Source organism: Leptodactylus fuscus, chromosome 7, assembly GCF_031893055.1.
Source record: "Leptodactylus fuscus isolate aLepFus1 chromosome 7, aLepFus1.hap2, whole genome shotgun sequence".
Classification (NCBI taxonomy): Eukaryota; Metazoa; Chordata; class Amphibia; order Anura; family Leptodactylidae; genus Leptodactylus; species Leptodactylus fuscus.
Window position 1 is genome coordinate 78473326 of NC_134271.1, and position 70111 is coordinate 78543436.

Sequence of the window (70111 nt, forward strand, 5' to 3'; positions counted from 1 at the left end):
TCTTCACAGGTTCCTCATACACTTCAGTATATTGAGGGTTCTGTGAGCCCCTCATACGGCTACACTGCCTCCATCCCATAGCGAGTCATGCAGTTACAGTAAAGCATACTGTAATGGCTTCTACGTTTTGGGCATTTATTTATTTATTTTTTTACGTTTTGGGCATTTAGCACAGTCATGGGCGCCATAGGCTCTACTCATATGGACCATATCCAAGGATCCCTCAATAGGTTCAACTCATATGAAGGATCCGAGGGCGCCCCATGGATACCAAACGGCGTTGAGAAACGTGCATTTCAGGGCTGTTTTGTATCATGGCGTGTCATCTTCCGCAGCCCCGACCCGACCACAGACACAGACGAGTCCGTTCTCACAGTTTATCACACATTTCGTTCAAGCGAACAGCGCGCGCTCCGTCTCCCTCTCCTCCTCCTATATAACGTACAGGCACGTGACCACAGACACCACGTGACCATGACGTCAGACCTGCCTCTCGCATCTCTATTCTAGCATCTACCGCAGTGACAGGAGCGGAGCCGGGAGGAGGATGAGGAGAGCCGGGCCGGGGCAGCTGCGTCATGGCCTCCAATTCCACCGACATCGTCAGACAGGGCTACGTGCGGATGAAGAGCAGAAAACTCGGGGTGTGTATGGATATGATGGACCACACCTTTATAATCCTCACAGGAGCCCGCCCTGCATGAGCACCCTAATAAACACTGCCCCCCAAATAACAACGCCCTACGTGAACGCAGCACCCCAACAGTCACCCCTGCATGACCACTGTAACCCCAACAACGCCCAACGTGATGACTGCACCCCATCAATCCCGATCTTTTATTGCATGGTATACTGATCCCTATTACTACGTGTACAGTGTATCCTTACTAATCCCTATTGCTGCATGCACAATGATATAATTCATGGTATTACATTTACTATCCAGTGATATCATTGCTGTATTACATGCAATGCACAGTGATATAATCCTTACTAATCCCTAATACTGCATGTAGTGCACAGTGACATGATACTAATCCCTATTCATTTACTACACAGTATTACGATCCTTATAAATCCCTAGTACTTCATGTACTGTACAGTAATACAATTCTTACTAATTCCTATTAATACATTTACTGTCATCAAATCTTTACTAATCCCCATTACTAAATGCAGTGCACAGTGGCATAATCCTTACTGATCCCTATTAGTACATGTACTGTGCAGTGGCATAATCCTTACTGATCCCTATTAGTACATGTACTGTGCAGTGATATAATCCTTACTGATCCCTATTAATACATGTACTGTGCAGTGATATAATCCTTACTGATCCCTATTAATACATGTACTGTGCAGTGATATAATCCTTACTGATCCCTATTAATACATGTACTGTGCAGTGATATAATCCTTACTGATCCCTATTAATACATGTACTGTGCAGTGATATAATCCTTACTGATCCCTATTAATACATGTACTGTGCAGTGATATAATCCTTACTGATCCCTATTAATACATGTACTGTGCAGTGATATAATCCTTACTGATCCCTATTAGTACATGTACTGTGCAGTGATATAATCCTTACTAATCCCTGTTAGTACATGTACTGTGCAGTGATATAATCCTTACTGATCCCTATTAATACATGTACTGTGCAGTGATCTAGCTCTTACTGATCCCTATTAATATATGTACTGTGCAGTGGCATAATCCTAACTGATCCATATTAGTACATGTACTGTGCAGTGATATAATCCTTACTGATCCCTATTAATACATGTACTGTACAGTGATATAATCCTTACTGATCCCTATTAATACATGTACTGTACAGTGATATAATCTTTACTACTACTACTACTACTACTACTAATAATAATAAATTTTATTTAATCCCTATTAATACATATACTGTACAGTGATATAATCTTTACTGATCCCTATTAATACATGTAATGTGCAGTGATATAATCCTTAATGATCCCTATTAATACATGTAATGTGTAGTGATATAATCCTTACTGATCCCTATTAATGCATGTACTGTACAGTGATATAATCCTTATTGATCCCTATTAGTACATGTACTGTGCAGTGATATAATCCTTATTGATCCCTATTAATGTACTGTACAGTGATATAATCCTTATTGATCCCTATTAATACATGCACTGTGCAGTGATATAATCCTTACTAATCCCTGTTAGTACATGTACTGTGCAGTGATATAATTCTTACTAGTCCCTATTAATACATGTACTGTGCAGTAATAAAATCGTTACTGACCCCTACTAATGTACTGTACAGTGATATAATCCTTATTGATCCCTATTAATGTACTGTACAGTGGCATAATCCTTACTGATCCCTATTACTACATATACTGCATTGGATATTATTCTCACTGATCTCTATTACATGTCCTTTACAGTAATATACGTATTTAATATTATATACAGTGATATAATCCTTACAGTTGTTACTACATGTACTGTACAGTGCTATAATCCGTACTTATTTCTATTACCACATGTACTGCACATTGATATAATCCTTACTGATCTCTAATACTACATGTACTGTACAGTTGTATAATATTACTCCCTATTACTGCAGGTTGTGTACAGCGACAGGAAACTCAAGTCAATCCATTGCTTGATTAAAAAAAAGATATCCAAATTTTTTCCCAAATTGAATGAATACCCCTCTCTGGTCTTTTTAGAAATCGGTAGCCTTTAAGTTTTGAGCATACCAAAGGCTGAGATCTCTCACCCCGGCTGGTTATATGCTTGGCAAACTGACCTGCAGCTCTACACACCAGCTGGAAGTCACTTTTACTATATAAGGGAGCCTTCACATGGAGTGAACGCTCCGCTCATTCTGAACGTAAACTCGTTCAGAGTGAATGGCGTTAAAACAGATCCCATTGACTTGAATGGCTGCCGGCATACGTGCGCCACCCATTGAAATCAATGGGAGGCTTTTTTACCTATTGCTTTCAATGTGATACTTACACGCGTATGCCGGCACCCATTCAAGTCAATGGGATCTGTTTTTTACGCCGCTCACTCTGAATGAGTTTTACGTTCAGAATGAGCGAACGTAAACTCTGTGTGAAAGCTCCCTAAGGATGAGGGCCCACATTGCAGAAACGCAGCTTTTTTGTTGCAGATTTTGCTGTGTTTCTTTTTAGCCATAGTCAGGAATGGATTGATCTTATTGATTCCTATTTCAGCCATTATTGTCTTTGGCTCAAAAAAACTGAGCCAAAACCTGCAACAAAAAAAGTTATGTAACCAAATAAATAAAACAACAACTGTCTTTCCGAAACTTGGGGTCTAAGTCTATGAGACGTTGTATGTCATTCTAGCATAGACTTACCCTATATTCAGACAGTGAATATCAGCTTTGTGACTTTTTTTTTTTTTTAATGGTTGTCACACTGCGGTATGGAGTTTAGTCCGCGTGAATAAGGGCTATTTTATCAATATTTCCATGGAGTATCAAAAAAAATTAAACATGTATAAGTCATCCAAGGAAAGGGGTGCAAAACAGGCATTAAAAATTGACATTTTTTCACGGCTGATTTAATTTTCGGTCGTGTGAGTGTAGGCTAGCATAAAAACTATAAACTTGTGGCAGGACAGTCTGCCAATTATGTGACGGTCCAAGGGAACCCTTCAGATGCTGGATGACATGACAGGTAAGGGATAGCAGCCATCAATATGCTATAGTGTGCCATGTACAAAAGGGCCAAAGATTAAAACGATAATCGGAAAGGGTCTTTAGGTTAAGGCCCCACGTTGCAGAAATGCAGCCTTTTTGGCTGTTGCAAACACTCAGGAAAAAAAATGGTGCAGAAAAGCTCTGTTTTCATAAATGTAGCCTGTCAATTTTAGTGTTTTCCCCTGTAGATTTATTAAGGGAAATAACTACAAAGAAAACACAGCAAAATGCAGTCCGAAAAAATGCAATATGTTTTCTCAGCATTTTTTAGTCGTAGATTTTCTTAGGCCCGGTTCACATCTGAGTTCGGGCCATTCCGTTTCCCTCTCCGCATGAAAAATGTGGAGAGAAAAGTCCTGCAAGCAGAACTTTTCTCTTCATTTTTCGTGTGGAAATCACACAGACTCCATTCTCGTTGATGGGGTCCGTGGGTTTCTTAAAGTAACCACTTTTTTATACAAATTAGGTCCTTTATACAAATTAGGTTTCCATTTGGGGGGTCCCCAAGCAGTCCCCAAGATTTTTCTGCCTTCTGTTGAGCCAAAGCCAAGACTGGCTTTAAAAGGAATGCTAAATCCACTGCTTAATGTTAATAAAAAATAAAATTGGATCTGCAAAAAAAAAAAAATGCAGCTTTTTTGCAACATGTGGTCTCACTAGGCTCTATAAGTGTGTTGTCTGTGTTATTAATGGATCGCACACTGCCCCATTGTCTTTCTATGGCCCCTTAGACAGGTCCATGTAAGGGTGTTGTATGCCTGATCATTTTGCTGCCCATGAATAGGGACCCCTCGAATGGAATACTGAACGCATTGGCAAGCAGTGAGCTTATGAAAGCACACAGACCCCATAAACTATAATGGGTCCGAGTGTTTTCCATGCGCCATGCGGACAGAAAAGTACTTCATGAACTACTTTCCTGTTCACATGACTATTGTGGAGGCCGTGGGAATACAACGGGAGCACACAGACCCCATTAGGGTGCCTTCACACGGAGTTACGCTCCATGTTTTTGGTCCATTTTACACATGTAAAAATTGTATTTTTACATGTGCAAAATGTAGCAAAAGGCGCAGAGCGTTACTACGTGTGAAGGCACCTTTAGTCTATGGGGTCCATGTGCTTTCACTGCTCACCGCTTATTAATGCGTTCGGTATTCTGTTCAGGGGATCCCCATCCCGAACGCAGATGTGAATCAGGCCTTAAGGTGCCTCTGAGGGGTTGAGGCAGAAGGTGAGATTAAAAAGGGCAAAGCAGATTCTTACTACATTTCTGCCAGATATCAGTACTCATATTGAGTATGTACAGTTCATCCAGATTATTAATATACCGTATATTAGATATATTAAGTTTTATATATTGACCTGTACAATAGGAAGCTGGTTATAACTAGAGTTATGCTTTAAAAAGGACCTTTCGCCACCTCCACCAATTTAAGTTCTTAGAAGCTTTTAAAATGCACTACTCCACGGATTACAGCATAGTTGGAATTTTTTCGATGGCCTCTACCGTTCCAGAACAACAAGCGCAGGTAGTTTTGGTGCCTGATGTGTAAGCTATATAATGTTAGAAGGACAGTGTCAGGCAGGGGGTGTGCTTCAGAGCTACAATCTGAGGCAGCCAGTGTCAGAGCTCCAGTCTGACACCTCCTTCATGACAGTACATAGCCTATATAGCATATCAGGGACTAGACATAACAGCATTAATTGCTTGGAATGATGGGGGCTAGAGGGAAAATCCTACTGTGGTGGAATCAATGGAGCAGTGACTATTAAATGAAGTAAAGAACTGGACTTGCTGAAGGTGATGAGAGGTCATTAAGTTTGCCTTTTACTCTACCTTACTTACTCTTGTGGTTATGATGTTGGACCATTGTTGTCCTCTTGCTGGTAATGTAACACCCACTTATTAGGTATGATCATATGTATATTAAAATAATTTTAAAAGTTTGAAAATAAAAATGTTTATTAAACAAGAGTGCACAAAGCAAGGTCCATAAAGGCATGGTGGGTGAATTGTTATGGAAGAACTTGACTGGCCAACAAAGAGCCCTGACCTCAACCCCAATCTACACATTTGGGATGAACTAGAATGGAGATTGTGAGTCAGGCTCTCTCATCTAACATCAGTGTCTGACCTAACAAATGTTCTTCTAGATCAGTGATTCCCAAAGTGGCCCAGGTGGACCCCTAGTGGTCTCGGCTGCGACGCAAATTTCCATTGTTAGATCTAATTTTCACATTTTTTGACGAGTTTTGGGAATATGGTAGAAATGTAACAGCAGGGGATCCACCAAAACCAGTAAAATTTTGAAAGTGGTCTACGAGAAGAAAAGTTTGGGAACCTCTGTTCTAGATCAATGAGCATAAAATTCCCTCAAACATTAAAATCAAGAGTAGAAGCTATTTTGAATGCAAAGGGGGACCATCTACATATAGATTTAGAATGGGATGTCATACAAGTTTTTATAGGTATAATGTGTGGTGGTCCCAGTAGTTTTCTCCATATAGTGTATGTCCTACACAGTCTGTGTAATGATGTGTTAGAGATGAGAGATCACAACATAGTCCTATTAATATTATAAATGTGAAAGTTTGTGGGTTTGTGTGTTTGGATGTTTGCATGTTCGGATGTTTGTTCCTCAATCACGCAAAAACCGCTCCACCGATTTGGCTGAAATTTTCCACAAACATAGTTAATACACCCGATTAAACAATAGGCTACTTTTTGTCACAATAGCGCACATACGTTTTTCCCAGGACCCCCACAAAACTCAAACTCACACCACTATCTCTGCAATCTCACACACTTTGGACCCCGATTTGGCTGAAATTTTCCACAAACATAGTCCCTACACTCGATTGCGCAATAGGCTACTTTTCGTCACAATAGCTCACATACGTTTTTCCCAGGACCCTTTGGATGTTCGGATGTTTGGCGGTCAATCACGCAAAAACTGCTCCACCGATTTGGCTGAAATTTTCCACAAACATAGTCCCTACACTCGATTGCGCAATAGGCTACTTTTCGTCACAATAGCGCACATATGTTTTTTCCAGGACCCTTTGGATTTTCGGATGTTTGGCGGTCAATCACGCAAAAACCGCTTCACCGATTTGGCTGAAATTTTCCACAAACATAGTTATTACACTCGATTAAACAATAGGCTACTTTTCGTCACAATAGCGCACATACGTTTGTGCCAGGACCCCCACAAAACCCAAACTCACACCACCATCTGCAATCTCACACACTTTGGACCATAGCAAGCCACAAAATTCATATTGCCCTCTACAGCCTCGCCCCTAACCCCACACAATCTCATATACATATACTTTACCACTTTGCCCCTCACCTTAACGATTCTCTAGGAGGCGCTCTTTAACGCTCCGGAGCAGCCATGTTTGCCCCCACCACTCTGACAATCCACGACACCGCCCACCCATGTCAATACAACTAGGTGGTCTAATAAATGCAAAAAAAAAGTTTAAAAAAAGTAAAAAAAATATAAAAAAAAAAAAAAAAAGGATTAAAAATTCAAATCACCCCCCTTTCCCTAGAACACATATAAAAGTAGTTAAAAACTGTGAAATACATACATGTTAGGTATCCGCGCGTCCTAAATCGCCCGCTCTACAAAGTTATACAAATATTTTTCCTGTTCGGTAAACGCCGTAGCGGGAAAAATGGTCAAAAGTGCCAAACTGCCATTTTTTCACTGTTTTGATTCTGCTAAAAATTTGAATAAAAAGTGATCAAAGCAATAACATTTCCCAAAAATGGTAGAACTACAAAGTACACCCGTTCCCGCAAAAAAAGACGCCCTATACATCCCCGTGCACGCACGTATAAAAAAGTTACGGCTGTCGGAATATGGTGACTTTTCAAAAAATAATTTTTTAACACAGTTTTGGATTTTTTTTAAGGGGTCAAAATGTAAATAAAACCATATAAATTTGGTATCCCCGGAATCGTAACGAAACACAGAATACAGGGGACATGTCATTTTGGTTGCACAGTGAACGCTGTAAAACCAAAGCCCGTAAGAAAGTTGCAGAAATGCATTTTTTCTTCAAATCCACCCCATTCTGAATTTTTTCCCTGCTTCCCAGTACATTATATAGAATAAATAATGGTGGCATCAGGAAGAAAAAATTGTCCCAGGAAAAATTAAGACCTCATATGGCTCTGGGAGTGGAGAAATAAAAAGTTATGGGGTTTAGAAGGAAGGGAGTCAAAAACGAAAATCAAAAAATGCCATCGGCGGGAAAGGGTTAACTTCAAATACTTCTGTCCCAAAGTCACTATGTAAAGATTCTCACAACACCGTATATATAGCAGCTCAAATACAAATTACATCCAACACAAAAGTCTCACGTATTCTCTGAATTACAGCAAAAACAAGATACAAAGTTACATTTCATATCCCATACCTTATACACAGTACGAAAACCTTACCCGCACCTGTATATACCCACTGCTACAATCACCGCAGACCAAGTCGCGGGTACCAGCTAGTAATTAATAAAACATTATTGCTTTTCTCCAATTCAAACCCGAGGAAATCCTAGTGTTTAGATGAAATACCCATTATGCCTCTATATCTAGTAACATGAGCGTTAGAACATCCTCCTGTGGAAATCTTTACATTTATCCATCTCAAAGACTTAACGTTAACTAAGTGCTAATACACATGACAAGAATTAGTGGCCCATGCACTAGCCATTGTAGTAAAGGGGTTGTCTGGGGATTTAAAATTTGATCCAGTGAGTGATGGTGCCTTACATGAACAGACCCTGTTCTCCAACGCCGTGGTCTCTCCACACAAGTTTAGATATGATCCTTAAGAAGGGAATATCCCTTTAAAACTCTTTATGATGTAGCTAAGTATTCTTGAAATCAGTAATGATACATAAACTACTGGAGAGGAGGGGGCTTTCTGGTACTATAAATGTGCTGCAAATTACTGTATATCTTTGAACAGCATGGGTTAGCCCATGTTCATATCTGCATTTGGATTCCGTCCGGGGGAGTCCGCATAAGGACCCCCCCGAACAGAATACCAAACGCAATTGCAAGCACTGGTGCAGTAGAAGCACACGGACCCCATAGAGTATAATGGGGTCTGTGTGCTTGGCGAGCGCTGCCCGCACAAATCATGAGTACAGGAAAGTAATTCTGCTAGGAGTAATTGTACAATAGGAAAGAATTAGCTGAGAAAAGTGAACTGCAAATACATGCAGGCATAATGCAGCCTATAAAGGTAAATTCACACAGAGGTTTTTGAAGTGGATTTTGACGCGAAATCCGCCTCAAAATAAGCCTCCAAAAATGGTTCTCATTGACTTCAATCGGAGCTGCTCGCTTCTTTTTTCCTTTAGCTAATAGCGGAAAAAAAGAGTGAGCTGCCCTATCTTGTCGTGGATTCTGCGGCTGACTCAGCTGCGGCGTGAGGCTCCCTCCTGATTAGGCCCATTCTTTGGGTCTAATCCGGAGCAGAATGCCGCGACTGGATGCCATAAAGGAGCATAGAGAGGCCACCCCAAAATGGCCGTCGGCCAGCTCCTGTATTGAACTGCAAGAGCGGCTACCCAAAAATGGCCGCCGGCCGGCTCCTGTATTGAACTGCAAGAGCGGCTACCCAAAAAATAGCCGCCGGCCATTTTTGGGTAGCCGCTCTTGCAGTTCAATACAGGAGCCAGCGGCCATTTTGGGGTGGCCTCTCTATGCTCGTGTATAAAACTACGCGAGCATAGAGAAGAGGCGGAAGTTGCTGCAGAAGAAGGAGGCGGCGCAGGAAAGAGCTCTTGGGCAGCAATGGGGATGCGCTCATCGGCCTTTCAGCGCTGGGGCCCGCCCTCATTGCTGCGGAGAGCTCATTTGCATACCGGTTAAAACCGGTATTTCTACGGAACAGCGCGGCGGAGACCACGTCTAAAGGTAGGAGACGAATAGCCTTTCTTAAGGCTATTCCAACGTGTTCATTAGGAAAAAAAAGTAGTTTAATGGTAGAATCCTTTTAAGAAGCAGCTGCACACCATAGAAGAAATAGAATGACAATTTTCTCATTGTGTGAAGCTGCTGCTTTTTGTTTTTTTTCATAAAAAAAAATGCTTGCGCTTTTCAAAATTGCAAACAGACGTGTGAATAAGGCATCGCGTCCTGTCCGTTAATACAACGGCCACCACACCACTGTGGAATCCTGTTGTGTGAATGAGCACTTAGACAAAGTTCTCAGAGGTCATTTTTTTTACACTTTTATTACATTTTGTAAACAGATGATTATCACACTTACGTTTTTCTATTAAAAAATGCATAATAGAACAAAGCATCAACATAGCTATTAATGGAATCGCCAGAATTACCACCCAAAAAGGGCAGAAAATGCAGAGAGAAAAGCGCTGCTTGCATGGAAAGTGGAATGGGGAATGAAATTCCCAGGTGGAGACCGGTCGCAGGTGTGAACCTAGCTTTAGAGTCCCTTCACATAGGTAAAAAAGCCTCCCATTGATTTCAATGGGTAGTGTGCGTACCCATACCCATTCAAGTCAATGGCATCTGTTTTTTACGCCGCTCACTCTGAACGAGTTTTTACTTTCAGAATGAGCGAGCGTAAACTCTGTGTGAAGGCTCCCTACATTCGGGAAAACCTGATGCGGCCCAGCCTCACTCAGACTCTACCTCCAGCGGCCCTCAGGTAAATTGAGTTTGAGATCCCTGGTGTAGAGGAAAGTCATCTACAGCAATTCACAGCAGAGTCTGGGGGAAGATCTTGTACAGCAGTTCACAGCATCTTGCAGGAGTCTACATTATCTACAGAAGCTTATAGCCTAGTGTAAGAGGACGATCACCCACAGCATCTCACAGGGAGAGAAGGAAGGTGTAAGAACCATGACCGTAGCAGCGTGTGCCTGGTTGGGTATGAATTTCATGAAGGAAAACATATGCATATATTAAAAATATTCTGTTCTTGTATATATTTCCATGAGCCACAAGCTGTTTTAGTTCTTACAGTGCATAATCCATTACAGAAGCTTTCTGATGTCTGTGCATCTGATATCAATTCTGCACATGATCATTGCTCAGCCACTTCTCAGCACAGTGTAGGGGCCGATCTTAGTGAGAGAAGAAAGATGGCGGATGAGATACATAGGTGTGTAGCAGAATAAGTAGGAAATTTTATTCCATCAAAATGTATACATTTCTTTATTGATTGAAGTTTTTTATACACATAGGTCACCACAACCCTTACCTATATTTGGACAGTGTTACACAACCGTATTGGTTTTGTGGTCCGCAAGTTGCTGATCAGCAACACTACTATTTTAGAGTTCCATGGGCGAGTCCGTGCAGTGCCATGAATTTACAGCCTTTGCAAACCTGCTTTATTCAGTGCGGACCTCGGTCACGGCACACCACGAATAAAATATCCGGTGGTGTAAGAGGCGCACTGAATACAATGTGTCCGCAAATGGTCCACAATTGAAAACCCGCAATTGCTGACTTAAATTATGTTCATGTAAGTCCAGCCTAAGGCATGGGCTTTAAAGTGATGTAAACATTAGTCTATATTACTATGTATTCTGTACAACCCTTAATAATTACTCTATGTAGTGTACAGTGATACAATACTGTAATGAGTAATCTCTATCCTACATGTACTGTACAGTTATATTCCTCCTTTTCTACGTGTACGGAATAGTGATATAATTCTTCCTTACTGTTCCCTATTCCTACATGTACTGTACAGATATTGATACAATCCATACTAATTCCTATTGTATGTGCAATACAAAAAGAGTCCAAGAGTAAGTGGCACTATCGCTTATATTGTATTGCTGTATATGCACCCTGTAGTTCTAAAGGCATATGGGTACGGTCACTAAAACCAACTCCCGGGTGGTGCTCTACATCCCAATGTATAGTGGAATAGAATATATGGAAGGAAAGAAGGGGGCACTCACCCATTCAAAGAGTTTTTCTTTAAAAAGGTATTTCTTTATTTGAAAACGAAAAAGTAAAACAAACCAGGAGGGAGGATTGACATGCAAGGGGCGGCACAGGTGCTTTCTCAAGCCAGGTATGCGTCCTGGACCTTCTTTCCTTCCATATATCCTGTTGTATGCGCTGTGTAGTGACATATCTACAACTTCTTACTACTATTTGTTCTGTACATTAATGTAAGTATTTATCCCTATTACTACGTACCAAGAAAAAACTGGAAATAGGCACTCACAGTACAAATTTATACTGTATATAAAAAATATCAAAATTTATTAGGATCAAGTTAAAATTACATACATCACAAATGAGATGAAACAATATCAAGGAACAGGTAGGGCCCAAAAATACTTAATGCATAAAGTAGACACACAAAAGGTGCGACTTTCACTGTCCCACCAGGATCTCCGATCATTCAGGATGGCTCCTCACCAAATGCCAGTGGCGCTTTATAGCTCCTCTCCTTCAGCCTGTTCTCAGTTGTTTACACTAACTTAGAGAACGAACACAGAGAGGACAAACACAATGACATACGCAGAGCACTGTGATCACAGCCACAATGGGTCCAGGCATCAAGAGTGTAGAGCACTGTGATCCAAGCACCAGGGTTATAGAGCAGCGGGTGCAGAACACTGATCCGGGCAGAGGGGTGGATTAGACTAATGTTAGGGCTTGTGCCCATTGTTCTTGTATTAGGAGGGTGGTTGAAACATTATATGTATGTTATGGTGAACAGATCTATACAGACTCAGGCAGAAGATCTCTGCTCTATACAGACATGACAGAAGGCCTGGCTCTAAGTGTGTGGTGATGATCTACAATATTGCTCTACTAACCCTCTTTTTCAAACGCTGTGATCCAATTTTCTTTTTCCCATTTTTGATTCTCAGTGTGCAACTTTTTGGGAGAGTCTGCACTCTGTAGACAAAAGCCACCTTCACTGTTATCTTCACCCTCTTCTAACTTTAACATAGCCTTTTACTTTTCTGCTTTCCATAATTTTATCAAATAAAACTTGTTTGACCTTTGACTCTTTCATCTGCAGATTTACCGCCGTTGCTGGTTGGTGCTCAGAAAATCCTCTAGTAAGGGACCATGGAGATTAGAAAAGTATCCAGACGAGCGGTCAGTCCTCCTCCGCATGTCCCCTAAGGTGAGTGAGTGTTTTACTTTTTCAGTACTTTTTTTATTTTTCTTCTTTCAGCTAGTTTTCCCAAAGAATTTTCCCACTAACACCACTTATACCCTAGAACAGTGGTCCGCTACCTTTTTTGTACCAAGGACCACTTTCAGTATGGCCAATTTTCATGTGGCTTTGTAGGGGGTGGTGTTTTCAGTGGCATCTCCCAGGTCATTGAGGACCTCTATACTAGAATATGGAGCAAGTGTCTGATCACTGTGGGTACAACCCCCAGTGAGCGCAAGAGTGGAGGTCCCTGACCCCTTCCTGTGTGAATACAATGGCTAGTGCATATGCATGACCACTGCGTCACTCACTTGGCTGAAAGCAGTACCCTGTTATCTCCATCAGTCGCATAGAGTTGAGTGGTGCACCATTGCTCTATTCATATAGAAGACTTAGGAATTCACATTCTTTTGATGTGCTAGAAATGCTGCTAGTGTAAGAAAAGATTTTAATAAGATGCTCTAGTTAGAGCCTTGTAGGGTGTATCCAGCTGCATGTACCAGGTGTATGAAACCAATGGCCACACCCATCCATATTATAGCTCCTATGGAAAGCTATGTCTAAGTCCACAGTGTGGACTTGCCTCCCTACCTCCAGTTTTATATTCAGTACTGCTTCTGGAAAGGAGATGGTACAATGCCGCTCATTGTGTGCTTGAGGCCTTAGGCTAGTTGCACATGGGCGTTTACAGTCTGGAAAATACTACCTGCATATTAGCCAAATTTTCCTGACTGCACTGTCGGGCGTCCCAGCCTCCCAGTGTCATAGTAAGGTCTCATGTACACTCCCATGTACATGAGCCGGGTCCATGATTGAATGGCGTGAATGATATTTGTGACATCGGCACCTCCACGGCCCATTAACTAGCTTCAGTGAACTCGGGCCGTAAAATGGACAGGAATACCACTTGTGCTGAGTTGTGCCCCAGGCGCAATAATATATGTGTGTGTGCTTGGGGCCATATAATATAACAGGTCAGTATGCTAGCTGTGAAAAACACAGCTATCCTGTTTGCAGGGTTTTTGGAGTAGGCTTGAAATATAAGCCCTACTCCAAAAATATGCCCTAGTTACAGTCAGCGCCTCCAGTGCTAAGTTATGTCACATGACGTCACAGTGACAGAGAATAGGCATACTATAGCTCCCAACTGTCCAGGACAAGTGCCCCACTATCTCTAGCCATGGCAGGGCAAAACCCACTCACTGACTCCTAAGTTCCACTCCAGAGTCCCGCCTCACAAGTCCACCTTCCAAGTGCCACTTCCTGAATCCCATGTCCAGGCCACAACTATGCTATGGGTACGGCTACCTACATGTCCAGATGTAAGGTACCACTCCTGCTCACTCCTACAGATGCAGCCACTCCACTACAGCACCTCCCTCTAATGTAAAGGACAGGAGATAGAGAGGGCACGGGGCCACTGCTACACAAAGTGTTTAGAGAGAGAGAGGGTGGCAGTATGTTTGTTATAGACCCACTGACCCTGCACCAACAGCTGTGAATGTAAGTTAGGGTTTGGGTTACTAACCCTAGCCGTTTTACAAGATTTGTCCAGAGCAAGTCAGAAAAGATTATGATTCACTCTGGTGCCTGAAAAATAAGACTTAATACGAAAATAAGCTCTAAACTTTTTTTCAGAGAAAAAAATAATGTAAGACCCTGTCTTATTTTTTGAAAACCACTGTAGTGCTCAGATAATGGATACACAGTTGTGTGCATGAGGCCTTATCTGTGAGGCTGAGACTCCTATCCTGTACTGTAATCTTGGTAGTCCCATGGTGATGCATCATAGAAAATCATTAACATTAAAAAATTTCTACTCCTCTAACTGGGTCCAACTCTCTTGCTCTTATCTCAGGTGATGGAGATCAGCAATGTTAAATGCATTATGCGGCTGCCTAAGGAAACCAAGAGGCAAGCCGTGGCCATTATTTTCTGCGATGACTTAGCGCGCACGTTTACCTGTGACTCAGGTGAGTCGTGAACTCGGCAAAGCCCTAGAATCTGGATAGTTCATATTTCCCATGAAATAATCTTTCATCTATCTGTAGTGGTAGGGGGTCTGTGTAATGGTCTGTTTTACATTGTAGAGCTGGAAGCTGAAGAGTGGTTCAAGGTGCTATCCATGGACTGTCCCGGCACACAAGTTAATGACTGTAACCTTGGAGAACCAGATCTTCTGACTCCAGGAGTGCAAAGTGAACAGACAGGTGAGAGTATAAGCAGGAGGTCTTCTGTGTGCGTGAGAGTAATTTGTGTATCCCCATCATTCAAGCAGAAGGGGGCACGATAGACCCAGTCCAAGGATACACACTGCATCTCTTTGTATGTTACTTTTCAGAACGCTTTAGCGTCTTCTTGTTGCCGTCTTCTAATCTGGATGTGTATGGAGAGTGCAAAATGCAAATAACAGAAGAAAATCTCTACCTCTGGGATCCCCACAATCCTCGCACCAAGCTGCTGTCCTGGCCCCTCTGTGCTCTGAGACGATATGGTAGTGACTCTTCGCGGTTCACTTTTGAGGCAGAACGGTGAGGAGATGGTCTTAGAGCTCAGGGGAAGCTGTTATAGTTACAGTTGTAATGTATTAAGAATCTCCTTCTGCTTAGTGTACAGATCCTAGACAGCAATAGCTGCATCTGGTGATCTGTCAGTCTCTCAGGCTATTGGAAAGCTGAGCGCTGTTTGGTTTATGGCCATTGAGGTCACATTTTATTGCCAATTCGTATAATAATCCTTGTGCCACAAATCAAGCACAATATGGAGATGTTATGTAATAACATAAGTCCCATAAAAGACACCACAGAGAAAGTAGAAGCAAAGCAGTGGTTCGCTCACCTAATACAGTGCATGTGATCCAGCCTCTAATGCAGTCCAAAGGCAGCAGTGATCCAACACTTTGTGTACAGGCCATAAGACACTAAAATCCATGTATACAAGCAGCCTAGCACAAACACTGCTGCTGTTTGGAGTGCATTTTCAGGATTTCGTAGATGCTGTAGCTCCCCCTCTTGCTTTTCACAGGTGGATGGTAGTATGAACAATATTTTGTTTTTTAAAAAAAGGGGGGGGGGGGGAGCGATTATTTCATTACACTTTTTTGTCTATTGGGGGTTCAGTACAGCAAACTATGGTCTGGAAATCACCGGCTCAATAGATGGGATAATGATGATCAAATGATTAAAAAAAAAATTGAATCAAATTATTCAGTATTGGGTATGAACATCATGCACGTACACACCATGACAAGATATTAATTAGATTCATAATGGTTGAACTGGTGCCCTGTGAAGGCCCCTCCCTTTGTCTATCATTGTGTCCATATTAAAGAAAGACTCTTCACTGAAGAGGATAAACCTCCATTATTATCTTGTTGTGTACCATGATAGACTTTGAGAGCAGTGGAGCACAAGTAGCTGGACATCTTCAGTATAGCCCAATGTTCTACAAACGCCTTCTGATGGTTTGTGCTGACAATGATTACCGCCCTAAGCTTGGGATGTGATGCCCAATTTCACCTGCAGTACAAAATGGATCACTCTGCATCTTTCTTCCAATCAGATGATCTTTCTGTGCAGTGATTCTCCTAACCAACTTGACACACAACGCTCAACAGTAATGACATCTTAGCCTAGGTGTGTAGTGATCTGCCAGAGTGATTCTCCCCCTCTTTGCAACAAGTAGCAATAACTCTCACAACAAAAACTGGTGCATTGCATAATCTCCCAACACCACTTGATATAATTTTTGAGGTTTCATATGGCTTAAAGTATGGTATTTAATGTGGCTTTTTTACCCCTCCCGCATAACACAGATTGGAGGTAGATGCTTCAAAATTTGATTTGTAGATCCTGGTGACATCTGCAACTTCCTTATAGCGACCCCTTTATTCTGCAATTTCAATATGGAGTGTGAGAGCAGGCAGATACGTAATGGGAAATGTAGTTTGTCCACAGATTCACTACATGTAATAAACAGTGAAACAGAGTAGCAAGTAAAATAAAGCCAAGCAAAGGGCGCACAAGGGAACAGTGAGTATTTAGCACTACTGTAGATGTATGTGAAGATAATTTTTGGAATAAGCTAGCATTACATAGTTTGCCTGTATCTGTCCTGAAAATTTCTATGTGTTTTAGGGTGTGTGGGATCAGCGAGGGACTTTACACCTTCCAAACCCTTCAAGGACAGCAAATCTATGAGCGAGTGCACACAGCCGTCCTGGTTCTGGCTGAACAGCACAAGAGTCTCCTTCTTGATATGGAAAAAAATTCCCGAGTGAGTGATTTTTTTTTTTTTTAACTTCCTATAAGGTGGTGCTTCAAGTACCAGCCTTACTTAATCCTGTACTTGCTCATGCAGTCTTACTTTTTTTTTTTTAGCTGAACAAGGAAGCAGAGAATGTGCCTCATCCCGGTCCAAGCACCTCGATGCTGCCCCGTAGCGCATACTGGCATCATATCACCAGCGGCCAGAGCAGCGCAGAGTCTTCCAGCAGTAGTAAGTGAGCAGCAGATCCATGTGCTGCAATTCTCTCCATAATCTGTCCCCTGGGTGAGTATTGTCACTAGTCCATGTTAAGAGAGAACATCTACCCATACTCTCTACTGGATCCACATTACATCATCCATCTCTTCCCATAATGGAATATAATTGCTGGTTCACTTTGGTGTTCAAGTTCAATGACCATGTTCACAGTAATCCTAAATAGAGGTAAAGGTTTTAGTATTGAGTCCACCATTCTGTCTCACACCCACTCCCCCTTTTTTTTTTCTGCAGAACCTCACAGTGGAAGAGATTCAGATCCAATTACAAGGAGGACATTTGCTCGGAAACTGCCAACATCAGCCTCTCAGTGACCAAATCTGCCTCACTCTGGCCAGACATGGACTCCAAGATTACAGACATACACACTGGATGGCACCTTGTCCAGGAACTGCTCTGTGTTCATTTGAGGAGAGTGCAGGCACCTGGGGGGGGAGGGGGAATTCTGGAGGGAAAAAAACAAACCAATTTTGCACTATAAAAGAAAAGATTCAAGTTTTCCTGTTCTGTGGTATTTTCACTTGACACATACAGACAAAAATACAAGAAACATTTTATTATAAAATATAGAGGAGGGGGGGGGGGACTTTAGTTAATAGTGAGAACATCATTCTGAATTTCATGGCTCAGCTGTGTCTGTAGGTCACTGAGCTTCCGCTTCAACCCAGAGAGAGCCGACAGGACAATGGTCTCAGGCCGGAGGGACCCGCAGGACTCCACATTATAATAGAACCTGTGGGAAGGGAGCAGAGAACACATCATGGTCTAGATCACTACACAGAGGTACCTAATAATTCAATGTCTGAACGACCATCCCTCCAATAGTTGTCTACTCAGTGGGGCAGATTTACTAACAGTGTCTAAGTATTAGACAAAGCAAACTTAAAGTGAACAATCCCAAATAAAGATGGGCGAACCTCTGAAGATTTCTTTAGTCTCTGGTTCAGACTAAGCGATCCACTGGTTCATTTCAGTTTAAACTTGCTCAAATAGAAGTGACATACTCTAGAGTCTTCAGACCCCAGAATATAATAAGCGGAGATGAAAAATTAACCCCTCCCCCAATTGTACTCACTCCTTTTGGGCCTCCTCACAGCATATGGTGCAGTCTCCTTGGTGACATCATGCACCTGGCATATAATGTAAGGCATATGATGTCACCTGTACAGCATCAGCCACCACAAGGAAAGAAGAGTATAAACATATATTTTTCACCTCCCCTGGCCCCCCACCTATTATAATCTGGGGTATGAATAAACCCCCAGAGTATAACAATTTACAGCAAGGCATGTCATGTTGGTCTTTTTAATGTGTCTAAGAAAAATCCCAAATTGTTCGGTTTTGTTTAAAAAAAAAAAAAAAAAAAAAAAACAATTTCGGATATTCGGGTCGAACCCAGCTCATACCGAAGCAGCTCACCCATCTCTAGTCCTAAACTGCCCCAGATTTATCAAAGTGCTTCTTGCTGTTTGATAAATCTGGTCTTCACAATACACCACTTACTAGTTGGCTAATAAAGTTTTGCCACATCTTTTGTTGCATGGTGCTGCAACTTGTGCAACAAACAGGCATGGTCGCAATCTGTTATCTGCACTCTCTCTTCTGTAAAAATGTCTCCTTACATAATTTGCTTGAAATAGTCCCGTCCCCTCCCCCCCCCCCCCCCTTACACAGTAACGTCACCATGCCCCCATTACCTTCCCCAGTGTTAGCAGCATCAGCTGATGCAGCTTTACAAGGACTTTACTGGACCTTTGAGTTCACAATCTAAGGTCCTGGAAGGTATTCACTCTGTGGTATTTTGTATAAAAAGGAGCAAGTAATGGTTACAAGACATGGACATGAACAATAAGGCTAAGTTCACACATAGTTTTTTGGTCAGGATTTTGAGGCTGTATCTGCCTCAAAATCCTGACCAAAAAGACAGCTCCCATTGAAATCAATGGGAGTCGCTTAGGTCTTTTTTTCTGAGAGCCGTTTCTTCAGGGTTTCAGAACCCGGAAGAAAGAAGCAAGGTGCTCATTCTTCAGGCCATTTTGCCTCGCGATTCAGCCTGAAGACACACCCTTCTCTGGACTAGGCCCATTCATTAGGCCTAATCTGGAGCAGAGTTGGCGGTTGGATACTGGCTTTCATTCATGGCTACCCGCTTTTGGTCCGGAGCCTGAGGCGGCCTCCACCAAAAAAACTCTGTCTGAACTTACCCTTAGAAATCTGGAATCTACTTCAGTTTTTGTTTTTTTTTAAAGCTATTGCAGCATTACTTTAAAACAAATGTAATGAAGGGACAGTGAAGAACATAAATAAGCAAGCAAATGGGCAGAGGGGTGGGAAAGAAGAAGAAGAAAAAAAATATATATATATCACCTCTCTGGCTTTCCATTGGGATCGTATGGAGCTTGTGCCTCATCCTCATCAATTTCAGAATATTCACTTTTGGGCCTAGAGGAAAAACCAAGGAAATTATCCTAGAGAAATTGAATGTGTGGCAAAACAATACAATTAACCCTGTGCTTTCTTTAACAGATAACACATGAACCTATTAATTTCTTTTGGGCCCCATACACATGACTGTGTACAATCATTGGTCCATGAAAGGGGCAAAATTCAGGACAGATCCTAATCATGTCTGTTTTGCAGCCTGGGCTCATTAAAGAAATGTATGGGTCTGTTGAGATCACGGACAGCACACAGATACCATCCATGCGCCATTTGCTCACAGACTTGTATATGTTCATTTAAGCTGAGGCTGAAACCTAAGAACCTACAGCAGAACAGTGACAATTTGCTCAGTACACCCCCTTGCTGGTGGTCCTGTTCAGAATCCACACAATACAGCACATTAGGGCAATGTGCAGAATATTATGTGAAAATATAAGACGAAAAATTCACACAACTGTTTTCAACCCAAATGTCACACAATCCTACTGATTTATAATGTCCTATATAACTTCAGATGTTGTTTCTTCTCATGCAATGTGAGTTGGCAGAGGAACTAAAAAAACAAAATGTCCTATTTTAGTCCAGATCCTATAGCTCTGTGAGAAGCACAGACTACACATGGATGCTATGTAGTAGTCTCCATTTTTCACAGATAGCAAGTATTTTAACAAAAATATTACCAAAAAGTTGACCCTGTACAAAGCACATCCCATCAGTAGAATTTGTAATGCCTGTGAAAAACTGACGTGTTTGAGGCAGTGTGTGCATCTAGACCAAGGCTCTTCTGAGGAGGGGTCCAATGCTCCGTTCTAATGATTATATAGCAGGTCCTATCCTACTCCATAATAGAATGGAAACTCCAGATTGGATGATCCAGTTGTCTTCTGTGGTCATCCAAACGTATTCTGCTATAAAATGCCCCCCATGGCCTACACAACTGGTCATATGCATGTAGCCCAAGTCTAAAGATAGAAACACGTAACCATAATATTCATGCAGCTCTAGACCAAGCTGCAGAAGTCCCTTAGAAAATTCAGCGCTGACCTTACCATTCCTCCGGTTTCGGGTAGACTGTGTGCCTTAATGCATTGTCAGGGTCATATTCAAATGCTACTCCTGCAGTAGGGTTCCACTTGGCATGTTCCTTTCCAAACCCCTTCTTTGCATAAGCTCTGAGTCGCAGCTCTTGTCCCTTGCGCAGCTTCACTAGGAGAATATCTGAGGAGGAATAAATATCTTAGTCACATCTCAACCAGTAGTCAGGTTCCTCCATTATCCATCGCTATCCTGACACTCCACCACATGCTAACTTTATCTTCACACACTCCATACTTTGTACCAGTCTGACCATTATCCCGATTAAAGGGGATATCCAGCTTCCAAAAATTAATTTAGCATTGCTGTGGATGTATTTGCAAATACTCACTGTGCAGCCTTTGCTTGGCTATATTTTACTTGCTGCTCCTTGTATCACTGTTATTTACATGCAGTGAATCTGTAGACAAACTACAGTTCCCATGATGTATCTGCCTACTCTAATTTTCTGTGTACCCCTCCCTTCTCCACTCTCCCCTGCAATGAAATCACAGGTAATAAATCACTCCCATTTGAGGTCACATGCTGTTATATTTCTTTGCATACCCACTACTCCCCCCCTCCCCACAACCCCCTGAGCTGCAAACACAGAGTGAGAGCTGGTAGATATATTATGGGAAATGTAGTTTATCCACACCATGTAATTAACTGTGATACAAGAAGCAGCAAGTAAAATAAAGCCAAGCAAAACCTGCACAAGAGAACAGTGAGTATTTAGCACTGCTGTGGATGTACTTGCAGATATTTTTTTGGAAGCTGGAGAACCTCTTTAACTTCATATTTCATTATGGTAAGTAACTCACCATCCTGCTCCACATAGTCATTGGGATCGTTGTCTCTGCTCCGTGATGTCACCTTAAAAATAAATAAATATTAATGAAAGGCTGAGCACAAGGCTGCCAGGGTGGATGACAGAGTATATGGTTCTGCAGGAAAGATTCTTGACAGTCAAATATTGAGAAGATCACCAAAAGAGGAAGAAAGTGACGATAAACATGGTTCTATCTAGTGGTACGGAGAACTAAACTAAAAGGGTTGTCAATGTTTGCCAGTTTTTAGCTGTTGAAGTTAGCTAGTTTTAGATATGTTAAAGGGGTTGTCCAGGCAAAAATGGACAATCCATTTAATGTTTAAATCAGCCAGTGGCAAGTGACCGCTTCAGGTGGAACTCCAGAAGAGACCCAGGAGAAGCCGCTGGGGCAGGAGAACCACGACACGTGGGAGGACACTGTAGTAATGGGAACAGGCAAGTATGCATTTATATATTTTCCCACTGCCCCGGCTGACTTAAACGTTAAAAGGATTGTCCATTTTTGCCTGGACAATCCCTTTAAGACTTAGGCCATGTTCACATCCACTTCTAGTATACACCTGTTGTGAATCCGTGTAAGACACAAAAAAAAAAGTCAAATGTTTACATAGTGAATACCATAGTATGCCTTTTTTGAAAACGGGTGGCAGTCAAAAAAAAAAAAGTGATAGTTTGAGTCCGTTTACCCCTCCCCCCTTTATTCTAAACATGAAGAGAAAAATGAAGAGGGTAAAACGGATTGCAAAAAAGGCATAAACAAGTTACTATCCATTGGTAATCAGTTTGTGTCCACCTTACATAGACCTCAATCTTAAAAAAAACAACAACCCACAAACAATTTGTTGCTGTATCACTTTGTCTAGTTTATTTTTATTTACTGATTGTAGGTTATTATTTTTTTTAACTCTATTTTCTGTACATGGATATGGAGTGCAAGCAACATCAATGAGAAGCTCACACAACTGAGTTTCAGCAGTGAAACTTGGTCTTTGTGTTGACCACATTTACTGGCAGAACAGTATATTGTGGGAGACCAGGAGCCCCTCTTCCGGCATACTGTTGAGGTTGGTAAATCCGGGCAACACAAAGCATGAGTTTCACAGCTAAGACTCAGTTGTGTGAATTTTACGTGTCTGGTCTTCACTAGAAGGTAGTGATGGTGTGTGAAGATCTCTAACACCAGGAGACTTACCGGAATCACTCTGTGGTTGTTGGAGATGAGGTCACGAGAGGTCACATGACGCGTCTGGTCTTCATTGCACCGTACATCAAGTGTGAACTCCACAGAACATTCTGCACAAAACTCATCACATGTACAGTCCTGCCAGGACAATTATTGAGAATCAAGGACTAGAACTATCACTGAGACTTGTATTATATGCACACAAGAAAGTAATGCGTGTATGGTAGGGGCAGTCACTAGGACACTTACTCTGGAGTACTGCAGCTTGTCCACAATATCATCACTAGTCAGGGGAACGAGCCCTAAACACATGAATCAAACAGGTTAAAAAACATACACGACACAGGAAAAATAGTTTCTGAGCACACGTCATCTGTTCTGACTCACCTACTCTGTGCGCTATGAACTCATCATGGAGGACAGAGGAGTTGGCGTCTATCTGCACCCAGTCGATAGCTGCAAGAAATGCATCAGATTACCAGGTGGAAGACCCAGCAAACCACAGGACTCTGGATTCAGTACTCATGTATGAAGAATAAAAACCTGCATACACCATAGAGGCTAACACACATATGCATGTAGCCTAACAGTAAGTAACCCCTTAACCTTAACGATGTATAGTACATTGCATAATAGCATTTTTGTGTGGGTAGGCAAAGAATTGTTTTTATATCACAATATCAGTACAAGAGTCAGTATCAAATGTCCACATTCTGGTGTCATGACAATTCCTGTAAATGAGATAATAGCAGAAGTGGAAAGCGCTGTACTGCAGAGAAAATGGCCAACAGGAGTGAGGTGGTAATAATAATAATAAATTTTATAGTACATTGATCCTTGGACAGTAAATACTGACAGCAATGCACATAACTGGGGGCTATTTACTAAATCAGTAACAGATCATTGGCCAAAGATGCACCTCAGCCCCTCCATACGTGCACCCAGCTCAGCCCCCTCCATACGTGCACCCAGCTCAGCCCCCTCCATACGTGCACCCAGCTCAGCCCCCCTCCATACGTGCACCCAGCTCAGCCCCCCTCCATACGTGCACCCAGCTCAGCCCCCCTCCATACGTGCACCCAGCTCAGCCCCCTCCATACGTGCACCCAGCTCAGCCCCCTCCATACGTGCACCCAGCTCAGCCCCCTCCATACGTGCACCCAGCTCAGCCCCCTCCATACGTGCACCCAGCTCAGCCCCCTCCATACGTGCACCCAGCTCAGCCCCCTCCATACGTGCACCCAGCTCAGCCCCCTCCATACGTGCACCCAGCTCAGCCCCCTCCATACAGTGCACTCAGCTCAGCCCCCTCCATACAGTGCACTCAGCTCAGCCCCCTCCATACAGTGCACTCAGCTCAGCCCCCTCCATACAGTGCACCCAGCTCAGCCCCTCCATACAGTGCACCCAGCTCAGCCCCCTCCATACAGTGCACCCAGCTCAGCCCCTCCATACGTGCACCCAGCTCAGCCCCCTCCATACAGTGCACCCAGCTCAGCCCCCTCCATACAGTGCACCCAGCTCAGCCCCCTCCATACAGTGCACCCAGCTCAGCCCCCTCCATACAGTGCACCCAGCTCAGCCCCCTCCATACAGTGCACCCAGCTCAGCCCCCTCCATACAGTGCACCCAGCTCAGCCCCCTCCATACAGTGCACCCAGCTCAGCCCCCTCCATACAGTGCACCCAGCTCAGCCCCCTCCATACAGTGCACCCAGCTCAGCCCCCTCCATACAGTGCACCCAGCTCAGCCCCTCCATACGTGCACCCAGCTCAGCCCCTCCATACGTGCACCCAGCTCAGCCCCCTCCATACAGTGCACCCAGCTCAGACCCTCCATACAGTGCACTCAGCTCAGACCCTCCATACAGTGCACCCAGCTCAGACCCTCCAATACAGTGCACCCAGCTCAGACCCTCCAATACAGTGCACCCAGCTCAGACCCTCCAATACAGTGCACCCAGCTCAGACCCTCCATACATCCAGGTGACAGGACACATCACTCACCAATAGTAGGCACCTCTGCAATAAACACACGCCGGATGGAGTTGGCTATCCTGCAGAACAGAGAGAAAATTTGGGGAAGGGGTAGAAGTCGGTCAGAAAATAGAAATGGGGACGCACTGGGTCAGGGACTATAGAAGAGGAAGAATCTCAAGGATTGCAGGTCCCGGTTACTTACGCCAGGTCCGTGTTCTCCACAACAAACTTAACGTTTTCGTCCGTAAGCTCCGTGATCCGGACGGTCGGCTGGTTGGCGTACGGCATTTTACCAGCAGCTGAAGCTGGAACCAGAATAGGAAGTGTGAACTAGAGAGAGGAGGCGGGGGGCAGAGCAGAGGGTAGAGCGCCACCGGAAGCACGTGATGCTGAGCGGAAGTGGCGGCCAGTGGTGCTTCACAGCAGCAGCATGGCGGAATTTGTACAGAGGCGTGTGGAGGATCATATCCCAGAGCTCCAGCAGTTAGAGAGGGTCGGTTTGCTGACCGAGAAAGAAGTCAGGTGAGACACCACTGCCCCCGACACTCCAGCTTTATTGCCTCCTGCCGCCAACCCGCAGAACATGGCCAATCCCATCAGCCTGGTAGTGGAGCCCCTGTGTGGCAGTATGAGGGTGCAGTAGGCGCTCATGTACTTTATTGTTGTTGTGCAGGTCAGTCATCAAGAAGGTGACAGCACTAGAATATAAGCTAAAGAGAAGGAGTGTGGACAAGGAGGACTTCATCAGCTACATCCAGGTGAGCATGCTGGCTACACACATACATAACCATATACAGTATATACATACACACACACCTTCATACATCCACCCACCCACCCACATACACACAGCTTACACTCACTCTGCTCACTTTCTTCCTTGCAGTATGAGATTAACTTCTTGGAGCTGCTGAGGAAGAGGCGACAGGTAATTGGTCATTGTATTTTTGGGGGTTGGGGATCAGCAGTGTTGTGGTTGTAGGTGACTGGTCGGTGGCACCCGGGCGTCATTGTCCTCTCTTTTCTCTTCAGCGTATTGGATACTCATTTAAAAAGGAAGAGATTGAATATGTTGTTTTACAGCGAATTCACGACCTCTTCAATCGTGCCATCAACAAATGGAAGGTAAGTGGTGAGCAGAGCATGCTGGGAGTTGTATCTGAGCTATGTGTGCGATTCTAACCCACTGTCTTGTAGGAGGATCTCCAGCTGTGGATGTCCCACGTGGCGTTCGCTAAGAAGTGGGTGAGTGTCTCCTCTATTTTGGATGCTGGTTTGTTGTCATCTGTGTTATACACACTCAAACATGATTCTTCTCCCTTTCAGAACCGTAAGGAGCAACTCAGCCGTATCTTCTCCTCACTCTTGGCTGTGCACCCAGATAAACCAGGTACTACATGCGGCTTCTGATACCCAGCATCTAATCCTGCCTCCAAGTCTCTCACTGTCTCTAAACTCTTCTGTCATTTTAGCCTTGTGGATAATGGCAGCCAAGTGGGAATTTGAGGATAAGCTGTCAACTGAAAGTTCAAGACATGTCTTTCTGCGTGCCCTACGCTTCCATCCTGACTCTGCCAAATTGTATCAGGAGGTGAGTTAGCTCCTATGGGTTTATGAAGCCTGTTTCATATTGTATGTAAGAGGGGGGTATTGCTGATGGCTGTTGTGTGCAGTTGACCGGTGGGTGATGCTGGGTTTCAGACCCCTACTGATCTGATATTGATGAATGAGGTTAGGTCATTATCATTAAAACGATGGACAACTCCATGAGGCAATATAAGAGCAAGTTCACACACAGTTTTTCATGTTTAGGGTTTGTTTTTGTTTTTTTGTTTTGTTTACAGGCAGATACACTCCAAACTCTACCATTCATTTAAATGGGAGTCATGCAGTTTTCTGATTTTTCTGCTAGAGGAAAAATAAAGTAGCAAATTAATGGAAGGCAGGAAAAAAAACAACTTGTTTTTCTTCTGCCTCCCATTAATTTTAATGGGGTCTCTTAAGCAGAATCTGCCTGAAGATATGTCATGATATCTCTCTTCCTCTAGCAGAGAAATCAGCTACAGGAAAGAACCTGCTTCTGAATAGTATTGAAATGAATGAGACTTGTGTTTTGTTTTGTTTTTTCTTAAGGTGAATTCCACCTTAGGGAGCGTTCACACTACCGTCAGTGTCCGACAGGTAGTGTCCGCTCAAAATCTTGCACGGACATTAGCAACGGACACTAGCTGTGTCCGTGACATTCTGCATTCATTTAAATGGAGATCGGGTGCGTTGTTTTACTGTCCTTAACTGTCCATTCCTAAAGATGTCCGACTTTTCAAACGGACAGAAAAAACCTACATGTCGGGTTTTACTGTCCACTTGAAAAGTCGGACATCTTTAGGAACAGACACTTAAGGACAGGCACGGAGTGTAAAACAACGCACCCGCACTCCATTTAAATTAATGCAGAATGTCACGGACACAGCTAGTGTCCGCTGCTAATGTCCGTGCAAGATTTTGAACGGACATTAGCAGCGGAAACTACCTGTCAGACACTGACGGTAGTGTGAACGCTCCCTTAAAAAATCTGCCTTGTTAAAAAAAAAACAAAAAAAACCTTGTTTGAAGTTACCCTATTAGTTATATTTTTGTACATAAGAGACAGTTCTATAGTAGTTTTTTTGAACATAGGCAGCATTAGAGTAGATCTTTTCCTGCCCACCATTATAGTGCACCATGTATGACCTATTCACATCTTTTCTTTTCAGTATTTCCGGATGGAGTTGATGAATGTTGAAAAGCAGAGAACAGAGAAAGAAGACTTTAAAAAAGCCCAGATGGACTTGGTAAGCTTCTCTTCATTCCTCACACAATTGTTTGCTGTATATCATGTCCAGGCAGTCAATCTCCACAGTGACATGTACAGTATTCACTGTCTACCCCAGGGGTCCTCAAACTGCGGCCCGCCAAGCACTTCTGTCTGGCCCCGCCGACAACGCCGGCAGGTGTGCATTTATAATGAAGCTCCTGGGGAGCTCGGGCCAGGCCATGGAGCGCACTTCACTTTACCTATTGGAGGGCACCGCTCCCGATGTCTGTGCGACCTGCTCTGCCTCCGGCCCACTGTTTAAAAAGTTTGAGGACCCCTGGAACTCTACCCTATTTTGTTGCAGATTATCACAGATAGTGCTAGTGACAGATTTCTGATTTTATATACATAGCCTAGTAATCGTGGCATAGATTTAATTGCAGACCCATATAACACGCTGTGTTTCTTTTCTATTAGGAGGAAGCCACATATTCAGATGAAATTCTTAATGGAGCTTTGGCCCGAGTGGTCTATAAAAGCGCTGTGCAGAAGATTAAAGGTGAGTTCCGGGCTATGTTTTCATGGTGGCTGAGCATGCAGGCTGGATCATGTGAACAGTGTCTCCTTCTATTACAGGGGCTGAGTTCCATCTCTCACTTCTCTCTATTGCTAAGAAGTTTAACTTCACTGAAGATTTGCAGAAAGAGATTTTGGCTGAGTAAGTTTATCCCAATCCAGTGAATGAGCATTAAGTGCAGAGAAATAAGAAGGAAGGAATCTTGTCTCTGGGGTTGTATGGTCGCATGATTTTTTTTTTTTTTTTTAATTTTAAACTATGAATACAAGCCCTGTCTGTTGCAGGGAGCTGAAACTCCATTTATTTCCCTGGTGTTTAGTGGTTATACACTTTTAAAGGTAATAAATCATAAATGATTTTGGCTGGCAGGTGTCAGCAGGGCTTTGACATTGGGGTAGGATTAGAATTCCAGGTCTTTTATAGATAACAGTGTTTGGAGCTACAGTCAGTTTCCATTGTCTGTGGATGGCACATTTCTAGGACACACATCACTTCAATATGAGATAGAAAAGTAGATGTAGAACATATGTAACAAATCTCTCTCCATTGTGTGTTGGCTTCCCTGCTATAGTGAACATTGCCATCATTTAGCGCAACAATCTTCTTGGATAATATCAGTATGTGACATGGGAATGGTTATGTATCTTTCCATTGTGTGCTGTGATGTTGCAGAATTGGTAGGCAGGGGTTTGATTATGTTCCTGTTTCAGCTTGCAGAGTCTCTACACTGAGGATCCCCTCACATGGGACTTTTTGGCCCGTCAAGAACTGTCTGCCAAACCATTACAATCTGCAGAGCACACATCAAAACAGGCAAAGGCGCAAGTCCTGTCACAACAGGAGGAGCAGTGCAGCCGTGTGTATGAAACAGCGCTGAGCACTCTGAAAACAGGTGATGTATTGATCATGTAAACTGTCCTGTCCATCGCAATCTGTAATATACTTACCCTTACACATTTATATATTTCCAGAATCCATGTGGGAGCTATATGTGGCTTTCTGTATGGAGAGGTATAAACGGCAAACTAACAGCAAAGAGATAAAGCAGCAGGTATGCCATGAGGAAACCATATAATCAGAAATAGATGCTGTATGTCAGTCCTTTACACTGCACTAGCATTATATTCCCAGGATTGTGGGTGGGAACAATGACTACAATTAGTGGACCTTGCTAAAGCTATGATATGTATGTATGTATGAGGGGTAGTAGTCACAGCCTCTTTCCATGTTACAGTAGAAATGTTCATTGTTTCACACAACCAAGCATGGGTTTCAGAGGTGCATGTCCGTGCAGTTCCTGGGTCTGGACAACAGTTGGATAGAGATTGGAAAATTCTTTGCATGGACTGGATTGTGTTGATGCCTTGTATCTATCTTATTTTCAGAGGCAGGACAGACTGCTGTCTGCATTACGGAAAGCTCATGATGCAGGCCTGTTACCACAAGCAAGATACCATGACTGGGTGAGCAAATGGGTGAGATATGGGGGAACGGCAGAATCTGAGGTGGTACCTTGGAGTTGATGGTGATGTCTTGTGGTCTTCCAGATCTCTCTTCTCATGGAGCTTGAGCAGTGGGATGTGGCAGTGGAGGTATTGGCAGCAGCTACTGACAGGTTCACTGGATCTGTGGATATATGGAAGAAGAGACTGGAGATCCTGATGACCTTGAAAACTGAGAACTTGGAGCAGGTGTTTGAGAAGTCGCTGGGCCTAGTGAAGATGCAGGTACAAAGCCTGCGCAGGATGATAAAGAATAATATGTCTACTGTGTGTATCTTGCTGTCATAACTCGTGATGCCTCTGTCCCTGTTTTACAGGACAGTTTACCATTATGGGAATTGATGGTGAATTGGAGTGAAAAGGAAAGAAGTGAAGAAGCCACAGAGTCTCTGTACCAGGTAAGTGTACCCTGTCCACCAGCACCAATCTGGCACCAATCAAAGCCACCAGTCACTCATCCATGATCTGTCACTCCTATGCAGAAACTTGTCCTGAACCCAGTTGCTACAAAGATCATGAAGGTTAAGTATTTGGATTGGGCCTACAGGAAAGGGGGCTACAAGAAAGCAAGGAAGGTGTTTATTAGGTGAGTAGTGTTCACTGATTCATAGTTGCTGCCCTATTTTTTGTGTCTTCTCTAAGTTGTGTCCCTTGCCCTCTTCTAGTTTACAAGAAAATCGTCCCTTCTCTGAGGAATTCTTTGAGAAAATGATTGACATAGAGAAGGATCAGGTGAGTGTGTACTGTCACACCAGCATGGATGATGGGAGCCATTTCTGCCCTGGAGCACTCAACTCATATTTTGTTGTTATACACAGGAGAAGAGCAAAATGGTGAATTTAAGAGAGTACTATGAGCGGGCACTGCGGGAGTTTGGAGCCACAAAGCCAGGTGAGTGTTTCTTAATCCTCTAGTACAGGAATACTCAACTACTTATAACTAAGGTCCATTAACCAGGATCTACCATTAGGTGAAGATTTGAGCTGAACATACACAGTATTTAACACATTTTTTGGACAATAAGGCACATCTGACTATAAGACACACCAGAAAAATTATTTTGTATTAATTTAACTTTCTCTGATGGTCAAATGGAGTAGAGGGGTCATGAGCACTAGTGAGGGGGACACTAAGGAGCTTTATACTGTGTGTGGTTGTACTAGCCATTATAGTGCGTGGGGCACTAATGTGGGGTCATAATTTGCAGGAGGCACTAAGGAGCGTTATTCTGTATTTCATGTCTTCCCCAGTATCAAAGTATTGGTATGGAAACATTAAATGGTCCCAGCTGTAAGCCAAGAACCTGTCCTGTGGGATCATAATTGTGGGATCATACTTTGCAGGAGGCACTAAGGAGCGTTATACTGTGTTGGGGGTGGCGCTAAGGTTCTTTATATTGTATGAGCGGCAGGCATTAGGGGGCACTGGGAGCACCAAGGAGCATTAGTGTGTATGTGTGACATTAGTGGCCTCCTCATGTTATAATGTACCACTGGTCCACAGCCCCTGTGCAGTATAATTCCCTATTAGTGCCCCTCACACAATATAATGGTTCCTAAGACCCCCACAAACAATTGACACCAACACTGCAGAAGAATTATTCATCTCCTGACTACTCTCCCCTATGCCCTGGTGGCTTACAACAGTGGAAGGAGGGATTGACTGTGATTGCTGACCCCTGCTGCCACTTTTAGAAGGCTGCGGAGTAGTCAGGACCTGAATGGTTTTCTCCTAATCACTGCCAGAAGGCAGAGATCCAGGCCATAGTATGGTGAATGTACCATGCCCTGACCCCATAAGCCATTTACCCTCAGCTGAAATTCCTATTCTACAGTACGCTCTGCTGAACTGTGGTATGGGGCAGTTATTTTTATTTTATATTTCCCCCTCAGATCTTTGGCTGTCTTACATAAAAGAAGAGTGCAACCATGTGGAAGGGAAACCAGAGAACTGCGGTGCCATCCACTGGAGAGCCATGAAAGTATTGCAGGGATCAGATGTGGAGGATTTCGTAACCAAATACACGCTGCTGCAGAGTGGACACTTATGATGACTGGCTGTCACTGGTTCTCTACAGCCTTCAAACTGTATTTCATGTCATCCCCAGTATTGGTATGGAAACATTGAATGGTCTCAGCTGTAAGCCAAGAACCTGTCCTGTTTGCACAGCTGCACCATACACTTGTAAACTTTGTGTACTCCACCATGGCCAATGTTTGGTATTACCTGCAAAAACAAAAAACGTACCATCATTCCTGGTCAGAAAGGCTCCGGCTACTTGTGTGGTCTCCTCTTGCCTTGTAAACAGCAAGTCCAGCTATGGAAGCAAGATCGCTCCTTCCTTTATGTGAATGGAAGTTTTCCTAATGTACATGTTGAAATGTTTCACTAAAGAACTTGAAAACCACCTATTGGAAAGTGCCAGAGCAACAAAGTTGTTTTATGTCCAAGGTTAAGGTTTTTTGTTTTGTTTTTGGTACTGGATTTGGAAAGAAAAGTATGATGCTGTCAGTTGTACTTCATGGTGGACTCCGGGGGGAAAAAAAATAAACTAAAGCATACACCAAAAATCAGTTAAAACCCCCCACTGTGGACTCATTGTGACTATGTAACTGTAGAGGCTACAGGGGTCATAATAACAATCACCCATCTTTCTCATTTATGATTCACCAGGTGCCTGCTGTTGCCTCTGTGGACAGCTGCTCTCCAGTACAGTACAGTTCTATTTAATAAACTTTGCACTCATTGAAGAAGAAAAAAAGTTGCTTTCTATAAATTAGTCTATGAAGGGGGAGGGGGATAGAAAAGACACTCAAATAATTGCTGCTGAACCTTGCTACTCTGTGCTCATTTAATATTGCTAGGTTATAGATGAGAGGCTATCAGTGCACAGAACAAGGGGCAATAAATCTATTAACTAGCTGGCAGCATCCTCCTCCCATCTCCATATAGCTCTATGAGTGAGGCTGAATTTGGAGACAAATATAATGTAAACAAGCAGTCTTACTGAATATGAGGAGGCAGTGGCGAACAGCTTAAAAATGATAAAGGAAACGACTTCTTAAAACCTATGCCAAAGTTTCTTATATTCAAATGAACTGTTCATTTATATAAAGTTGTTTATAAGTGGAGGTATGCTCTAAGCACTCTTGACTGAAAGGAATTTGTTTTTAATTCATTGTTTTTCATCTCTCAGGCATAGAAATCCACATGTAACATGATCAATGGATTCTAATATGTTCACACCGAGCATGTGTACCATGTGATTACTTGTGGAAAATCTGCAGCGTGTTACATTATCAGAGAGTAGATGAGATTACAAAACCTCAACCACATGCTGCAATATTTTCTTTGTTTTTATAATGCAAGGCATGTCAGTTTACGTTGTGGGTTTTCACCCTTCACAAGGTGTAGCAATGGAATTTTTTTTTTTTTTTAACTACAGTAGTATGTTGACATTTCCTAAAGAACAGAGATGTGCAGCAATTTCATACTACAATGAGTATGCTGGTGCTTGGAAGATCTGTGATTTCTGCTGCATGCATTGTTCTGTAATCTAAACATGTTTTGTTGGCTCTCTACATCTTCCAATTTTTTTTGTATGTGGAATATTCACCGGGACAGGATGATATTACTGCACTGTCAGAGGGGCTAGCCGTACAGCTCTGCATCATCGCTGGGTGGACAATATAAGGCTAAAGACATGTACCATCAGGGGGCTTTCTTCTAGTGACGATGTGCTGTGAGGCTGGTCTCTCTCATAGTGCAAAAAAGCTAACAGCATCAATGTGTCTGTAATGGGGACACATTCTGGCAAAGTTGACACTGCACTGCCAGCTTTCCTGCAGCATCAAAAACTGCCAATGTTAGAAGGTCCTCTTTAAAGGGGTTGGCCACTTTCAGACCAATCTTGACAAACAAATGTACAATAAAAAGATATATAATTCTCCAATATACTTTCTGTATCAATCTCTCACAGTTTTCAGACCAATATTGACAATCAAATCAAATGTACAATAAAGATATACAATTTTCCAATACACTTTCTGTATCAATTCCTCACAGTTTTCTAGATCTCTGCTTGCTGTCATTCATTCTGTTACTTCTAGAGGATAAAAGTCTTACCATGGTCATGTGATTTACGGTCCATGGTCATGTGATGAGCACACAGGTGCTGCTCGTTATAATCGCAGTACAAGAATCAGACATCTGCCTGGTAATCATCTGTATACCTGTGTCCTCATCACATGACCATGGACCGTAAATCACATGACCATGGTCAGACTTTTATCCTCTAGAAGTAACAGAATGAATGACAGCAAGCAGAGATCTAGAAAACTGTGAGGAATTGATACAGAAAGTGTATTGGAAAATTGTATATCTTTTTATTGTACATTTGATTTGATTGTCAATATTGGTCTGAAAGTGGCCAAACCCTTTAAGGCTAAGGCCCCATGTTGCAGAAAAACAGCTTTTTTTGTAGCAGATTTTGCTGCGATTTTTTTTTCTTTCACCCAAAGCCAAAAATGGCTACAAAAGGAATGGGTAAACATATAGGAAGCTGCTTATACTTCTCCCTTCTGCTCAATCCACTCCTGGCTGTGGCTAAAAAGAAAAAAAATGCAGCAAAATCTGCAGCAAAAAAAGCTACATTTCCCCAATGTGGGGCCTAATGTTGCTTTCACACCATGCTGAGTAGTATCCTGCTGTAAGCTCCTGTTGTAGGGCTGCAGATGTTATTATTCCATACTGAGACATGAAGGGCAAAACCTATTTTATGTAAAGCAGACCACACACACTACCAGATAACATTACTGTGTCAGCTCTGTGTGCTATAGATTCCTAAATCGTTATGAACATACGTATCTGAAAGAGTGGGTGGAGCGGTCACTACTGCCCTTTTTTTATTATTATTATGCTTTTGCAAGTCTAAGGGTGCTTTCACACTGAGTATACACTTAACTCATTCTGAACGTAAAACACATTCAGAATCAGCGTGTACAAAGCAGATCCCATTGCTTTCTATGGGAGCCAGCATACATGCGCTCCCCATTTTTCCCTATTGCTTTCCATGTGATACGTGCGTAATACATTGAAAGCAATAGGTGAAAAAAGCAGCCCATTCATTTCAATGGGGAGCGCATGTATGCCGACTCCCATAGAAAGCAATGGGATCTGCTTTGTACGCGCTGATTCTGAACGTGTTTTACGTTCAGAATCAGCTGAGCATATACTCAGTGTGAGAGCACACTTACATAGCAGGTTCTGGGGGGGGGGGGTTGTGTAGCGAAATGTGAACTAAGAATATGTTACTACCATAGCTTAAAATATCTTATGGAGGAATATGAAGTGGAAACACTTTTGCCATCACTGCACGCTTTTTTTTTTTTTTTTTTGTACTTTGCACTCACATACTGTTTTTGATATCAGACACCATCTTGCATTTTACATTTCTCTTTCTCTGTGCTTTGATGTGAAACTCCCCAGTCATATGTAAATGCAGCATTACATAGGTAATAGATTCCATATTATTTCTGCCTGCTAGGGATAATGTAACTATTCTCATTTCTATAGTCTCCAAAATATTCATATGTATATAGTCATAGAGGCTGAGCTGGGCTCTTTTGTTATACATGTTGCATGTTATTTTCATGAGTTCTGAATAAGGTCACATGAATTTTCATATAAAAATGAATAACGTAATACAACTATATATTGTGAGAATAAGTATATAATGAAAGACAAATTACCGGAGTGTTGCTTTAAAATTGATGGCCTATCTACTGGCAGTCATTCTGTTTAAAGGGGCTGCACCACTTGCCCTTCTCTACTTTACTGAACATGGTTCCATACTTTTAATAGTAACTTGCCTCACATTCTGTAGTTTTTACCACATTGTTATATCATTAGTCCAAATGGGACCAAATTGTAATTCTCGGAGCAGCCACTACCAAATGTACAGCCCTGTGTGGTAAATAATAAAGGAGAACTGGTGCTTATGGGGACTGAGCACTGTGTTCTCTTCAGCAGGGGTGATGAAAGTCTGATCTCCACTGACCTAACACTGATCAGTTTTAAAGTCCCTTTTGAGATCTGGGATGTTTTATTTTAGCAATGATATTAACGTTGGAGCTACAAAGGTGAAGATATCTGCAATTATGTCAATCGCAGCTGTCATTTCTGTATGTCACAAGTCCACGATCTCCTATTCTTGTCAAGTAGAGAAATGAACATGTATCTCAGCCTCCAAATCTGCTGCTGCTGCTCCATACGGCATACAATTACTGGACGAGCTGCTGTGCACATATGTTTAATACATGATTTAAGGGAGAGACCGCTTCACCGACGCTGGTTCAGGCCTGTCAAGTTCTTTAACTGGAAAAAAGAAAAATAATGTCACTTCATGAACGGTTCTCCCCTGCATCGCATCATTTATGCTTTGCCGAGCTTGCTTCCACCTCCTATTCTTAGTATCCTGGGCAAGTTACCACTTCCAGTCTTCCAATAACTCCTCACTCTTTTCCCTACTATACATATGATGTAATTGGTTGCAATGCATACATTCTGCCCACTGCTGGATACTCACAGTGACTGCAGCACCCATCAGCCCCTGGATAAGAGCTTCTCCTGTTGCTGACACCTATAGCAAAAAGAGAGACAATACATAAGAGCTGAATATTGCTAACAGGTCACTGGCTGCTCTGGGTGTGCCTGTACCTGTTTCACCGACTCTCCCATAGTCATAGCCTCAGAGATCCGATTGTTCAGGAAAGTCCAGGTGTCCACATAATCGGGTGACTGGTCCTGCATCATGACCATCTCTGTGGTGTTATAAATCCCAGCCAGCACCGCCCTGCGTGTGTACCAACTGAGCTGCAAACATAACATCACCAAGAACCAATCAGCAATGGGGCAGAGGGTGATGTATACGAGACAGGACCTGTCCAGACCCTCACTAATCACCATCAGATATGCAATAGGATCATTTGATCACTTAAGGGACTCACATCTGTAGATTGGTCACTGGCATAATGCCAGATGTCATCCACCATGTCCGTCAGAAGCTTCAAGCTGGAGGGAATATTGTATGGCAAGACAAGAATCCCCATGGCCTAGACAAGGATTGAAAAATATTAGAACTGAATACCACTAAACCAGGCAGGATGGACTTTCATATTTCATGGGGGAGCCTTTAACTTGTTACACTCTCCACAATACCCATGAGTAGTTGCTGTACATGATCATATGTTGTGCCGTGCTCCCCTTCTCCATAATTACAATTTCTACACAATTACACTTTCTACACAAAATAATAAAGCGACCCTCCATCCACAAACTATAATTTAACCATCCAGTACCAGAGGATGGCGACTCCAGTACTCTAATACAAAAAGTCAGCTGGCATATTTAGGGATGCCCAAAGGGTTTCACCTGCTCTCTTGCTTCCTTTGTCCTCGACTTTCAGTTTAATGGTAAGGCCAACAACGTGTTCCCAGACTAAACTACATACTCGTATTTCTGGATTTTACATACAGAAATGACAGAGGCACTGAACTGTTATAGCCCTTATTGTGTCTCAGCAGTTAAGTGCACTTTGCAGAGCCATCAGGTTTGGTCCTGCAGAGATCGTGTTTTCTTCCGGCGGAAGTCCCCGCCACAGACCAATCAGTGGCCTAAGGAAAGAAACACAGGACTTCACAGCTGGCAAAAACTTCTGGTAAAAGAGAACAGCGAAGCAGCAGGACCAATCCATACTGGGAGACACCGGAGACCGGTGAATATGTTATTTTTCACCTTCTGCAGCCTAGTATAAAGAACCTCATTAAGTATAAATATGACCCTGGTGTGCACAAATGTGGCTTTGCTCTATCTGGAACCAAATGGTCCAGTGTAATGAACAACATAGAATACTACAGCTACCACCTACTTCAAAGTTAGCATAAAACATTTTCTCCCAAGTAGATCAGGAGTTGTGATTTTGAGTAATATGTACCTTATTTGCTTTGTTGAATAGAAGTTTTTTGTTTTTTAAACTACTACCTGGTCAGACAGTTTAGTTGTTAATGCTGATGGTTGGATTGGCCAAACAAACAATCCCATCATAAACTGGATAGTCACATGTCAGCCATCCTAAATCTAAAGTGTATTGACAAACTGAGTGGCAGCAGCCTACACCTTTCTGTGTCTACATGAAAAATAGTGTGACTATGAGGGTGCTTCTACCTGTGGCCACTGTCCAATGTATGGGATGAGCATCCTTAGCCGAGCCTCCACTGCATCTCTAAGGAACTGTGCCGTTGGTTTCTTCCTGTCACAAAAAAAATAAGTAAAGTAGAATAATTTTCTGGACATTATGCATGACATGGACCTTACATCCTGGCCTTGTACATTGTATCTTATGCCCTGTACAATATATGTGTATGAACACTGTATTATGTGCCCTGCATATTATATTTAATGGGTATATTATATGTACATTATATCTTGTTCCACGAACTTTATATTTTGCATGTATCCTGGACCCGGAATGTTATTTTAGAAACACACACTCATTGGCAATAAAAATAACACACCAAGATTGAGTTGTTGGCTCAAAACAGATCCAATTCACTTCAATGTGTGCCTACTTACGCACGCTACACATTGAAATCAATGGGAGGCTTTTTAACCTATTGATTTCAATGTGTAGTGCACGTAAGCTGACACACATTGAAGTGAATGGGATCTGTTTTGAGCGCTCACACTCTGAACGTGTATACGTGTCTGAATGAGTGGAGCATAAACTCCGTGTGAAGGCAGCCTTAAAGGTAGTAGTTAGGGTAGGTTCACACCTGCACCTGTCCACTAAAACAGTGGTAACCCACAGACAATAATGGGTTCTGCCGAGTTTCCAACGTTTTTATACTGAAACCAGTGGAGAGAAAAGTCCTCCATGCACAACTTTTCTCTCCGACACAGATGTAAACCTAAGCCTAAACAGATACAGACTGAGATCCTCCACCTGTGTCCATTTCCACTAAAGAAAGCATCCATGAATACAGAAGGTAAATATGGTAAATATATAGTGAATGCAGAGGGTGCTCCATCTGAATCAGTCAGTAAATAAATTATCTGGCCTTTTTATTTGGTTGGGTTTTTTTTTATCATTAATGTACATTATATCATGTACAGTATATATGTGCCCTGTACTCACTTAGTACTGTCCAGTTGCACCAGTTTGTGTTCTTGCTCTAGCAGGTCTCTCAGGTTCTTATTACACATTGACACAAAGTGCAAGACGAGCTCGCTGCCGCCATTCTCAAACATTCCTGCAGCAGCTGCGGACATATCCAGGGACTGTAAAGATATGAAAGAAGTCACATGATGCCTGCTTCAGTCTAAGGACTCACCTCAAAGAGCAAAGACTTACTTTTGCCCCCTCTGCAATGGCATCTGAGCTCCAGCCATACTCAGGCACAAATGTCAGGGCAGCCGAGAGGATTCGCTGCTGGAGCTGCTCCTCACTCTCATAACCCTCCGACTCCTCTCCTCCCTGGTCTGTGTACCTGAAGTCACAGTTGTCATTAGGCCAGGACCACTAGAGCCCACCACTTATGCAATGACAAATCTCATTCTACCTGGGGGTTGAAGTGCTTTGCTCCTCTGCTGTTTCTGATGTGGAGACATCTGGAAAAGGTGGGGGAGATTTCTGATCTCCAGATCTCACAGCTGAGGTCATACGCAGGGTCCGGGTACAGCACCAGGCTGGCCGTGCCAAGGCTGGAAAGTAGGAAAAGTGCAGATTGTGGGAGAGTAACAAGATTCAGGGGTACTATGGACAATCTCTGCCATTATACTCTATTCTACAAGGACTGTAAATCCTCACATTCCCTGATAACTGAAGACTGAACAGGGGCTTTGGTACTAATGTTCTGACGTGACTGGAGAGTTAAGGGGCCATGTTCACAGAGAGTGACTAGAGAGTTAAGGAGCCAGAAGTGACTGAATAGTTTTGGAGGTCCTGTTCCTGAAGTGACTGAAGGGTTGAGTTGGGGGATCTTGGTCATATTCCTGGGGACGACTGGAGATTTGAAAGATTGTGTTCTGAGGGGGTACAGACAACTGATGGAGATCTGTAAATATCCTAACTGTATTGTAAAGGGTTAATATCGCTTCTTGATGATTCTTCCACTTCAATTCTAGCACTAGATTAGCTTTATAGAAGGTCTTAGTACTGTCTGATACAAAAGGTGTAAGGTCAATTCCAAACCAGAGATCATCAAACATACGTACATGCAGCTTCTGGAAAGTTCTATACATCAAGAATTGTATAAGTGTTCAGTCTACGCTATACAAGGTAATCTATTTGACTCCAGACATCTGCTTGGTCTCCGATCATCTTTGAATTGCCTGTATATCTTGGGGCGTCAGCTAGCATGACATTGGGATCCCCCAGGATTGAGTATGTTATTGCTTAGATTCTTGTTTATCTTTTATTAAAATCACATAACTCAGTGGTTTGTGGCATTCTTGTTCTAACTATCCTTAGTATCAACTATTGTATAACACAATAACATACCGATTAGAGGAGCTCAAGGTATCTGAAAATATAGGGAGCACATTTACCAAGCCCCTAATGCCAGCTTTCTGGTGGGAAAAATCACAAACCCCTCTTTGAACACAGGTTACGCCACCCTCACCTTCTTCTTAAAAATAGGTATTGCAAAGGTATGACGTTAGCAGGGCCATCAGTCCTGCCAGATTTAGCATTGTTTATACCAGTTTTCTGACATAAACTATGACTAAAGTCTATAAACTGCCATAATGTCAGCATTGGCATATGGGCTGCCAGAGGGCGCACCTAATATAAAATGAGGATTGTAAGGCACAGGGGTTATCAAAATTGCTCATCAACTGAATGAGATCTGCCTGAGGGGGTAACACCAGGGGCACAGGTAGAAGAACAGCTGTGTTATAGGCTCCCTTACAGAGATATAAATGGGGAAACATGCTCCTGGGGGTGGCTGAAGAGTTTAGAGGGCCACGTTCTCAGGGGTAAATGGGGTGTTAGGGGCAGGTTTCTATGGATGACAAGATTGCTGGAGGAAGTGCATGTTTGGAGCGAATAGAGACTTGGTGGGTCTCGGGAGGGGTGTATGCCTCACAGACTGTACTGTACAGTTTGGGCCATGTTCCAGTTGCAGATTTAGGGGCCATGTTTGTGGGAGTGGAGAGCAGGGTGTCCATGTATGGGAGGCATGACTGTAAGAGGTGGTGGACTATATTGCCATGTGTGACTTGGGGCTGACAAGTTGGGTGCCCGTTTTGGGGTAGAGCTAAGGGACATGTTCTAGTCGTTAAGGTAATGTCATCAGGTGTCTGTATTTTCAGGCCTTGTCCTTCACTTCACCTTGCCCGTTGCCGCCTTCTACCCCCCCTTACAAAGGGGCCCCGCACTACACCCCCTCCTCACCAGCCTGCCGCGGCCCGCACAGCAGGAGAAGCCTTCGCCCGCCCGCAGCTGACAACGACCTCAACGCAAGTGCCGCCATCTCAGAAGCTGGCAGCGGGGACCGGCGGAGAGTCCTCTGCCATGCAGTGGGCGGGCCCTGCCACGGAAACGTCACATCTTTTCCGGGGACGCTTCACTTGGGGCAGGAAGTAGGAGAGAAATAGAAGCAACACCGGCAGAGGAGAGAGAAAGCGGGTAACGAGAATAACGGGCTGTCATTGTAGGCTCGTGTATTATGTGGCTATGTCATATCATAGAGTGTAGCGTCATATATTAGACTGTGATATGATATGATAGTCGTGTGATGTCATATCATGGAACATAGCGTCATATAATAAACTGCAACAGACTATGACATTATATGTAATAGGCTTTACAGTTATATAATGAAGCGTGGTGTGACATCATATAACGGCTGAATGGATTTGAATGACATTTGGCACATAGAGTGTAACCTCGATTAACACACAGGCTACTTTTTATTACAGTAAATGACATGGCTTCACAACTGCTATGAATTTATGTTCACATACTATATAAGGGAGCGTTCACACTACCGTCGGTGTCCGACATGTAGTGTCCGCTCCTAGTGTCCGCTCAAAATCTGTCACGGACACTAGGAGCGGACACTAGATGTGTCCGTGACACCTGTCATTCACTTTAATGGGCATCGGGTGCGTTCTTTTGCACTCCGTGCCCGTCCTTCCCTGTCCGCAAGAGAAGATGTCCGACTTCTCAAGCGGACAGAGGAACCCTGCATGCAGCTTTTTTCTGTCCGCTTGAGAAGTCGGACATCTTCTCTTGCGGACAGGAAAGGACGGGCACAGAGTGCAAAAGAACGCACCCGATGCCCATTCAAGTGAATGACAGGTGTCACGGACACATCTAGTGTCCGTTCCTAGTGTCCGTGACAGATTTTGAGCGGACACTAGGAGTGGACACTACATGTCGGACACCGACGGTAGTGTGAATGCCCCCTTACACTGCTCTTATGTCAGCTTCTGATAAAGCCAGGTCTGTTTTATCTCTGTGTAAACACACACTAATCCTCAGTGGTTTGTGTGCATGCATTTGCATATTATCTGATCTGCTCCAGGCTGTGCAGACAAACTTGAATCCAAATTGGCAGTTTGCCAATTTTCAACATGACTGGAAAAAAAAAATCCAATCTGATGCAAACAACAAGAGCTATGGAGGAAGTCAGAAGTCACAGAGTTCTTCTCAAGCTGAGCTGAGGGGGATCATCGACGCCAACAACACACTCATTATATGGTGTCCCAGCGAGCTGATGAGATACCGGAACAATCACGGGCACCGCTCAAGGAATGAGTTCATCGGCAGGCCAGCTTGACAGCTGCCGGACCAGGCAGATCATCAATGCCAACAATATGCTCAATATATGGTGTCCCAGCGAGGTGCTGAGATGCCAGAGCAATCACAGGCACAGTGCAAGAAAAGTTCAGCGGCAGGCCATCTTGAGAGCTGCCAAAACGCCAGAGCATGCAGCTCATCAACACCAACAACATGCTCATTATATGGCATCCCAGTGAGATGCTGGGACAATCACAGGCACGGTGTCAGGAACAAGGTCAGCAGCAGAACAGCTTGAGAGTTGCCGAAATGCCGGAGCAGGCAAACCATCGACGGCAACAATTTGTTGAATATAGGCTGATCATTGACGCCAACAAGACGCAGTTGCGGGCAGAGGCTAGTCTAATATAAATGCTGATGGAATAATATGCACATGCTTCTAGAGAAGGACCCAGTTATATCTGTGTGTTTACATAGAGAGATAACAGACTGGGTTTTATCAGCAAACTTCAATAAGCTGAAAGGCAGAACTGTAGATATCAGTGAGTGATCATCCTGTCTTATCACATAGGTTCAGCACTATGGGAGGAATAATTTGACATAGCAGGAAAACAAAGCAGCATTGCCAAAGCAATATACTTAGGAAAAGTATATATTATACTGTACTATTTTGTGACAATCCTAATTTACAACAATACAACATATAGTATTAAAAAAGAAGTACAATATACAGAGATAAATCAGAAGAAACATACCGTTGTCAGGCGATTGTTCCCCTTTTTTCTGACATAAGGTTTTCCTGTGCAGGATGGCCGCTTTGAAGGATCGCTTGTCACACGCCCGTCATGTTCTCATCACCTGGGATGGCAGCTGTGCTCAGGGTGCTCTACAAGAATTTGTGTCTGAAGTCCAGGCATTGGTAGCTCCGGGGGGGAAGGTCAGTGTGGAGAATGTGGAGCGGTTGATGTTCTGTAAGTATTTCAACTAGCCACGTTTTGGGGGTGGGATCACATGGTTGTTGCTCTTTGTGTCCTGACACTTTTTTTTCTCATCCAGCCGCTCACACTGAGTCCGGTTTTGACGCCGTCCTCCTTGGTCTGGTCCCAGGAAGCACTGCTGTTCATAGCTCGGATGTTTTGACAGAAGTTGCTCGAATCCTAAAGCCTGGTGGAAGCGTAATGCTCCAGGAGCTTGTGGACCCTCAAGCCGGTGAGGAGGTGGTTTTGTGGAGGAGGGATTATTTCCACTAACACAGAAAATGGGAGTTGTGTCCAGGACACAGCAAGTGTATCAGGGTGATCCAAGGGCCCCCACTTCATCCACATTAAGATGACAATGTCCCTCTTCTGCTGCAGAAAGTTATATTTTTCTTCTAAGAGAAATACATGTGTTATATCACTCTCATTATGTCTAACCCACACCCACTAACCCTTTCCATACATACCCAATCAACTAAGTACTATCTCTCACTCTTACTGCCCATGGTAAGTATATTTAGTTAATGCTACTGGCAATATCTTGCTTTTCTCCTTCAGGTAGTGTCGCTCGGCTCCGTTCCCCAGCACAGCTGTCCTCCAACCTCACATTGTCTGGATTAACAGAAGTGATACAGGTTAGTGCAGTATGTGTGCTATCTACATGGGATGATGAAGCCAGAACAGAGTATACTGACCTTGTGTACTCTGGACGAGTACTCCTATATGGTAACCCCACTGCCCTGTGATGAGACAACTTAATGTAATGACCCTCATAAGGCTTCTTGTTTTTAATTTCAGATTAGTGAAGAGCCAGTGTCTTTGCAGCAGATACAAGGGATCAAGGAACGTCTGGGATCTTCCAGCAATGACATAATGTCTGTTACAATAGCAGCTAAAAAACCAAACTATGAAGTGGGGTCTTCACGGCAGCTGTCACTCTCCAGACGCCCAGTGGCAGGTACTAACTGAGGGGATGTGAGATGACAGCTAAGTGTATTGGGGGAGTCTGAATTGTGTGTGTGGTTATATCATTGGGTAACACCACATCCTTTAATAACATGGTGATTTTGTGTCTCAGGGAAGCCCTCTGCAGATCCGACTGCCGTGAAGCTTTGGACGTTGTCGGCCAATGACATGAATGACGAGGATGTGGTCAGTTGCTTCTCTTCACACTTTTAAGAGGGTAGCAAAGGGCATGATATGTTTGTGGGATTAAAAAAAAACATTGCCCTATAATTATAAGGTGTTGGAAAATGATGTGTGGGGTTATCATGCCAGTGGCTGATGGAATAAGAGGATTATGTGCTGTGAAGTCCTTGTGCTGGGGTTTGGATATCTATTCAAGGAATGAGTGTGAATATTAATGTTAGTGCTACTCCCACAGAAAGCGGATTCAAGCAGCTCCATTAACGTTTTCCAGGTGCCTGCTGTCACTACAGTAAAGGAAATCTTTATTTTTTGTCTCTTCAGGATCTGTTAGACTCGGATGAGCTCTTGGATCAGGACGATCTAAAAAAGCCTCTGCCTTCTTCTCTGCGGGCAAGTGGCTGTGGAGAAGGGAGTGAAAAGAAACGCAAAGCCTGCAAGAACTGGTGAGAACAGTGCGTTAGAGAACTATAGATACTTCATTGTCATTCTACAGCTGAGATCTCATTCATCCTGTTATCTCCTACAGTACGTGTGGGCTAGCAGAAGAACTGGAGGAAGAGAAGAGCAAAAGCACTGCTGCTAAACCTGCCAATTCAGCTTGTGGTAATGTGAGTATCTGGTCTTGATAGAGCCCTATTCTGCAGGTAATATAGAGGATTTTAGTGGAGTTCTAGATGAAAGAAGCTCTACTCCCCACTGGATTCTCTCCTGTAACTGGTTGTATATACAGATGGATCATGTAAGCAATAGGGGAAAAATGCAATCAAGGAGGGACAGGATGAGTAAGGTTGTCTCCTTTTAACATGATATCACTGCTCTATTTTTCAGTGCTACCTGGGAGATGCATTTCGCTGTGCCAGCTGCCCGTATCTTGGGATGCCAGCATTTAAACCAGGAGAGAAGATTCTGCTTAATTCAGGCCAACTGCAGGACTCCTAGTGGGGGCCTGGGGCTCTCTAATGTGTGTACAATTTATAATAAAACTTTATGTGCTGCTGTCAATGTGTGTGATAATTGGCTATTTTTGGCGCATCTTGTCCGGCTCTAGTAAGAGCATAATGGCTGCTCTCTGGATCCGTTTTCTGCTCTGGAGCACCAGATGTATTATCAGTAAATTCAGTATCATCCTTGTCTCAGTGTTATTTTAGCTTACTTTGATCATACTCCTCAAAACTAAGGATCCCTCTGTAAAGAAAGCTTAAAGGAGTCCATCATTAAACCCCTGTATATCAACACCGCCCCACAGATACAGATAGGTAGGATAGGGTTACTTAGGGTTTCTGGAGACAGACGTCCCAAAAATCTAATTCACATGAACTGAGCTGATATTCAGTTACAATATTGGCTTTAATAACACTGCCACATGTGAATTCACTGTAAGGCTAGAACCGCACAATTTTTTTTCATGCAGTTTTGTAGAATCAAAGCCTGATGTGGAAATACAAGAGATTAGAAGTTTGTCTTTCCTTTATGCTTTTGCTTCTTTTTGGATCTACTGCTGGCTTTAACTACTAAACTGCAACAAAAACTAAGGGCCCCTTCACACGGCGTAAGCGCGCCGCTCATTTAGGCACACATACACGTGTCCGAGCGCGGCGCTTCAAAACAGAGCCCATTGATTTCAATGGGAAGCACGCGTATATCGGCATATACGCACGATTCCCATTGAAATGAATGGGCTCTGTTTTGAAGCGCCGCACTCGGACACGTGTATGTGTGTCTAAATGAGCGTCGCGCTTACGCTGTGTGAAGGGGCCCTAATACTGAAAGACACTGATTCCAGGCTTAGTGGGTTAGAGCACACAGACCTGAAATACTTCAGATTTTCTGCAGCATTTCTGCTGGAAATCTGCAGTACAGTATTTTGTACAGCATTTCATTCAGAAAATGCTGCAGATTTTTTGTTTGTGTGGTAAAGGGTGAAATCCTCAGCATAAAATATAATTTGCGGTTTAAGTCCCACATTTTGAAAAAGCTGCAGATTTAGCTAAGAGTGGATTTAACAGAAAGGAGAAGTATAAGCGCTTCCTATATATTTACATTCCTTTTTAAGGCAAAATCTGCAACTAAAAAGCTGCATTTCCACAATGTGAGGCCTCATCTTAAAGGGCCTCTATCATTGGGAAAAGTCATTTTTAGCTAAGCACACACTTTTGCATAGCCTTTAGAAAGGCCAGTCCACACCTACCTTTTGTATGTAAATTGCCTCAGTAGTTTTTGAAGCAGCCCGTTTTTATTCATATGCTAATTGGCCTCCCGCAAGCACAGGAAGTTCTCAGTGAGCGCTGTCTGCTGTGTGTACATACATGCTGATAACTCATCTCCCTGCTCACACACATAGCAGACAGTGCTCCCTGAGACTTCTGGAGTGCACGCTGGAGGCTGATTAGCATATGAATAAAAATGGGCTCATTCAAGAACTACTGAGGTGATTTACATACAAAATACATGTGTGGAATAGCCTTTCTAAAGGCTAAGCAAGTATGTGCTTAGTTAAAAATGACTTTTCCCAATGATAGAGCCCCTTTAAAGTACACCACATGTTAGTTTTTACTGGATGAGAGGATCTATAAAACAATGTGTTTTCCAGCAAGCATTTTTGCAGCGCCAAAAACTTATTATCTCTGTTTTCTGTAGCTCTAAGCTGATATTCCAGATCTTGAAAAAAAAAAAAAACTTGAAGGATTTTTGCATAAGAGTTTGAGGGAATTCTGGACTTCTACCCAGATGAGAAGTCAGGTGTAATCATAGTGCTGTACTCACGCTTTACTTCCCCTAGTGCTCAAGGGGCTGGGGTAACTTTCTTTGTGGGCAGCGCACTGGAAGCTGCACTGTGTGATTGGAGTGAAATCTGTCTCTTCTGTCCATTCATTTTGCTTGTGACACTTGGAATCTGTCAGAAATCAAGGTAATGGGGAGCTCATGCTGCACTGAAGTCATTTGTTATCTAGCAGTGGAAAGGTCATATAGTTAGTCATTAGGTTGTGGCACACCTTCCTTCCGTGCCAGAGTCCGCACTGCCTTGTACACATCTCTGTGGAAGGCCTAGTGTGCTGGTGTGTCTAAACGGCTGAGCTGAGCTGGGAAGTGATCACTTTACTCATTGCTGTATGGCTCTTACAGGATAGGCCGGCTGATCTCATAGAACTGCATCCTTCCTCAGTAACTTCATGCTGTCCTTGGCCATGGGTTCTACTGTAAGTTGTAGAACAGGAAGACGAAGGCGCACAACATCCTCCCTAAGATCTGTACCCCCAGAAAGCTGCTTGGACCTTAATGCAGCCACAGAAGAGGAGCTGATGACGCTACCAGGTGTGACCCGGGCCTTAGCTCAAAATATTATAGCACATCGCCGCAAGATTCATGGCTTCCGTCGAGTAGAAGATTTGGCCCTTGTAACAGGGGTGGGAGCAGAGCATATGCTGGAGCTGCGACCAGAGATTCAAGTGAGAAACAGTCCCCCTAGTGGTGCGGAAAGTAATGAACAATAGCTAGGCGTGGAGATTGTTGGAGTGAATAAGGAGCTGCTGTGAAGCATCTGGGATGTGCACATGTGGATGAACTTCCAGAGAGGACTGTAATTGACAGGAGCAAATGCACCTAAGATCCATGTTTCCTCCTTCACTTGTGATTTGTAGTAGAGCGGTCATAGAACACAGGAGGGGGGTCCTTCGCCACAGCAGCTCTCAGGACCTCTGATTGGGAATGAACCCTATTCCTTCACTATTTCTGATCATGAACACACTATAGGGGCCATAAACTTAGTCATTGTCATACATAATAAAGCCGTGTTAACAAAGCAGTTCTGTTAATATGTAATTTATTGGTGATGAAGAATGTAGTGAACGAATCAATCTGCAATTCCGAGATTCATTTTTAACAAATTCAGAGTGGAGGTGGCCATAGCTGCATCTACTCCCTGACTGCTGGTGGCTGTACTTTTTCGTGAGGTTGAGTTTACACAGGGCTTATTTACTTTTTAGCATGCTTTTATTTATTTATTTTTTTGCATTAAATTGCTCATTTTTTAGGTCTTTTTCTGCACGACGCTTCATTTATGAAGCATTTGCGCCTTTTTTTCACACTGTTATACTGCTCTCGCCACTTTTGCTTTTTGGTGAGAAAAGGGGGCGTGGCCTAAACAGAGAACATTTATATACTGTACTTATTACTTTCTCCTTTTTCAAAAAGTTGCAAATGCACTCCAGACCATAGGCAGCGGAAAAGAGCCCGTCAGGTTAGAATGCATTACAAAGAGGCAACGGTACCTTTTTTGTGTTTTTTTTTTTTTTTTTTTAACAAAAAGGGGCAAAGTGCACATGGCCTAAAAGGCAGACATCATAAATACCACAGTAAAACTAATCTTTAAAAAAAAAAAAAAGTGCAGCTGTGAATAGTATGGCCAAAAAAAAGACAGATGATAAATAACCGCCCACTGAATCAGGCAGCACAATGGGAATTTATTAAGCCAGTAGCGCCTGTTCTGCCCCTATTTTTTTAAAATAGATTTTATGTTGTGTGCGCATGTTTTGAAAGTTTTTATACCAGACTTATCACATTGCTTTTTTTGTTAGGAAAATGAGTGTTTTATCTGGAGTAACACTGTACATTCATGAAATGGGGCAACTGTGTAGTGAATTAACGCAAAATGTATGATGTAATTGTACCGTTCCTATTCACATTACATGTAGGCTAAGGCCCCACGTAGTGAGCCAGAGGGAAAAAAAAAAAAAAAAAAAAAGTGCAGCAACAATGCATCACAGTTTTTCTCAGCGCTTTTCACAGAAAGTCTGCAGAGGTTTACACTTAAAAATTTAACTCAGTTTTACTAGTAGTTATGAGTATCAAATTTAGTTAATTTTAGTTATAAAGGTGAAATGTGGATGTCTAATGTCCATGTTAATTGAGGACAGCACTCTACTCGCTTATATGTGGATGATGTGCTGCCCATGGTTAATCTGTCTTTCATTTTTCTCTTTTACAGTTCCTAGGCCTCTGCTCAAGAAAACCGGATGACACACAGATGTCATCTGCTTTTTCCATTGATCCATAATTTTATTGCCATCTTGCATCAGTGGATAAGGACATATCTCTGTTTTTTTTTTTTTTTTTAACAGACCCACTGTTAGTGTCTACTTGGTGATAGGTCCTCTTTAAGGCTAAGTTCACATCTGCACCAGAAACCAGTCAAGTTTCTCCCCACCAGTCTCATTGTTAAGACAGCAGCCAAACGGAATTCATTATCATCTAATGATAACAAGGGATTATGTAGATAATCTTGTTTCCCTTAGTCCTAACAGCGGCACAATGTGGGGTATTTCGTGCCCCTGTGTGCTGGTAGGACAGGCGGAATTTTAATTAGCCATGTATTAATTTCACATGGCTTGTTCCCTTTAAGAGGGCACAGATACCTCCCCCCTGTGCGTAAATAACAAGTAATAATACATACATTCCAAAATAAACAACAATAGGGGGGGAATCCTTGTGCCGCTGTTAGGACTAAGGGAAACAAGATTATCTACATAATCCCTTGTTCCCTGTCGTCCCTACCAGCGGCACAATGTGGGGAAATAGCAAGTAATCCCCATAAGGGTGGGAGATTAAACACAAGCAGAATGTAATACAGTACGCCCGAAGGCAGTAGCTTCTGAGCCATACCGATCAAGTCGGTAGTGCTTCACAAAGGTCAATTCTGAAGACCAGGATGCTGCTGCACAAATCTGGTCCAAGGTGAGAGCCTTGACCTCTGCCCAAGAGGTCGATACTGCCCGCGTCGAATGGGCCCTTAGGACGGTCGGCGGAGGTAAGTTCTGACTCACAAACGCCAACTTGATTGCTTCCTTCACCCAGCGAGAGATGGTGGTCTTAGAAGCCTTGCGGCCTTTATGGCCCCCTACATAATTTATTAACAAGTTCTCAGATCTCCTGAAAGCGCGTGTGCGCTGAAGGTAAATCTGCAGGTTCCGGACTAAATCTAGGGTATGCCACTTCTCCTCCTCAGGGGAAGTGGGCACGGGAAAAAAGGTTGGCAAGCAAATGAGCTGACTCACATTCGCCCTAGAAGAAACTTTCGGCCTGAATCCTGGCAGAAATCTCAACTGAACACGGTCTTCAAAGAAGGCAATGTAAGGAGCTTCCGATGAGAGTGCTTGAAGCTCCCCTACTCTTTTTGCCGAGGTGATAGCGAGGAGAAAAGATACCTTATAGGTCAGCCACTTTAGATCCACCTCCTCCAGAGGTTCGAATGGAGCAACACAAAGTGCCGTTAGGACCTTGCTGAGGTCCCATTGGTGGACAGGAGCAGAAACTGCTGGTCTCAGCCTAGTTGCCCCTTTGATAAAGGTGCTCACTAAAGGATCCTGAGACAACCGCCTCCCCAGATAGGCGGACAAAGCGGCTACATGTACCTTCAGGGTAGAAGCTGCAAGCCCTCTGTCTAGGCCGTCCTGAAGGAAATCCAGGATCGCCCTCACAGGGGGATCGGAGGAGTCCACTTCGTGTTCCGTGCACCAGGCCTGGAAAATATTACCGATCCTACGGTAATTCTTATTGGTCGAGGTGGCTCTGGCGCTGGCTAAAGTCCTTAGGACGCCTTGAGACAGTCCTCTATTCCTTAATAGGGACTGGTCAACCTCCAGGCTGTCAGATTGAATCTCCTCAGATCGTGGTGTCTCAGCTCTCCTTGTGTCACCAGATCTGGGAGGGGGGGAAGCCTCCAATACCTGCCTTGACTCATCCACATGAGCTGGGCAAACCAAGTCCTTTTCGGCCAGAACGGGATTATGGCAATTCCCGAGACTTGGTCCTGTCTGATTTTCATCAATACCTTGGGTATGATGGAAACTGGAGGGAAAATGTATATCAGCCTGAACCTCCATGGGATGGACAGGGCATCCACTGCCAAGGCATTGTCCTCCTGGTACAGAGAGCAGAAGGTTTCCACCTTGGCGTTGAGTCGGGTTGCCATGAGGTCGACATCCGGAAGGCCCCATGTTTGGACAATCTGATGGAATATGTCTTGATTGAGAGACCATTCTCCTGATACAGGGATACCCCGACTCAACTGATCCGCTACTATGTTCAGGGAGCCCTTGATGTGAACAGCGGATAGGTGGGTCAGATTCTTCTCTGCCCACGTGAAGATCAAGTTCGCCTCTCTCAGTAGGGCTGGAACCCTGGTGCCGCCCTGTTTGTTCAAGTATATTACCGTCGTCATATTGTCTGACCGGACCTTGACTGCCTTCCCTTCGAGAAAGGGGGCGAGTACTTCAGCGCCAGATACACTGCTTTTAGCTCCTTCAGGTTGGAGGTTCCTACCTCTGGATTCCTCCACAGACCCTGGACAGTCCTGCCGTCCAGGTGGGCTCCCCATCCCGAATGGGACGCATCTGTTGTCAACAGGGTCCAACGAGGTTGAACCGAGGACCTTCCGTCTTTCAGGTGTCTCCACCATCTGAGGGAAAGACGGGTACCGGGAGAAAGGCAGATCTTCCTGTGCAGTCCCCGTGGAGATCCGTTCCAGGCTCTCAACACTTCCATCTGAAGGGGACGCAAGTGCCATAAAGCCCAAGGGACCGCCTTGGCTGAAGAAGACATCAGGCCTAGGACCCGCATGGCGGTGCGAATGGTGATCCATCGGGACCTGAGGAGGCCCCGAACCGAAGCTTCTATTTTTGCTCGCCTTGGACGAGATAGGAAAATCTGCATGCTCTGGGAATCCAGAACAAACCCTAGGAATTCCTTCCGGGTGGATGGCACTATTTCTGACTTCTCCCAATTGATCAGCCAACCTAACTCCTGGAGGAAGGCGATGGCTATCTGGAGGTGGTGATGGAGAATTGAAGTAGACTGAGCTTTTATAAGCCAGTCGTCGAGGTAGGGAACCACGAAGAGGCCTTGAAGTCTAAGAGCGGCGGCAACTGGTGCGACCATCTTGGTGAATACATACGGAGCTGACGATATGCCGAATGGCAGAGCAGTGAACTGTAGGTGCTCTCTGTGACCAGCCATAAGAACGGCTATACGTAGATATTTCCTGTGTGGCGGGAAGATGGGGATATGTAAGTAGGCATCCTTCAGGTCCAGGGTGACCATGACCTCGTTGCGCAATAGGAAACTGGTTACTGAGTCTATGAACTCCATCCTGAAAGGTTTTTTCTTTATGAAGAGGTTGAGGAACCGAAGATCTATAATCATCCGCCACCCTCCTGTGGACTTTGGAACCAAGAACACGGGTGAATAAACTCCTTGACCCACTTCGGGAGGAGGGACCCTTTCCAGGGCCCCCTTTAAGAGATATTCTGCGACGGAAGCCTCCAGGCAGTCTTGTTGTAGGGCTGGTAAGACCCGCGTAGTGATGAAACGATCCACCGGAGGATGGGAGAACTCTATTGCGTATCCTCGCTGAACAACTTGAAAGACCCATGGGTCCAGAATGCGAAGATGCCATGCCACAAGGAAATTCGAAAGGCGCCCTCCTACGGGAGAGCTGGTCACAGAGAGCGGCGTCTCCTCAAAACCCCTTCTTCTTAGGGTCCTCCTTGGGGATCCCGCGACCCGCCCCTTTCGGACGGTATCTGGGGCGTCTCTGGCTTCCTTGTTGAGGCCTGTATTGAGACGTGGAGCCTCGACCCCTAGAAGGGGGAGGCCTTCCTCCTCTGGTTGCTTGTGGTAGTGATCTCCCTCTACCATCAGCCAATCCCTCCATCAGATCGTCCAGCCCTTGGCCGAAAACCTTCCCAGGTTGAAAGGGGAGGGAACACAAAGAAAACTTGGAGGCGACATCAGCCCGCCAAGGTTTGAGCCACAAGGGCCTCCTGGCGGCGGTATTGAGGGCCATGGCCTTGGAAGCCAGCTTCACCTGCTGTCTTGCCGATTCTCTCAGGAAATCCGTAGCGAGACGGATCTCCCCCATGGATGCCAGGATGTCGTCCCTGTTAACCCCGGAGTCGATATCCCGTTCCAGGCGGTCCAGCCGGGCTTGAAGCTTATCAGCTACTTCCGTTGAGGCGATGCCCACCGTCACCTGGGCTGAAGCAGACGAATACGCCTTCTTGAGCGTTGAATCCACTCTTCTATCAAGCAAATCCTGAAGATTTGACCCGTCATCGATGGGCACGACAGTGCGACGGGAAAGCTTAGAGATGGCTAAATCCACCTTGGGTGGTGGACCCCAGCGATCCAGCTGGGAGGGATCAATCGGATACACTGCTTTGAAAGCTCTGGTGGTGACGTAAGCCTTCTCCGGCTGCTTCCATTCTTGTTCCATTAGGCTGGCCATGGAGGCGTCCACTTGGAAAACCCTCCGCTTCCCAGAGGTGGACGCAGAGGCTTCCCCCTCGCCAACCTGGTCCCACGACCGGATGGCCTTCAGCAGTTTATTAGTCTTTTCCCGATGGAAAATTGGTCTGCTGGTACAGGAGGACTGATCGTCCGATGATATGGACACCTCCTCCACCTGGAGGCGCTCCAGGGAGGGCAGTGAAGCAGAACGCCTTTCCACGCGCTGCTTCTTGGTGAGCTGAGCCAGTGAAGTACGGATATCCTTTAAAGAATCATCCTGCAAAAAACACAAGGATACTTAGAAGCCGGAGGGGACCCTTCCCCTCTTTGCGGCAACCGTACTCACCATGTACTCCTTGACCCATGCTACCATATCACTGGTAACGGGTTCCTCCCGCAGAGGTCCCCTGCATTGCTGGCAGCGTGACCAGTCATAGCCTAAAGGCAAAACAATGACATTCAGGATACTCCCACCATTGGGAGAATTAGCAGACGAAAAAAACGCACCTACCATCAGGTAGTGGAACGTCACAATCAATGCAAGCCAGGTGTCTCCTTTTAGAAGACTTCTTCCGTCTTACTTGATCCCCGGGAGGGGTAGAAGAGGAAGACATGACAAATAGAAGCTAGCTTTCAGCGATACCTAAGCATGGAATATGAAACATCAGAGGAGTACATTCAAGGAACCATATGAGGAGACTCACCCAGCTTCTGCAGACCACTTACCAACCTTCAGCAGAGTTTGCAGTAGAATAAATGCAGTTTGAAGCGGTAACCACAAGCCACAGCGCAGAAACCAGCTAGGGATTAGACTAGCAGGCAATGAGGGATGCAACCTGCCCCCTTTTTACAGCCCCATATCCGGAAGGGGCGTGGCCTTAGTCAAAAGCTCCGTTCCTTTGCCCTTCATAACACTCCTAGCCCTTCAAGTCACGCTCCCCCCTTGAGCCAACTACATTGGCACGTACCTTAATCTCCTGAGGACCTCCAGTGTCCAACGCTGCTGTTCGCGTGGTCCCGGAGCGGCGAATGCCGAAAAACCGGAAGTTGCCGGTGTTACACTTCTAAACGACCGGCCGGAACCCTCCTACGCAGAGGAAAGGTTCCGCGAAAACCGGAAGTTCCCCTCATGGAGCCGCGCGAACACGCCGGCTGGCTGCGCGCGGCTCCGAAGCCCAGCAGGACTGGATGCCGGGGAACAGGAGGTAGGATTGCGTGAGGGAGGTGGGCAAAATAGGTAACTTTAATCTTACCTATTCTCTTTGCAGGACCGACAGAAGTCCAAAGGGGCAGAGTGCATGATTGAAGACACCTGAACAGGTCTGAGCAGGTAAGTACCTGAAACTTCTTCTTACTCTTTCTCTTTAGGAGGACACAGAGTCCTCCCCACCTGTCCGATCCTTTACACAGGACAGAAAAAAACGCACAGGGGGGAGGTATCTGTGCCCTCTTAAAGGGAACAAGCCATGTGAAATTAATACATGGCTAATTAAAATTCCGCCTGTCCTACCAGCACACAGGGGCACGAAATACCCCACATTGTGCCGCTGGTAGGGACGACAGGGAACCGCTGTTTTGGAAGTTAGGCTCTCCAGCGTTCAGGGCCCCCAGCGAACATGAGGAAGAGAAAGTGCAGATGTGAACCTAGCCCTAGTTTAAAAAAAATAAATAAATAAAATGTATTACTGGACTTGATTTTTGTGTGAGCCGACATGTTACCTGAACACATTGGCTCAGATTTACTAATACTGTCTTTAAGCTAGACAATGCAAACTCAGACTAGACAATGTTAGGGCTCGTGTACACCAAGTTAACGCGAGTGCATTTTAGCATAATACACGTGTTAAAATAACACTCCCATTTACTTCAATTAAAATTTTTACACATGTAAAAAACGCGTCAATAAACGCGACATGTTTTTTACACTTGTAAAAAATTTCATTGAAGTAAATGTGTGTTATTTTAACACGTGTATTCTATACACGTGTATTATGCTAAAATGTACTCACGTTAACTCCGTGTGCACGAGCCCTTAAACTGCATCAGATTAATCAGTGTCTGATGCGGTTTGATAAATCTTTTGTATTCTCAGACTGTCTAGTCTAAATTTACACCTCCTATATTTGTTGCACAGAGCCACAAGTTAGGCCATGGCCTTTCCCATGAGGCTACACATCCTTTTCGGTCAAGACATAAACATGTCTAAACAGTCTAAAATACATGATGAATGTGACTCACAGCATGCTAGCCAGGTTTTTGGGGGTTTTTTTGGTGCAAAATACACCAAAATTCTGCATTTTGCTTTAAACAAAAATCACCCCCATTTTCTTTATGGCATGTGTATACCAATGCCCATCAATAAATCTTCCAAGGCCAGCTCAATGATCAGTCAAAAATCAGCCAAGTACATGAAAAAAACTTCACCTTTTAAGAAACTGATAGCATAATATTTGGGCAATCCTGGAGTCACAATACAGAAATTGACGCATTATCAAGGTCCTGATGTTGTAGACAGCGCAGCACAGTTTACCCCAAGACTTCTTTTTAGGTTTCACCAGACTAAAACTGAATTTAAAAAAAAAGTAAGAATATAAAACATGAGGCGTGTGTGATTCAATATATAAAAGGTTTAGTCCTCCAAAGAACCCCCCCCCCAACTTCCCGTTAATAAATATAGAAAGAGCAGGCAAAATCCATCTGGATCTCAGTCTGGCAAAAGGCTCTGAAGCTCCTCATCACTCAACTGGTTCATCTCCATGATGTGATTCAGATGGTGGTAATACTTCTCCATGTCCCGCATGAAGTGAGGAAGACGAGTGTTCTCTAGTTGAGCAAAAGGACGAAGTCGCTCCACATCCTCAAAGGCGACCTAGAGGACAGGCAAAGTCAGTAACCCCTACCCAGAGCCTTAATAAGGCTGAGCTCACACGGAGTTTTTTTGATCAGAGTTCTATTGGGAGGCTTTTTTGGAAGCTGATTTTGAGGCAGATTCCTGACCAAAAAAACTGTGTGAACTCAGCCTAAGGGCTAGTTCACACGTAAAAACCTCCTGGCTTATTTTGGTCCTGAAAAAAACCGCTTCCTAATTAGGAAGCTTTTTTTTGACCTTGCCAAGCTTTTTTTGGAGCTTTTTTTTGTAAAAACCGCTTCCAAAAAAAGCCAGGCTGTTTTCCCCTCCCATAAAAGTGAATGGGCTGAAAAAACTGCTAGCGTTTTTTTGCAAAAAACCGCGTGGAAAAAAACCCCGCGGTTTTTGCCTCCCATTCACTTCTATTGCTTTCTTCAGGCGGAAAACGCCTGAAGAAAGGTCATGTCGCTTCTTTTTTCTGCTAGCTTAAAAAAAGCTAGCAGAAAAAAAAAAACTAGCGGAAAAAAAAAGCTAGCTGTTCACAAAGGGCTCCATTGTAAAGGGGCTGATTTTGAAGCGAAATCCGCTGTCAAAAAACTCCCCTTTGCCCACGTGTGAACTAGCCCTTACGGAGTCTTCATACAGAGTTTACGCTCCGCTCCGTATATACGAGCGCTTCAAAACAGATCCCATTCACTTCAATGTGTGCCAAGTTGCACACGCTACACATTGAAATCAATGGGTTAAAAAGCCTCCTATTGATTTCAATGTGCAGTCATGTATACGTGTCTGAATGATGGAGCGTAAACTCCGTGTGAAGGACTGTATGGTGAGGCGTTTTTTGGAGGAGGAATTTGTGTCAGTTTCCTGACCAAAAAACTCCGTGTGAACGCAGCCTAAGGGTGAGTTCATGCGGGGTTTTTTGGTCCGGAACCCGAGGCGGAGGCCGCCTCAGGTTCCGGACCAAAAAATGGGTAGCCCCAACTGAATGCTGATGCAGTGCACTTTTGGCATCCATTTGCGCACTCATATCTGGATTAGGCCCAATGAATGGGCCGAGTCAGGAGTAGGGAGTGTCTTCAGGCTGAATCGCAAGGCGAATTGGCCTAAAGAATGAGCATCTCGCTTCTTGCTGGCAGAAAAAGGAACCCATTGAAGTCAACAGGAGGCTTTTTTTCAGCGCTGAAATTCCACACCAAATTCCTCACCATTTTCCTCAGTGTGAATGCACCCTAACTGTTTTTTTTGCCATTTCTCTGGCTGAAGTTAGTAATGTTCAGGAGTATTACCTTTCCTAAAGAAGTCAGCATATGGAAGTCAATGGTGTGACGATGACGCAAGATGCGTATGATGCCATCTAGGTAGACTTGATCTTTACTGAAGCAGCCTAAAGGAGATAAAGCAATACATATCATATTACCCTGTCATTTGGGAAACTTTGGATCCATGTATTGTATATACCAGACACTGGCACTATCACTAGTCTCCATTCATACTTGGTAATATGCCTTATTTACACTTCTGTCATCCATATTTTACTCAAAACATTTTCTTATGCTTGCTCTCTGTTTAGGAAGTGTTTGTGGATTTGGCTTAAGGCTGAGGCCCCACGTTGCAGAAAAGCAGCTTTTTTTGTTGGAGATTTTGTTGTGGTTTTTTTGAGCCAAAGCCAAGAATTGCTACAAAAAGAACTGGGAAATATATAGGAAGTGCTTATAATTCTCCCTTCTGCTCAATCCATTCCTAGCTTTGGCTAACTAAAAAAAACGCAACAAAATCTGCAACATTAAAAAGCTGTTTCCACAATGTGAAGCCTCAGCCTTAAATGGGTATTTGCCGCCTTGAAGTTTTAGGGCAATATGCAGGATATGTCACAGTTGTCAAAGGCTGAGGCCCCACAGTGTGAAAACTCAGCTTTTATTGATGCAGATTTTGCTGCGTTCTTAAAGGGGCTGTGCCTTTACAGACATCTATTCCCTGTGCAGTGCAGTTCCACTGAAGTCCAAGGAGCACCAGTCACCTAAGTGTACTGGCGCTTCATTTACAAGCAGGCTTCAGGGAACATTTGGGCTACATAGATTCATTTATGCCTTATTGCAGGACTAAATATAAAGTTATAGGCACCATTTAACGTACATAAGCCTTGTACCAAGCTGTAATTTCCTAACTGTATCCTGACCCTTGGATAAATTATGACTTGCCTGGTTGTCCTGTGTCCTTCTGGCCCCTCTTGGCACGCACACAGTATTCCCACCGCACAGCAGGGTCCTCTACAAACTGCTGCAGGTCATTAAACAAGGCCGAGAAGCTGCAGGTTGCTGCATGACTGATGGTGTAGTAAAGAAGGGCAGCCCGCCACAGGTATGGGTGTTTCCGGAAGAGAACGCTGTGCAGGCTGGCCAGGCCTTCCTCTGTGGGATTTGCTGGTTTCAATCCATACTCTTTCCGATTCTCTGAACCATGCCAGGACTGGTGAGCATCATTAACGCCTCGCAAATAATGTGTCCCTGGAGAGAGAGTAAGGTTGTATTCAGATGAATGATAGCAAACTCATCTGTGTTGAGACAGGGAAAAAATGGTGTTGAATCAGTTTTCTGAGTCTGCAATCCATTTGCCCGTGGTTTCCTATCCAAAAGACATCAGTTTTTATCAGTTTTTCATGTCGGTCAGGAAAAAAAAAGGTTTTTTTTTGTTTTTTTTTAGTATTTTCATTTTTCACTGACCTATTGGCTTGAATGTGAATGTAGTATAAGAATTCAACCAAAGTAGCGTCCTGCGAAGGTCACTGCAGAAAATTGCACTTGTGAATTGCAATACTGAACCCACTATTGTGTCGTGTGTTCAGTACATGTGCTGTGTCGGTTTTACAATCTGACATGCATCACTCACTTCTAGATGAACCCTAATGGTCCCTGAACACAGGCAGTGTACGGTCTGGAAAATACAGTTTGTATGTTGGATATTTCTTCGAGACTGTGGTGTCCAGAGACTACAATACTGAATTATAGATTACTATGATAATACAAGTCTGGGACTCTGAAAGCAGTAGTTTTCCAGGAAATATGACTTATGGACTGACCTTATTTTCTGGACAGGAACTGCCCATGAGCAGGGAACCTGCAGAGAACCTTGCTCAGCTTGCACTGCAGTAGTGGTATGCAGGGTGTTGCAAGAAAGTCCTCTAGAGGCAAAACTGTCTAACTAGTAGCTCGGACCTCCCAAGGCTACTTCACAAATCCCATTTGTGGGCATAAAACAATGTTATTACAAAGAAAAGAAACATGCAGCGAAGAAAAGATTCTCATGACCTCATATTATTGGGGTAATAGACGAAGCTCTACCACAACACAGCCTCTCCTGTTCCACATACTCTACAAACCTGCAGATTCTGGCATCATGAGGACAAACATAGGGTGCGGACTGTGAACGAAAACAGAACTTTTAAACTAGGTTTTCCTATGCATTACGAAGCAGCTGCTTAGCCTTTTTGGTAGTTAAGGTCCGGAGCATTAACCCTGTCCCTCTCATAAAGTGCAAATAACAGACATGGGCACATGGATTCTCCTGCAGGCGCTGTACAGGATTGTGCTATCAAGGAATCTGCTCACAGAACAAAGCAAGCAGGAGCCCCTGAAGGTCATGGTCCACGGAAGAATGTCCACAGAGGTATAGGCAAAAATAGGGACTACAGCTTCACAAATGGGCTATTTGGCCTTCCTCTCGGATGTAAGAGATATCTGCTAAGATCACAGTTGACCATTTAGTGATAGTGACATTTTATTTATTTATTTTTATACCGATGCAGAGTGGACCCATTACCACTAGATACTCCACACAGATTGCACAGTATGTGCCTACCTATCTCGTGCCGCAGCATCCCCTCCAGCCAGTGCTGTCGCGCACCTAGTAAGTTGATGGTTAGTGTAGGGCGGCTGTTCTCATTTGTCATGACTGCCTGAGACAGTAAGTCTTCCGTAAGCTGGACCACCACCTAGACAACACCAAAGAAAAGGAGAAAGAAAAATGGAAACCCAAAGAGTGATAGCAAAGAAGCCATGAAAACAACATGAAAGAAGGAGGAGTCCATACAAGAAGCAGAGAAAAGCAAAGAGTTGGGGACAGCATGCAGTGCAAGATAGGGAAAGACTGCAAATACAGAGCTGCTAATATGTCTGCCCTTCACCGTACAGCTCTGACAGCACTTATTTAAGGGTTACCTCTCTATATAACTCTTCATCATCCTACAGCCCTCCTTGTGTATGTGTCACCCTTACCCAGAAGCTCTCCTCCTGAATTACATTTCTATGTAACTCCATTATTCCCCAGATCCCTGTTTAATCTCTTCATGTAACCCCCAACCTCTCCACCATCCTACCTCTTGGTCAAATCTTAACCCTCACTCTGCAATCTTATGTAACCCTTCATCACCATATAGCTTTGCTTGCATGTGTCACCTCCTCATGTAACACTATTACCTTACAGCTGTCTTCCATTCTTAGCAGTCTTCTACATCATCCTACAGCTCTAATTCTTTTTTCGGTCATCTTACTTTGCCATATTTTCACATTCAAGCACTCACCTCACCACTGCAGCTCTCTTTTTGCATGTACCTCCGACAACACGACCAGATCTGACACTTGCTGAGCAAATTTCCTCCAGTCATTGATTCAAAGTTTTCATAACTTCCATATTTATTTAAAACAGTGTTGAGTATTCTCAGCGCCTGCACAGTCGAGATGGACAAGTCACATGGCCAGGCACAGAACTATTAATTCAGTTTAATATTGGACTTCTCCTAAACTGAAGCTCAAAAAACATGACTATTCAGAAACCTACTTAATACAACTTCAATAAAGGCAAAACAGAAGGCCCAAAACCAGTAGAAAGGGTCACTGAGGTTCTACATGGAAGGTTGTATACCTGTATGATACTGCATTGTTGTGCCCTCCCTTTTCCATTATCCTGCTTATCCCAAATCCAGAAGCAGAAGTGTAACCGGACTTTACAACACCTATAGTGATAACAGGATATCACGTTTGGTGCAGCATTATGGCGTGATAACTTTCATACACTTTCAGTAGTTGTCAATCAAATGACAACTATCTTTTCTGACTTTCTTTTACAAATACATATGCTCGACCTGTCTGAGCAATGCATGTGTAGAGAAGTGAAAGCCGATGCCAGGAGTGTCCGCTCTGGGGACAACAGGATCGGACATCCAAGGCATGAGGCAACACCTCCATTACCAATCAGACGGCTGGACAAGCTCATCGAAATAGGTGAGTTCAGCAAATACACACATGTAATGTGTATGGTCACCTTTGGTCTGTTGTTCCAAAATCTGGACAGTGGGCAAAAGGAGTATTGTAGCATTTCGGAAAACATTGATACCAGGGGTGCAAGACCATTTGTTCAGTTGGCGAGACCACTTATAAGCAGCACAAAAAAAAAAAAAAAAAAAGTAAAGTGGAATTCCCATCAACAGCATATTCCCCATAGGTGGCAGATCCACTTCTAGAACTTTCACTTATCTAAAGAATGGAGTCCTCTACCCCACATTTGGTATTCCTGAGAGCAGAGCCATGCAGAAGTACAGTCATCTCCATTGTAGTTTATTGGGGTTACAGAAACATACAAGTTATGGAAACTTCATCAGCCACCTCTCCCATTTATCTCCTTGGGGGTATGGAATAGCGAGAAGAATCTAAACATTATGGTTAGGAGTGGTAGCTTGTACAAGCCTATTCTATATACAAGTTTATTATTAAATTTAGGATTTACAGTGAGGCTAAGGCCCCACGGGCTGGAAACGCAGGGCTAAAGCGCTGTTGGAACAACGTGATTGCATTGTGGTTCTTCCCGCAGTGCTTTGAACAGAAAGCTCATAAAGTTTTTCTCCATGGACTTTCTGTTACCATTATTATCTATGGGAAAGTCGTCGGTGTTTCTGTAGGTATAATTGACATGCTGCCATTTTCAAAACCGTGTCTGCACTGCGATTTTTTTCCGCAAAGTGGACATGGGATTCGCATGAATCCCATCCACTTTGCAAGTACTGTAAAAAGCCGCGGGCAAATCATGGCGTTTTCGACCAGTGGGGCCCCTACCAAAGACTGGCCTGCTCGGCACGATGAGTTACCTACCTGAACCACAAACTGGTTGGACGCCTGACTGTACTTCTCCAGCACACTGAGCGACATCGGTTCCTGATACTGAAACTGTGGGTTGTAGTTATAGTTGGAGAGAAAGAATTTCTCACGTTCCTGTTCCACATTTGTGGGTCGAAGAGCGACAAGGAGGCAGGATGTCCTTTTAACAGCCTTGTTGTCAGAAACCGCAGCTTTACTGATGGATGGCAGAGACCCAGCAGGACGCATTCTACCCCGAGAGCTGCCGCTGCTGCTGTTGAGGGTGCAGGTGCTCTCACTGCGACGCATCCAGCTGCATGTGCCCATGTACATGGAACAACCGGAGAGCCGCCGCTGGGCCACCGGACCAGACGACAGGCTCCTACTCAGACCCCTGCTTGGGCCAGGTTGAGAGTAGACGTGGAAGCCATTCATCTGTGTGGTCTTCTTCTTGGGCCGCGCATCATTGTTCTTGAGAGAGGTAAACGACATTGTGTTATAGGCCTGGGGTGCAGCATCCACCACCATTCTCTCCTGTCAGAGGTACCACAAGGTAGAAGATGGAAACCTGTGCCCCGGCATCACCTGGAAGGAGAGACATTCATGAAGATCTTATGGGTCAGAGTCCTCAGATCAGCCAAGATTATGTACTCGCCTCAGTGCTCAACTGCCCATCACCTATATACATGTCACATGCCTGACTAATATGACAGGGAGCCTGCAAACACACCACACCCCTGTTTCATAGGAACATGACTGCCCGTATGCTAATGACCCCATATAGTAGTTACCTTTAACAGCATACCTTTCCGGTACCGGTTACCCCACGTGACTCAGAACAATAGCCGGTACGGAGGAGACACGTGATATCCGGCCCGCCCGTTACTTCCAGCTGTCTTTGACTTAGAGGGCGGAGCACCGGCTGGCACTGGTGGGAGGAGCTAGGCCAGTGACGTAATATCAACGTATGTAAGCGACAACTTGCGGGACAGCAGGATAGGTTGTCGGGTAGCACAACAGTCACGCTGGATGTATCCTGGTCTGTGAGACTCCGGGGCCGGGGCATATAAGCTGTCAGTGCCGGCGGCGTTACTGGGGCAATAGCAGGCATTGGCACTAGCCATTAGCACATTGGGTACTGAGAGCCATTGCATCTTTATAGTTAACAGAGGGAGGGAGAGCAGAGGCTTCCACTGTACCCCAGTATCACCCGCCAACACCATCATGTAATGCTGATGGGCTACTATGGCAGTCAGCAGCCTCACACTGAACTCCAGGTCTGTCATCTATGAATGCCTATTATCCCGCAGGCTCTAAGGTTATATTCCATGCAGAAAAGAAAAAAACCTATATATTATTTTTACTTTAGTATTTGCACAAATTAAGGAATAAAAGAATTGATGCAGGTGTGAGAACCTTCCTTGCAAGACTTAGGGTTGCTGTAAAAAAAAAAAAAAATGCCGTGCCTATATAGCCCGGTCAGCATCCTTCCCCTTCTCACCGCCCTCTGGAAGCAGTGGAGAACTATAGGAGGAGGGGTCCTGTGTAAAGAGGGAGCCAGTATGAAGGGGAAGGCGGTTGATGATGATGGGTTGCTCAAGCAGCCGTTAGAAGGCTTCCGCTGCTCCATGGTGGCTAACTTGCATATCACTAAATCCAGGATAATTCAGAAACGCCAACAATAGAATAAAAGGTATCCCTGGAATAATCTTTCTAAAGGCTATTCAAAGATATATTTCATTACAAATGCCTATTGCAAATGATAGATTCCCTTTAATTTATTGCTTAAAATTATTTCTGATTTATTAGTAACCCTATAATAAATCATTGAGCTTATTATTTCCACTAAAAGTGTGTTGAGGTTTTTATATATATATATATATATATATATATATATATATATATATATATATTAGTAAGTTAAGTCTTTCCATTTGGGTCTTCTGCCACCATGGGCTGTTCATAAAGTGTAAAGTGCAGCTTTGTCTGCGGTCATGGCAAAGATCCTTGTGGCAGCTTTCTTATATGCAGTCATAGAGATCACAAAGAAAATCTATCCCTATCACATCCAGTGACATTTCCTTAGATTGTAGATGTTCTCTTTCCTTACCTTCTCCATGTGCTATGATGTTTCTTGCATCCACCAGCTGTTTCTACAAAGTTTGCTACTCTTATGTCCAAGGTTCCTCACATTTCTATCATTCCTGTCATTCTGCTACTATCCCTAAATCTGTGCCCCAAATTATGTAGTAATCTCCTCACACAAATTAATCTCCTATAGCAGCCTCCATACAGTATATTTTTCCATAGTAGAACTTCCATGCAGTATAATGTCCCACAGAGGCCCCTATACTAATAAAATGAAAGAAAAATACCTACACACAAAGGATAACAAAATGGATTATAATAAAAAAGTTCAAAATTTGTTAACCACGTTAACGTGATTAACTGGTGTCCCAAAAAGGTGAGTTCCAACACTCATGCCAACAGTAAAGGATCCAGGATTCATGTGTGGGGTTAGTTGTCATCCAAGGGAGTGGGCCTTCCTCACAATTTTGCCTAAAAAAAACCATGCCATGTATCTAAACATCCTTCAAGAGCAACTTCTCCTAACTATCTAGGAGCAATTTGATGGTGAATAATGTTTTTTCCAGCATGACAGAGCACCAGGTCACAATGCAAAAGTGACAACTAAGGGGGTGTTCACACTACCATTGGATGTCTGACACCTTTCTTAGTTTCAAAGCTATGTATTGAACTACAATAGAATAAAAGATATTGTAAACAGCGTATAAATCAAAAACAGTAAAAAAATAAATACATCTGTATAAAGTATGTGTCAGATATCAGAAGAGAATATCGTAGAACAAGTGGTAAGTTACAAGGAAGCAACGGGCAAACGGGAGAAATAAGAGCAAGTATAAAAATCAACCTAAATCAGGAGGGGAAATAAGTAGCACTACAATGGACAAGAGCAAATATGACAACCAAGAATGTGCAAGTGGGGAGTAAGGACTCAATACAGACACCAGATTAAAGCTGGAGACAGTATGGGAGGCCCGGTATGCAAGACCTGATGCCCAAATCTTGTCAAAGATTAAGTGGGTGTCAAAAATAGTGGAACTGAACTTCTCATGAAACATAACGGTGTCAACCTGTCGCACAACCTCAGCCACTGATAGAAATTATTTTCTTCAGTTGGAGATGATGTGAATCTGGACAAATAATAAAACATACTGGAGAAACAAACTGGGAGTATTTCAAATTAGAGGGTTGAGGAGAAAAGTGGATTCCAGAAATGGGTAAGACTGTCCAAAACATCATTGTGCAATCCTATGGATAGCCAACCAGTAGTGTCGGGCATGAGAGCCGGACCGCCACACATAGAGGACAGTGCCTAAGGCATTACAGACCTTAAAATATAGGGGTGAAACCAAAAGAAAGAATTGTTTGATTCGATGGAGAACCAAATTTGTTCTGGGAAGTACTTTTAAAGAGGACACCATGAGGATGACCTGCCAACTATCCTTGCTTATCGAGGTACGTCCAACGCCTCTCATAATGTACACTAACTGATGTTATTTTTTAACTAATCCATTTATACTAATAACAAACATCCGTCCATTACAGTCTATTAGCTATAGACATTAATATTAAATAATAACGGATGCTTAACTTCCATCATAAGTCTGTTATCTTGAATGGACCCCGCATTATTATGTCCGCTAAAAAAAGGTGGACACTTGATGGATTTGGTGAAAACATTCATGGATAACTGATCAATTCCATTGAAAACCATGGTTTTGTTTTGTTTTTTGTTTTTTTAATGAAATAATGAGTAGAGATGAGTGAACACTGTTCGGATCAGCCGATCCGAACAGCACGCTCCCATAGAAATGAATGGAAGCACCTGTGACGCTGACTTTGCCGACGGCCGGCCGGCGTCACAGGTGCTTCCATTCATTTCTATGGGAGCGTGCTGTTCGGATCGGCTGATCCAAACAGTGTTCGCTCATCTCTAATAATGATAAATCTGTTAGTATCTGTGTTAAATATTATATATTTACAATATTCTCTAGCAGACATGGGGTTAACACTCTACTGACATCATATCTGTTGTATTTTGGGTACATGGGTGCGGTTAGAGTACACCATTTTAGAAATCTCCCTACATAGCTGTAACATGGAAGGTAACACCCACTCTCATGAATATAAATGAGTGACAGACACACACGTCGTGGTCGTCATCCATGAGGGGGATCCATGGGGAATCTATGGCAGGTCTGTCTGCCATCCCTCTCTGTCATCCTGGACAAGATGTCGTGAATATCCCAAGTCCACCAACCAGATGACAAGCATGAACCAAGCTGTAACTACAAGATATCCAGATGATTTAACTTCTCTGAAGATGTAAGCTATTGACAATTGACTGATATTTGTGTTATTTGGACATTTTCCCTGTTCCTGTGTTTTCCTTCAAGATATTAATAAACCTCTACACTGTTTTATAACAAGCTGACTTCTTCCTATCGTGGATAAGGCCTTCAACACGTGACACAAGTCTATCCCACAATTTCAAGGCTAGGTACGGATATTTAACAGTGGATACAAGTCTCACCGGCAAATACAAGATATTTAACAGTGGCGAGCCAGCCAGGGTTGGTTTTTTCCTGTTTTTCTTGTTCCGTTCACTTGCAATTAAGGGGGAAGAGAGGAGTATTTTGCAAGTTGTATGAATTGCAAGATTCAGGAAGACTTCGAAAAAGAACTTATATTGGTGAGATACAGATGACTGTTGTACGTGTTATATGATACGGAAGCCTGTGTGAGGAAAGCCTGTGAGGAAATACAGAAGGACCACAAGTGCCAGACGTACTGAGACGTTCTGATGACAGGGACCAGCTGTTCCAAGGACAAGCTAAAGGTGAAGCTTTCTACAGTGGTGAGTAAAGATTTTACTTTTAAAGTATGGAAAAATTAGAGTCATTGTCTAAAAAGTGTAACGTTGAGTTTAAAATTGTGTCTAGTGACAATTTAGCGAGTATATGGCAAGATTTGTATACACAATGTGAGCAGGCAAATTCTAAGATTGAAAATAGAATTTGTTCTACAAAGGAGAAGCAGGTATTTAGGAATATAGCTTCTTTGGTAAAGATTTTTAATGACATGGTAACAGAAAAGAAATTAAGTAATAGTATGCATAAATCTGTTCAGACAGATGAGAAATCTCAATATGTTGATAAAGAGCACCATGTGGCAGTAATGGCCATAGATGGTGAGGAACAAATGATACAAGAAACTAAATTGAAATTAAAATCTCAGGAATATTTGATGAATCTGAGTAAAGCCATTCCCACATATGATGTAAAGATCCATGTGTGTAGAAACTCAGAAATTTTTGAAAGCCATGCAGAGAAATTTGATCTATCTAATGAACAAAAAAACAAAATGTTTAAATTATGGCTTCCTATTGATTTTACAGAACGTTTGTCTGCAAAAATGTCTTATGATAATGAGTCAGATGAATGGTTAAAAGACAGTGATGTGGAGAGATTAAAGAAACTAATCTGGTGCACTAGAGGTGACAGCATGCCAACATCTGACATACTGAATGAGATAAAGATTGGCAGAAAAGAATGTACATTTGCATTCATGTCTAAATTTGAAAGGACATACAAAACTGTCATTCCAAAGGTGAACTCTTCATCTATGGTGAAAAGTTTTGTTAAAAAGTTCAAATTCTTGGATGCAGTCACCCTTGCCAGTGCGTCAGATAAGAAGACTTTATTTGAAGCTGCTAGTTTATTGGACGTGGCCAGAACACATGAGAGACAAATGGCAAATGCAAACCGAGTATGTCCAAAGAAAAAAGCAAAGCCTATTAAAAGGCATCTGTTAAATCCGGTTATAGTGTCCCCTATTTGTAGGAGGAAAGGTATTGGCCAAAGTGACAAAATCTATGAGAAACGTAGGAAATTACATGTTGCATATAAACCATATGCCATGCAGGAAAGTCCACAAATTGAAATTCCAGTATTAACTGAAATTAAAGAATTGCAGCCAACCAAATCTATTGATAGTCAAAAGATTGTATCTGGGAATGTACCAGTTGTCTCCAAAATGTCAGATCTTTTCAGTAACCCAATGGCATCTGACCTGTCTTATATTCTTAGGAAAAGGGCAAGCTTGGCATTCTCTCATGACCTGGCGAGGCTATTATGGATGGACGTGTTGACAGGAAGTTCATGGGTTTAACTTAAAAATATATATCTGAAAGGAGGTCAGGGGTCGAATTTAAAAGTATCTCTGAAGGAATGACTGTCTACTGAGTTTTACTTACGTACTATTTGGCTATATAAAGAGAAATCCCTTTTATATGAGGAGAAGTCCAATGATCAGGTATAATCCACATGATTATGTGATGATGTTTATAAATAATCCTAATTATGCTATTGTGAATAATACTATGGATCATATTATTATATACAGTATATATATATACACACAGGAGGAGAGTCTCATGTGTGGTGACAGATTTTCGTCATAGTCCACTCTCTAGATGCAGAGAGAGAAGGAGCATGTTATATACAATATATGAATATATGACATGTATATGAATATATGTACAATATATGAATATGATCAAATAGTATTAGGAATCCATAAAGTTATTAAACTTTTCCATTGGTTAAAATCATTATTGTATTAATTAGTTTTTTTGCTAAAGTTTATCTATTTTTTTCTCTTCAGATATAGATATATGGAAAAATGGATCAGTTCAATCAGTGATGTCCATTCATTCATCATTCTTTCTTCTAGCTAAAAGAATGCATGGAGTGTCTAACGATTAATGAGTAAACAAATTCACATGGTGTGACTAATAACAATGCATGATAAAGTGATAGAAGTTCTAACTTACCTCAAGCATGTTTTTCAATAGTTTCATGTAAAGTCCATGTTTTTAGGATTTTCAAGTTATAATCCATTTTGTTTAAAGGCATGCAACTAGGCATGGAGCTCTTACTGTGAATTAAGTGTTCGTTCATGTGGTCAGTTGATTGACAGCAACACATT

General features: G+C 43.4%; 6 protein-coding genes across 9 annotated transcripts; 3 read left to right on the forward strand and 3 right to left on the reverse strand.

The window, feature by feature from the left end:
* Positions 1–485: 485 nt before the first annotated feature.
* DOK4 (docking protein 4) lies at positions 486–17963 on the forward strand. Its single transcript, XM_075282249.1, has 8 exons — positions 486–644; positions 12786–12893; positions 14785–14899; positions 15017–15136; positions 15268–15457; positions 17063–17201; positions 17306–17423; positions 17703–17963. The coding sequence occupies exons 1-8, from the start codon at positions 579–581 to the stop codon at positions 17780–17782; spliced, it is 936 nt and encodes a 311-aa protein (XP_075138350.1). The 5' UTR covers positions 486–578; the 3' UTR covers positions 17783–17963.
* Positions 17964–18017: 54 nt separating this feature from the next.
* Positions 18018–25313, reverse strand: POLR2C (RNA polymerase II subunit C). The gene is made up of 9 exons (XM_075280648.1): positions 25181–25313; positions 25006–25055; positions 23387–23455; positions 23249–23301; positions 23009–23137; positions 21809–21860; positions 20960–21128; positions 19836–19910; positions 18018–18201 (listed from the first exon to the last, which is right to left on the reverse strand). Exons 1-9 carry the CDS (start codon positions 25264–25266, stop codon positions 18057–18059), a joined length of 828 nt encoding a protein of 275 aa, XP_075136749.1. The 5' UTR covers positions 25267–25313; the 3' UTR covers positions 18018–18056.
* A 75-nt stretch (positions 25314–25388) lies between these two features.
* Positions 25389–33044, forward strand: UTP6 (UTP6 small subunit processome component). Of its 2 annotated transcripts, none has more exons than XM_075282250.1 (19): positions 25389–25500; positions 25652–25736; positions 25865–25906; positions 26011–26103; positions 26176–26223; positions 26305–26368; positions 26451–26569; positions 27732–27809; positions 28250–28331; positions 28409–28490; positions 29060–29241; positions 29321–29400; positions 29735–29812; positions 29897–30076; positions 30169–30249; positions 30334–30437; positions 30517–30583; positions 30670–30742; positions 31744–33044. In XM_075282250.1, exons 1-19 carry the CDS (start codon positions 25409–25411, stop codon positions 31899–31901), a joined length of 1788 nt encoding a protein of 595 aa, XP_075138351.1. In that variant the 5' UTR covers positions 25389–25408; the 3' UTR covers positions 31902–33044. The 2 variants fall into 2 exon arrangements, with proteins under 2 accessions (XP_075138351.1, XP_075138352.1); XM_075282251.1 differs by having other exon boundaries at positions 30673–30742.
* A 2875-nt stretch (positions 33045–35919) lies between these two features.
* On the reverse strand, positions 35920–41412 carry COQ9 (coenzyme Q9). The gene is made up of 9 exons (XM_075282253.1): positions 41304–41412; positions 39469–39610; positions 39261–39396; positions 39045–39187; positions 38075–38159; positions 36859–36963; positions 36569–36724; positions 36438–36491; positions 35920–36226 (listed from the first exon to the last, which is right to left on the reverse strand). Exons 1-9 carry the CDS (start codon positions 41380–41382, stop codon positions 36191–36193), a joined length of 936 nt encoding a protein of 311 aa, XP_075138354.1. The 5' UTR covers positions 41383–41412; the 3' UTR covers positions 35920–36190.
* Positions 41413–41426: 14 nt separating this feature from the next.
* On the forward strand, positions 41427–45781 carry CIAPIN1 (cytokine induced apoptosis inhibitor 1). Its single transcript, XM_075282252.1, has 9 exons — positions 41427–41537; positions 43461–43624; positions 43710–43862; positions 44189–44265; positions 44429–44588; positions 44709–44782; positions 45101–45222; positions 45306–45387; positions 45608–45781. Exons 2-9 carry the CDS (start codon positions 43462–43464, stop codon positions 45716–45718), a joined length of 942 nt encoding a protein of 313 aa, XP_075138353.1. The 5' UTR covers positions 41427–41537; position 43461; the 3' UTR covers positions 45719–45781.
* Positions 45782–56673: 10892 nt separating this feature from the next.
* On the reverse strand, positions 56674–70096 carry MATCAP1 (microtubule associated tyrosine carboxypeptidase 1). Of its 3 annotated transcripts, none has more exons than XM_075282256.1 (7): positions 69957–70096; positions 63053–63622; positions 61489–61632; positions 60768–60900; positions 59111–59416; positions 58199–58296; positions 56674–56930 (listed from the first exon to the last, which is right to left on the reverse strand). In XM_075282256.1, exons 2-7 carry the CDS (start codon positions 63563–63565, stop codon positions 56766–56768), a joined length of 1359 nt encoding a protein of 452 aa, XP_075138357.1. In that variant the 5' UTR covers positions 63566–63622; positions 69957–70096; the 3' UTR covers positions 56674–56765. The 3 variants fall into 3 exon arrangements, with proteins under 3 accessions (XP_075138357.1, XP_075138356.1, XP_075138355.1); XM_075282255.1 differs by lacking the exon at positions 69957–70096 and adding an exon at positions 63843–63940; XM_075282254.1 differs by lacking the exon at positions 69957–70096 and adding an exon at positions 63829–63940.
* Between the last annotated feature and the right edge of the window lie 15 nt (positions 70097–70111).

Coding starts and splice junctions, on each gene's coding strand:
- DOK4 (XM_075282249.1), top strand. CDS start 579: ATGGCCTCCAATTCCACCGACATCGTCAGACAGGGCTACGTGCGGATG. Junction 645..12,785: donor TGAAGAGCAGAAAACTCGGG/GTGTGTATGGAT, acceptor TTTCATCTGCAG/ATTTACCGCCGTTGCTGGTT. Junction 15,137..15,267: donor AGTGCAAAGTGAACAGACAG/GTGAGAGTATAA, acceptor GTTACTTTTCAG/AACGCTTTAGCGTCTTCTTG.
- POLR2C (XM_075280648.1), bottom strand. CDS start 25,266: ATGCCGTACGCCAACCAGCCGACCGTCCGGATCACGGAGCTTACGGAC. Junction 21,861..23,008: donor ACAACCACAGAGTGATTCCG/GTAAGTCTCCTG, acceptor TTTATTTTTAAG/GTGACATCACGGAGCAGAGA. Junction 21,129..21,808: donor TGACTATGTGGAGCAGGATG/GTGAGTTACTTA, acceptor ATTCCTCCTCAG/ATATTCTCCTAGTGAAGCTG.
- UTP6 (XM_075282250.1), top strand. CDS start 25,409: ATGGCGGAATTTGTACAGAGGCGTGTGGAGGATCATATCCCAGAGCTC. Junction 25,501..25,651: donor CTGACCGAGAAAGAAGTCAG/GTGAGACACCAC, acceptor GTTGTTGTGCAG/GTCAGTCATCAAGAAGGTGA. Junction 30,077..30,168: donor TGGGCCTAGTGAAGATGCAG/GTACAAAGCCTG, acceptor CCTGTTTTACAG/GACAGTTTACCATTATGGGA.
- COQ9 (XM_075282253.1), bottom strand. CDS start 41,382: ATGGCGGCACTTGCGTTGAGGTCGTTGTCAGCTGCGGGCGGGCGAAGG. Junction 39,397..39,468: donor CAAAGCACTTCAACCCCCAG/GTAGAATGAGAT, acceptor CTGTGACTTCAG/GTACACAGACCAGGGAGGAG. Junction 39,188..39,260: donor CCATTGCAGAGGGGGCAAAA/GTAAGTCTTTGC, acceptor ATATCTTTACAG/TCCCTGGATATGTCCGCAGC.
- CIAPIN1 (XM_075282252.1), top strand. CDS start 43,462: ATGGCCGCTTTGAAGGATCGCTTGTCACACGCCCGTCATGTTCTCATC. Junction 45,223..45,305: donor CGCAAAGCCTGCAAGAACTG/GTGAGAACAGTG, acceptor TATCTCCTACAG/TACGTGTGGGCTAGCAGAAG. Junction 45,388..45,607: donor CCAATTCAGCTTGTGGTAAT/GTGAGTATCTGG, acceptor TCTATTTTTCAG/TGCTACCTGGGAGATGCATT.
- MATCAP1 (XM_075282256.1), bottom strand. CDS start 63,565: ATGGTGGTGGATGCTGCACCCCAGGCCTATAACACAATGTCGTTTACC. Junction 61,633..63,052: donor CCAACCAGTTTGTGGTTCAG/GTAGGTAACTCA, acceptor TCGACTGTGCAG/GCGCTGAGAATACTCAACAC. Junction 60,901..61,488: donor AAGAGAGCTGCAGTGGTGAG/GTGAGTGCTTGA, acceptor GGTGTTGTCTAG/GTGGTGGTCCAGCTTACGGA.